The sequence below is a fragment of the Saccopteryx leptura genome, chromosome 3, assembly GCF_036850995.1.
Source record: "Saccopteryx leptura isolate mSacLep1 chromosome 3, mSacLep1_pri_phased_curated, whole genome shotgun sequence".
NCBI classification, from domain to species: domain Eukaryota; kingdom Metazoa; phylum Chordata; class Mammalia; order Chiroptera; family Emballonuridae; genus Saccopteryx; species Saccopteryx leptura.
Window position 1 is genome coordinate 110,654,354 of NC_089505.1, and position 58,641 is coordinate 110,712,994.

General features: G+C 42.8%; 1 protein-coding gene and 1 pseudogene across 1 annotated transcript; one reads left to right on the forward strand and one right to left on the reverse strand.

Annotated features, from left to right (window-relative positions):
* Positions 1-1,277: 1,277 nt before the first annotated feature.
* CLSPN (claspin) lies at positions 1,278-37,005 on the reverse strand. Its single transcript, XM_066375846.1, has 25 exons — positions 36,570-37,005; positions 30,668-30,776; positions 29,494-29,942; positions 28,202-28,360; positions 27,179-27,256; positions 26,784-26,856; positions 26,115-26,223; positions 25,412-25,959; positions 21,861-22,052; positions 19,923-20,149; positions 18,470-18,648; positions 18,304-18,368; positions 17,275-17,474; positions 16,275-16,429; positions 13,811-14,037; positions 11,728-11,839; positions 10,646-10,721; positions 10,326-10,429; positions 7,829-7,993; positions 7,604-7,725; positions 6,559-6,686; positions 6,121-6,226; positions 4,305-4,387; positions 3,884-4,045; positions 1,278-3,574 (listed from the first exon to the last, which is right to left on the reverse strand). The coding sequence occupies exons 1-25, from the start codon at positions 36,591-36,593 to the stop codon at positions 3,464-3,466; spliced, it is 3,963 nt and encodes a 1,320-aa protein (XP_066231943.1). The 5' UTR covers positions 36,594-37,005; the 3' UTR covers positions 1,278-3,463.
* On the forward strand, positions 14,682-15,531 carry LOC136397593 (high mobility group protein B2 pseudogene; annotated as a pseudogene).
* Positions 37,006-58,641: the final 21,636 nt, after the last annotated feature.

Sequence of the window (58,641 nt, forward strand, 5' to 3'; positions counted from 1 at the left end):
AGCAAGAAGTTATGGCATCTTGGAATAGAGCACTGGCTACAGAGCTAGAAGTGAGCTGACTTCCAATGTAATCTGAAAATAGAAATAACGGGACTTAGCCTGACCTGTGGTGGCGCAGTGGATAAAGCATCGACCTGGAACACTGAGGTCACAGGCTCAAAACCCTGGGCTTCCCTGGTCAAGGCACATAGGACAAGCAATGAGCAACTAAAATGAAGCAACTATGAGTTGAAACTTCTCACTCCCCATGACCCTCCCTCTTTCTCCTCTCCCTGTAAAAATCAATTAAATCAAGTCTTTTAAAAAATAAGTAACGGGACTTAGAGACTGATCATGGGACTAAGGAAGGAGGTGTCAAAGATGCCCTTCAGTTATAAAATAAATAAGCGATGGGAGGCAATGGACAGCACGGTGACTAGAGTTACTATATGATGGCATATATATATATTTTTTATTTATTCATTTTAGAGAGGAGAGGGAGAGACAGAGAGAGAGAAGGGGGGAGGAGCTGGAAGCATCAACTCCCATATGTGCCTTGACCAGGCAAGCCCAGGGTTTTGAACCGGCAACCTCAGCATTTTCAGGTCAACACTTTATCCACTGCGCCACCACAGGTCAGGCTATGATGGCATATTTCAAAGTTGCTAAGGGTATATTTGTTTTTACAGAGACAGAGAGTGAGTCAGAGAGAGGGATAGACAGGCAGGAACGGAGAGAGATGAGAAGCAACAATCATTAGTTTTTCATTGCATGTTGCAACACCTTAGTTGTTCATTGATTGCTTTCTCATATGTGCCTTGACCGTGGGCCTTCAGCAGACTGAGTAGCCCCTTGTTGGAGCCAGCGACCTTGGGTTCAAGCTGGTGGGCTTTTGCTCAAACCAGATGAGCCTGTGCTCAAGCTGGCGACCTCGGGGTCTCGAACCTGGGTCCTCTGCATCCCAGTCCGATGCTCTATCCACTGTGCCACCGCCCGGTCAGGCGGTAATAGATCTTAAAAGTTCTCATTACAAGAAAAAATATTTTGTAATTATGTATGGTCATAGATGTTAACTAGACTTATTGTGTTGATCAGTCCACAATATATACAGATATTAAATCATTAGGTTGTACACCTGAATCTAACATGTCATAGCTTAACAACCAAAAAAAAAATCCTTTCAACTCATTTGAAGGAATAAGATGGAATAAACTGGCAAACTCAGGAGGAAGAGCAGATTTTTAGGAGAAAAACCACATTTTTAAAGATGTTAAACTTGAGAATCGTGTGGCAAAGGACTTTTTTATTTTTTTATTTATTTTATTTATTTTATTTATTCATTTTAGAGGAAAGAGAGAGAGAGAGAGAGAGAGAGAGAGAAGGAGGGAGGAGCAGGAAGCTTCAACTCAGCATTCCAGGTCGACGCTTTATCCACTGTGCCACCACAGGTCAGGCCGCAAAGGACTTTTAACAGGTCTGCAAAAGAAGCTACAGTGGTGACGCTGGCAATTCTTTATGCTTGCAGAGTAACACTTGATATAAGGTATCCACCGACAGGTTCCAACCTAAGCTTCACAGCACCTGAGATAGGCATGAATTACCATCCTCACAGATATAAAAGGGGCTCTGAAAGGGAGGGGTGGTAACTCTCACCTCGGACCAGTGGCTGCCAGTCCAAAGGCTGTAGAAACAGGTATCATTTACGTAAACTCTCCTCATCTGTACTGAACCCAAACCACTTGGCAAGTTAATTTGATCAATTCACTGGAGTTGAGAAGCCTGTGAGGGGCCAGTGGCAGCAGCCCCTCGCTCCAGAAGGCTTCCCTCGGAGACAGCCTGAACACAAAATGCTCCTCCACTCTGGACAGGCTCTGACCTAAGGGTGGGCATTCAACCCGGACAGAAAATCCTGCCTGCAAGGGATTGGGATTTACTGAAAAAATATATACATATTAAAACATCTTTACATACATTTTCCCCCATTAGAAAATTACAAATATACAAACTTAATTTCTGTCAAAGTCAGCATGCTGTGTATTAGAAACAACTGGAGAAAACCTATTCTCTAATTTCTTTCTTTCTTTCTTTTTTTTTTTTTTAGAGACAAAGTCAGAGAGAGGGATAGACAGACAGGATTGGAGAGATGAGAAGCATCAATCATTAGTTTTTTGTTGCGACACCTTAGTTGTTCATTGATTGCTTTCTCATATGTGCCTTGACTGTGGGGCTACAGCAGACTGAGTAACCCCTTGCTCGAGCCAGTGACCTTGGGCTCAAGCTGGTGAGCTTTGCTCAAGCCAGATGAGCCCGCACTCAAGCTGGCGACCTCGGGGTCTCGAACCTGGGTCCTCCGCATCCCAGTCCGACGCTCTATCCACTGCGCCACCGCCTGGTCAGGCCCTACTCCCTAATTTCATCAATTAGATTGGCATTGCCCACCTGTCAATTAAAAATTGGCACAATTCATCTAACTTCCCAAGTCCAGATCCTGACAGCGAAACCACATTATTCAAATAAAATGGTTTTTGCAAGGCAGCAGTGATGCTCAGTTCTGAGGAGGGGAAAATCTGTCTAAAAATCTGAATGCGCCATGGTAGTTCAGGGAAACTCACGAGTGATGGCAATTCTCTTAACAATATTTTGATTAAACTCCATGATGGTCTTCTATCAAAATAAGCAATGAAGGATTAAAGTGTCCTCTGACTGATTAGGGCAGTATACTTCACCCAAGTGAATGTAATAAGTCATGGCTGTTTTTTTCTCTGTGAGGATGAGGAGGGAGGTCCTGGCGCAACAGCGTTTCAAGTAGTCCCGGAAGAGAGAGCTCTGTCCCACAGGCTATCTCATGTGAACAGACACTGGGTATAACTTTTTATCTTCATCCTTATAAACCAGAAAATTGGGGCCAAGGCCTCTGACTTGGGAGTCCTTACCATAAAGGAGGCAAAGGTTAATCGGCTGTCTTGGGAAGAGGCATTAGGAAAATGGAAGGGGCAAGACTCAAGAACAGCCCCTCGGTTGGTTCCTCTAAGCAGCATGTCTTTCGCTGAGTGCTGGTCGTGATGGTACAGATCTGACGGATGTGAAGGAGCCATGCTGGCACTGCCTTCTCTGCTTTCTGTAAGTTTCTGTAATGCCACACTTTTTCCTCCTCCTCCTCTACCTCTAACCACTCCTTCCACAAAGAGGTATCAACCCAAGAAGCTGCTAGGATAAAATGTCAAGTACTTAATGAAGGAACTAATTCTTCACCCAAGTGTCCCATGAGTCAACGTTGTAAACACTGCAGAATTAAGATCAGTTTTGAAGAATTACGATCAGAGATGGCCAGAGCCACGCAGGGCAAAGAGCCGGAATCTCTGCCGGCAACCCTAATGCACTGGTTTGAAGGAAGGGGAGAACCGTCCACAGGAGCATCAGTTCTAGCCTTCGATGCCAGGACTCCTCCGGGCAGTCTCAGAGCGGGTGCTGGCATCCAATGCTGTTAGCTTTCCAAGTATCTGAAGATGCTCGGTTTCAGTCCTGAAGTGCTGTCACCTGTTTTGAGGCGCTTAGGTGATGGAGTTCTCATTAAGGACGGACCCTTTCTCCTCACCTAGAGAACAGAGAGAGAGTCATGGCCAGCTCAAGACCCTCATACAGGTGCTTACCTCCAATTAGCTCTTTGGCAACTCATAGTTAAATCATGACCGATTAACGACAGAAAACAAAAAGAAAGAAAGAAATGTACTTTCCAGGAAAATTTTCAAAACTGATTACCTGTTAGGGGAGGCAATGCCCTTGTACCTTATTGGGAAGTGCGAGATGAACACTGCAGCATAAGCCTTTAAGGCGGAAATATGTATTTTTGAAATAAATAAATTCTGCGTCGGAAAGCCATCATATCAGTTCTCAAATTCCCTACCTGAGGTTTAGATGATTCCTTTGCTGCCTTAGCCTTGACAGGAGAAAGTGTATGGAAGACAAAGTTCCTTGCATTTCGGGGCGCACTGGGGTTGAGGTCAGAGAGAGCAGCCAGCTTCTGAAGCACAGCTTTGGGCTGGTTTAGCAGTGAGCCCGTCTTCAGCTGAGGAAAGAGGAGTCGTCTGGTATCAAATTTCAAGTGCCAAAGAAAGAACGAGAAGTCGATCTCTCCCTGTCTCCCTGGGTACTGAGAGGACATATTCCCACCCCACTCAGCAGAAGAGAGGTAGCAGGGTCCTCTGCCATCTACTTCCATTGCCTGCAGCCACCTCCCTCCCTGAATGAGAGTATTCCCTTAGCGTGACCTGGGCCTTTAGAACATTGCAGATCATGATGTCAGGCTAACAATGTCCCCAACCAACCTGGTGGGCACTTCCCGGTCTGATGGCTTCAAAAGGATTTCTGAGTAAAGACACTGATTCTTGAATAACCACTGTGCGATTGGCTGAAAAGAATAAAGACAGAGACTTGTTCTGGGCAAAACTGGGTAGAACTACTTTTAAATCTAAACATGCTAAGAAACATTTTTTTTTTTCTTTTTTTTTTTTTTTTTTCATTTTTCTGAAGCTGGAAACAGGGAGAGACAGTCAGACAGACTCCCGCATGCGTCCGACCGGGATCCACCCGGCACGCCCACCATGGGGCGGCGCTCTGCCCACCAGGGGGCGATGCTCTGCCCATCCTGGGCGTCGCCATATTGCGACCAGAGCCACTCTAGCGCCTGGGGCAGAGGCCAAGGAGCCATCCCCAGCGCCCGGGCCATCTTTGCTCCAATGGAACCGTGGCTGCGGGAGGGGAAGAGAGAGACAGAGAGGAAAGCGCGGCGGAGGGGTGGAGAAGCAAATGGGCGCTTCTCCTGTGTGCCCTGGCCGGGAATCGAACCCGGGTCCTCCGCACGCTAGGCCGACGCTCTACCGCTGAGCCAACCGGCCAGGGCAAGAAACATTTAACTAAATTAATAAACCAAAGCCCCAAGAACCGTTGATTTTTTTTTTTTAATCAAGAGAGACAGAAAGACAGACAGATAGGAAGGAGAGAGATGAGAAGCATCAATTCTTCGTTGTGGCACCTTAGTTATTCATTGATTGCTTTCTCATATGTGCCTTGACCAGGGGGCTCCAGGAGAATGAGTGACCCCTTGCCCAAGCCAGTGAGCTTGGGCTCAAGGCAGCAACTTGGGCTTCAGGCCAGTGACCATGGGGTCATGTCTATGATCCCACACTCAAGCCAGCAACCCCACGCTCAAGCTGGCGAGCCTGCACTGAAGCCGGATGAGCCCGCACTCAGGCCGGCAACCTCGGGGTTTCAAACCTGGGTCCTCTGCATCCCAGTTCGACACTCTATCCACTGTGCTCGTAATTATTTTATAATGGCGACTTGAAACCATAGTAAGTGGCTACAAGAAGACAGACAACCAAGCTGAACTTGCTGACTAATCATTAACAGTAATAAAGAAATGGTAAGAGTATGGAACAGTATTTAAGAGCCTCAGCTCTGGAGTTAGATATATCTGGGTTCAAATTCTAGCTCTAACATTTAGGTATTTAATCCTGGGCAGCTAATTAAAAAATATGGAATTCACTCCTCTGAACTGCCTGAGAACATAAAGTAAAACCAGCTACTTATACTCATAAAAACAACCTTCACAGCCAAATAGACTAAGATCCAAGAACACTGTCTCTCCCCACATCCTTTTTTTTTTTTTTTTTAAACAGGAACAGAGAGAGAGTCAGAGAAAGGGATAGATAGGGACAGACAGACAGGAACGGGGAGAGATGAGAAGCATCAATCATCAGTTTTCCGCTAAGACACCTTAGTTGTTCACTGATTGCCTTCTCATATGTGCCTTGACTGTGGGGCTACAGCAGACCGAGTAACCCCTTGCTTGAGCCAGCGACCTTGGGTCCAAGCTGGTGAGCTTTTTGCTCAAGCCAGATGAGCCTACTGCTCAAGCTGGTGACGTCGGGTCTTGAACCTGGGTCGTCCGCATCCCAGTCCGACGCTGTATCCACTGCGCCACTGCCTGGTCAGGCTCTCCCCACCTCTTTAAGACACTATTAGACACAGGCCCATGACTAAGCTGCAATAGCCCAATAGCTCCTGAAGGCTGGAGTCACTTCCCAGGCACCAGCACTAACAATCTAGGAGGCTAGATCCTGAGGAGGACCAAGAGCTTACCATTTTTCTGCAACGCTTTGGCTGTAACTTTCTTGGCCAGCATCATAAACTGACTGTCTTCCCCAATTTCTTCTTCTCCTTCAGTTGCAATTTTCCCCTGCTGTGCCTGGAAATAAAAACCAGACAGCATGAACAGAAGCCTACAACTCCCCCAACAGTTAGCATAGCCTGGAGTAAGAAGCTAAGATACTTGAGATATCATGTTTTCCTTTTTGCAAATTTTTATTGCTTTAGACAAAAAAAAAGAAAAAAAGATTTTGAACAAACACAAAAACATGCCCATGATAAACCTTCTCAAAGCACAAAAGAAAACTCAAGGGCTAAAAGGAACAGCAATACATTGCCCAAGATTTTGAAACTACCATGACAAGTTGGATGACTAGGTCCTCTCCTTATACACTAGGATCAAAAGAGGCAAATTTCTTGGAAATCTCCTACCTGGTCCCGAAACCACTGCTCTCGCTGAATTCGCTCCTTCCTCCATCTGGCTTCTGTCTCATCAAGCTGTTCCTCGATCTGTTCATCATCAGAGTCTCTGTGGAACAAGTCCATCTGGGAAGCATCATCTAAAGCAAAGAGTTAAGGCTATGAGCATTCTGTAATTCCCATAGGAGAGGATACCTGGACACTTAGCATTTACCATATACTGACACATAGTTTCCCCATCCACTAAAAGAAAATAATGGTTACATCCAGGTCCTCCATCACAGCCTGCTATGGTTTTTTTTTTTTTTTTTTTACAGAGGCAGAGATAGACAGGGACAGACAGACAGGAATGGAGAGAGATGAGAAGCATCAATCATCAGTTTCTCGTTGCACGTTGCGACTTCTTAGTTGTTCATTGATTGCTTTCTCACATGTGCCTTGACCGTGGGCCTTCAGCAGACCGAGTAACCCCCTGCTGGAGCCAGCGACCTTGGGTCCAAGCTGGTGAGCTCTTTGCTCAAGCCAGATGAGCCCGCGCTCAAGCTGGGGACCTCAGGGTCTCGAACCTGGGTCCTTCCGCATCCCAGTACGACGCTCTATCCACTGCGCCACCACCTGGTCAGGCCTGCTATGGTTTTGATCTCCACTTCTCATTTTATACTGGACAAACATGCACAAGATACCATTTGCTTCTAAAGCACAAACCAGCCCTGGCTGGTGACTCAGTGGATAGAGAGTTGGCCCAGCGTATGGACGTCCCAGGTTCGATTCCTGGTCAAGGCACAAAGAAGTGACCAACTGCTTCTCTCCTCTCCCCCTTTTTGCCTCCCACCAGTGGCTCAATTGGTTCAAGCATGGCCCTAGATGCTGAGGATAGTTCCGTGGGAGCACATCAGCCTCAGACACTAAAAAATAGCTCAGTACTTGAGCACTGGCCCTAGATAGGGTAGCTAGGTAGATCCTAGTCAGGGCACATGCAGGAGTCTGCCTCACTATCTCTTCTCCTTTCAAATAAATAAATAAATAAATAAATAAATAAAGGCAAAACCCAAGACACCTATGTTTTTCCATCGGAATTTCCTTGTTCGACCAGGACCATCGCTGTGCAGATCTCCATCAGCTAGGTACCTCTCTTGGTATAGACGTAGCTGTCGCTTATCATCATCCAACATCGTTTTCCTACAATAGGAAAAGTAAAGTGTTCAAATCAAGCACCACTCTGGCTAGTTATAGGGTCTTAAAACAAACCCCATTACTCAGCAGGGCTTTTTGGGACACTGACATATGTATTTTCTTGATTTGATTCTGTAGTTCCTCATCCGAAGGAAGTACTTCATCAATTACGTCCTCTTCATATTCATCGAACTCTTCCCCATCATACTCGTCTGCACTTCCCACGTCACTCCCTGACACCTCTGCCTCATCCTCCAGGTATTTCTTCAATCTCCTGGAACATAATTTTGAATAGAAAATGCAACAATGAATACACACACAGAATATGGAAGCAATGAGAAAAGCAGAACACAGAGCCACCTAACAATAAGTTTAACTTCATATAATAGTAATACATTTGATAATATTTAGAAGTCCATCATTCCATAATACTGTGTGCCAGTAACTGCTTTACAGACCTCACTGCATTATCCTCAGGAGGAGGTACTATTATTCCCTTCAATTTACAGCTGAAGGAACTAAGACCCAGAGAGCAAACTACTTACCCAAAGTCACACAGCTAGAGGTAGCAGAGCCTGGATTCAACTAGCTTGGTGACTTTAAAACCAGAACTCTCGATCTCTTTACACATTTGAGGCATACCTGCTAGAAGGCTCAAACTGTCTTGTTTTTTATTTAAGCTCATTAGTGTTAGGAGACAGAATGGATTAGAAAGGAAAGAGACTTGGATCTCTTACACTCCACCAAATCATAGACATGACTAAGGCTCAGAGTTACTGGTAATCAAAACCACTGCTAGTTAGTTTTCCTGACTCCAGTTCCCACTGAGAACAAATCTGCTGCCACCTGAGTTCAAAGTTCTGTTATCTTCAGCCAAGAGTGGCAAAATTTTGATGGCTTTCTGAAGGCTAATTTTTATCAAAGACTTACATTATTTTTTTAAAGCTGAGTTTCTCTAAATCCTAGGGTTTCTGGGGAATTCCTTCACGGGCTACTAGCCTCTAAGTTTCCCAATCTTCCCATTACCATCTGAGGAGTTCAACTTTTAGCTGTCATTCTTTATAAGATTTCACTTGGACTCTACACTTAAATAAGGTTTAAGAACCACTGCCTCAGAAAAATCTATAGATGACCCAAAGCTGTATGAGATACTTAATTCGACAGGTGATAAATCAGAACTCAAAACTGATCTGAAGCCCTGGCCGGTTGGCTCAGTGGTAAAGCGTCAGCCTGGCGTGCGGGAGTCCCGGGTTCGATTCCCGGCCAGGGCACACAGAAGAAGCGCCCATCTGCTTCTCCACCCCTCCCCCTCTCCTTCCTCTCTGTCTCTCTCTTCCCCTCCCGCAGCCAAGGCTCCACTAGAGCAAAGTTGACATGGGCGCTGAGGATGGCTCTGTGGCCTCTGCCTCAGGCGCTAGAATGGCTCTGGTTGCGACCGAGCGATGCCCCAGATGGGCAGAGCATCACCCCCTGGTGGGCATGCCGGGTGGATCCCGGTCGGGCGCATGTGAGAGTCTGTCTGACTGCCTCCCCGTTTCCGGCTTCAGAAAAATATGAACAAAAAAAACCCCTGATCTGAATAGAATGGAATGATGGGCTAAAAACTATAATATATATATAAAAAACAAAACAAAACAAAAAAACTATAATATAACTCTAATAGGAATCAAGATGATGCTCTATATGTGAATTCCAAAAGTCATCCACATACAATGTAATATCAAATACCTATTAAAATGCTCTTTATAAAACTTGTAACATCATGGGAAATTGCTTATAGATATACTAAGTAAGAAAGAAAGCAAAATTGTATATATAAAAAACTGTACAGATTCCAACTATATAAAAATACATGCATAAAAAAGGTGATGAAGCAACAACCACCATCAACAGTTTAATAACAATAATGGATGGATGGTGAACATGGATGACTTTTAACTTAATGTTTCTATATTCTTTCAAATATTCTAAAATAAATGGTTTACTTTCAGAATCAGTACAACAACAAAACAGAGAAAACAAATGGTGGTATTTTGCCCAAAACTAAGATGAAAAAAACCTGGAAAGACAGTAATTCATTGGGAAAAAGACCCAGGAAATTACAGTTAACTACTAGATCCTCAGTAAAGCGTCGACCTGGAAATGCTGAGGTTGCCGGTTCGAAACCCTGGGCTTGCCTGGTCAAGGCACATATGGGAGTTGATGCTTCCTGCTCCTCCCTCCTTCTCTCTCTCTCTCTCTCTCCCTCTCTCTCTCCTTTCTAAAAAAATTAAAAACTACTAGATCCTCAGGATCTAGTGACTCAGCTCTTATGACCTTTGGTTACATTCCAAGTAGTGTATTATGTGTTCAGAACAAGGAATATGGTTATATCCCTACACACAGCAGTAGTCAGATCACACTTGAAAGGAAACAATGTCATGTGAGACACAGCTGAAGGACCTAGAAATGTTCTGTACAGAGATAACATGTGAATGGATTTTCTTTAATCCAGGCTAACCACAAAAAGCAAAAAGAGAACCAGCAAATTAAGGCAAAAAGGTGGTAAGCTACAACTCAACTGTGAAAGACTTTCTAGCAACTGAAGGAATGTACCGAACACCTACATTTGCCTTTTCAACTTCTCGGACTGTCTCAGGAGCTCTTCTTCATCCTCCTCCTCGTGGTCTTCCAGAGCCTCATCTTCGTTATCAGAGTCACTATGTTCATCCTGCAAAATCATATAGGGTCACACCCAAAGTGAGGCAGAATAAAATGTGTCCTCAGCTGAACCAGGATTTATAAACAAATGCCCAAACATCTTATTCTAGGAAATTGCTTCTGATAAAATGCCAAACTTAAACTTTTCAAGAACTCAGACTTGGAAAAAAGAAAAACAGCAATACACAAAGTTCAGTTATGACTACTTTGCTCCCTTCAAACTCACCTCATCACTATCAAACTCATTATCATTTGGGACAAGCCGGAAGTCTCCAAATTCCTCCTCCTCACCTTCTTCTTCCCTAAAACGCAATCGACAAATCAATGGGTGAGTTGTTGAAAGCAAACTATGAGAATTTAAGAACTGAAAATATTTTATCAGTACTAACAATCTCTCCAAGAAACAGAAAACAAGATATCGCTATCAACCTCCAGAACTCTTTTCATCTTGCAAAACTGGAACTCCGTACCCTTTAAACAGCTCCTCATTCTTCTCTTCCCTCAGCCCCTGGCAACCCTCATTCAACTTTCTGTCTGTATGAACTTGACTATTCTAAGTATCTCATATAAGTGGAATCATGTAGTATTTGTATTTTTTTGATTGGCTTATTTCATGTAGTGTAATGTCCTCACAGTTTATCCATGTTGTAGCATTTATCAGAAGTTCCTTTTTCAAGGCTGAATAATATTCCATCATGTATGCCCCCCCCCCACACACACACACACACAACACATTTTGTATCCACCTGGGCTGTTTCTACCTTTTGACTTAAAACTACTCCTGCTATGAAACATGGGGGACCAAATCTCTGAGTCCATTTTCACTTCTTTTGTATATAAACCCAAAAGTGGAATTGCTGAATCATATTCTAATTTGAGGAACTGCCATTCTGTTTTCTATAGCAGTTTATTTTTACGTTCCTATCAACAGAGCACAAGGATTTAAATTTCTCCACATCCTCACCAATACTTGGAACTTTCTGTTTTTTCTTTAGAGTAGCCATTCTAATGGGTGTGAGGTAGTATTTTACTGTGATCTTGATTTTCATTTCCCTAATTATCAGTGATGTTGAGCACTTTCAAGTGCTTATTTTTGCCTCTTTTTTACCCTGTTCTCTACCAACTAGATGAAAGCATTATAGTTTCCTTACATGCAAATATGAGACTCAGACCCACTGCAATGCTGTCAGACAGGATATAAAGCCCCTAAGATGGCCAGTTATTGCTAAGAGCAGAAAACCTAATCCTAGAATTTATTTTGTAAGAAGATGAAGCCTTCCCAAGTTTCCACCAATCACTGAGACTCACCTGTCTGTTGGGAAAGAGCCTGAACAAAGAGCAAGTGCTTCTTCCATTGGATCACCCAAGCTGCTCTCCTTCTCTTGCTTATTTAAGTCTGATGGAGCCAGAATGGAATCATCTACATCACAACAAAGAAAAAAAGATCTGTCACCAAGGAATGACAGCTTTATCCTTTTTCTACCCATCTAAAGACATGCCAGCTCAATACAGTTCTAAGATATGCTTGCCAGAAAGAGTTTACCAGCTATTCATTTATTCGACAAATCCTTATTTAGTACTTGCTATGTACAGTAGTGAACAGAACAAAGATCCCCACTCTCACAGGACTTACATTCTAGCAAGGGTGTCAGGGAAAGACAGGGTTGTGCTGGTAGGAGTAATAAATGAGCATTTATATGAAATTTAGTATACACCAGACACTTTTCTAAGCTTGGCACAAATATTAAGAGCAATCTTTTTTCCCCATTGATTTGAGGGGGAGAAGGTGAGAGGGTAAGGAGAAAGAAAGGGAAAGAGATGGGGGAAGAGAAGGGAGAGAGAGAAAGAGAGAAGCATCAACTCATTGTTCCATTTAGTTGTGCACCCATTGATTGATTCTCACATGTGCCCTAACTGCAGCTCAAACCAGTGCCCTTTGAGTTGAGCTGGCACCCTTGGCATCGAATCGGCAACTTCAGTGCTCTAGGACAATGCTCTATAGACTGTACCACCAGCCAGGACAAGAGCAATCTTAAGTCAACACTTCACCACCAAAAGAAAGTAAGGGCTCTACATGTCAGGGAGCTAAGCAGTAAATTCAATCTACATGCTAGAATCCATCACATCCTGTTTTCTGTAAACTTTTCATTGAAGAGTAAGAGATTTCTTTTCTAGAATACTTGGCCCTGGCTCGTTGGCTCAGTGGTAGAGTGTTGGCCTAGCGTGTGGATCTCCCAGGTTCAATTCCTGGTTAGGGTACACAGGAGAGGCGACCATCTACTTCTCCACCCTCCCCCTTTCCTTCCCCTCCCACAGTCATGGCTCAGTTGGTTCAAGCGAGTTGGCATCAGGCACTGAGGATGGCTCCAGTGGCCTCTACCTCAGGAGCTAAAAAATTACTCTATTGCTGAGCAATGGAGCCCCAGCCCCAGATGGGCAGAGCATTGACCCCTAGTGGGCTTGCCAGGTGGATCCCAGTTGAGGTACATGCAGGAGTCTGTATCTCTGCCTCCCCTCCTCTCAGTAAAAAAAAAAATAATAATAACAATAAAAAAGAATATTTGTAGTGGCACTGTGTAAAGCTCGACCTGGAATGATGAGGTTGCAGGTTCAAAACTTGGCCTTGGCCTGACCAGGCGGTGGCGCAGTGGATAGAGTGACGGACTGGGATGCCGAGGACCCGGGTTCGAGACCCCGAGGTTGCCAGCTTGAGCGCGGGCTCATCTGGTTTAAGCAAAAGATCACCAGCTTGGACCCAAGGTTGCTGGCTCGAGCAAGGGGTTACTCCATCTGCTGAAGGCCCACGGTCAAGGCACATATGAGAAAGCAATCAATGAACAACTAAGGTGTAGCAATGTGCAATAAAAAACTAATGATTGATGCTTCTCATCTCTCCGTTCCTGTCTGTCTGTCCCTCTCTCTGACTCTCTCTCTGTCTCTGTAAAAAAAAACAAAAACAAAAACAAAAAAACAAACAAACTTGGTCTTGCCTTGTCAAGGCACATATGAGAAGCAGCTACTATGAGTTGAAGCTTCCTGCTCCTCGCCTCCACACCTCTCACCTATCTCTCCTCTCTCTAAAATCAATAAATAAAATCTTAAAAATAAAGTCACACATCTAAATTAATTATTAAAATAAGAAAATTTTATCGAAGAGAGAGAGAAAGGTGGGGGGTGGGTAAAGGAGGAGCAAGAAGCATCAACTCATAGTAGCTGCTTCTCGTATGTGCCTTGACGGGGCAAGGCCAGATTTTGAACCTGTGACCTCAGCCCATTGCACCATGACAGCTCAAGCAATAAATAAAATCTTTAAAAAAAAATACTATCAAGAATCTAAAAAAAACCCAAAGAATACTTGTGGTGATCTTGATACACTTTGTTGGATATTTACCCTGAGAGGTGAATTTTCCTGAACAAAGATTCAGAAGTTCCTCCATGTTCTCTTTCTTGTCGCTCTTCCTGGGCAGAGCTTTTTCATCCTGAGATGTGAATTTTCCAGTACACAAATCCAACAGCTCATCCATGTTAGCGTCCATGGCATTCTCATCCATACTGGCCAATGGTAATCGAGGCTTCAAAGCTTGGTACTGATTCCTGTGGTTTCTAACATTTAAGAACCTACAAGCACAATGAAGAATGTAAGAAACACTAGGGAAAAAACAAAGTAGTGGGGGGAAAACTCAACTCATTTCCAATACCAAAGTTAGAAGCTGAATCCCAAACCAGAATACAAAAGATTCAACCGTTAGCTTTGTGATAATCTAAAGAAGAAGAAGGAGCCCGACAAGGCGGTGGCGCAGTGGATAGAGCGTCGGACTGGGATGCCGAGGACCCAGGTTCGAGACCCCGAGGTCACCAGCTTGAGCACAGGCTCATCTGGTTTGAGCAAAAGCTCACCAGCTTGGACCCAAGGTCACTGGCTCGAACAAGGGGTTACTCGGTCTGCTGAAGGCCCGCGGTCAAGGCACATGTGAGAAAGCAATCAATGAACAACTAAATTGTCGCAACGAAAAACTAATGATTGATGCTTCTCATCTCTCTCTGTTCCTGCCTGTCTGTCCCTAACTCTGACTCTCTCTGTGTCTCTGTAAAAAATAAAATAAAAAAAAATAAAGAAGGAGAAGGAAATTTTACAAAAGAATAAATGCTATTCAAAAAGTAAAGTGTAGGATAAACCAGTTCACGCCGGAGCTCAGCGAGGAAAGCCTCTCGGACAGACCCGGCCACACAGTGCAACTCGAAGGAAAACCTACCACCAGACCATGTCAGCAAAGGAAAAAGTCCAAGTTCGAAGATATGGCCAAGAGCGACAAAGCGCACTATGACAGGGAGATGAAAAACTACGTTCCTTCCAAAGGTGACAAGAAGGGAAAGAAAAAAGATCCCAATGCTCCTAAAAGGCCTCCATCTGCCTTCTTCCTGTTTTGCTCTGAACATCGCCCAAAGATCAAAAGTGAACACCCTGGTTTGTCCATACTGCAAAAAAAACTGGGTGAAATGTGGTCTGAACAGTCAGCCAAAGATAAGCAACCATATGAGCAAAAAGCAGCTAAGCTAAAGGAGAAATATGAAAAGGATATTGCTGCATACCGTGCCAAGGGCAAAAGTGAAGTGGGAAAGAAGGGTCCTGGCAGGCCAACAGGCTCAAAGAAGAAGAACAAACCAGAAGATGAGGAGGAGAAAGAAGAGGAAGATGATGATGAGGAGGAACAGGATGAAGATGAAGAATAAATGGCTGTCCTGTAATGTGTATGGAGTATGTTTGTATGCTCAGGCAATTGTTTGGCTAAGAATGTGAACTCAAGTGCAGCTCAATATTAGCTTCAATATAAAAACTGTACAGATTTTTGTATAGCTGATAAGGTTCTTTGTAGAGAAAATACTTTTTTTAAAATGCAGGTTGTAGCTTTCTGAGGGGCTACTGCATACAGTTAGATTTTAAGGCTTCTGATGTTAAATGTTTCTAAATATTTAATGGTTTCTTTAATTTCTTGACTTGTGTATGGTGGCAAAGCAGACTCGGAATTAGTTTCGTCTCAGTAGTAAATTTTGGGTTATTTAGAATGTTGCATTTTGTTTTTTAAAAAGTTTTGCAATAAAATTATGTATATTAAAAAAATAAAAATGAAAAAAGCTTGACCAGGCGGTGGCGCAGTGGATAGAGCGTCGGACTGGGATGCCAAGGACCCAGGTTCGAGACCCTGAGGTCGCCAGCTTGAGCGCGGGCTCATCTGGTTTGAGGAAAAGCTCACCAGCTTGAGCCCAAGGTCACTGGCCCGAGCAAGGGGTTACTCGGTCTGCTGAAGGCCTGCGGTCAAGGCACATATGAGAAAGCAATCAATGAACAACTAAGGTGTCGCAATGTGCAATGAAAAACTAATGATTGATGCTTCTCATCTCTTTGTTCCTGTCTGTCTGTCCCTGTCTATCCCTTTCTCTGACTCTCTCTCTGTCTCTGTAAAAAAAAAAAAAAAAGTAAAGGGTAAAGGGCAATTTGGCTTCAGATGATGCGAGAGTAGGGCTTGGCATTATGTCCACGTAATGTGCCACAGCTCTGTCAATTCTCAATCCAACCCAACAATCATAACATGGTAGGATGGATACAGGGAAATTTGACGCCTTTACAAGAGCTGCACATTTCAAATGAGGTAAGATTGAAGGATGCCAGCAAGGGTTATTTACATTTCATTTTCTGGAGACTTTTTTCAAACTTGTACTGTAATATTAATAGTCTGTATACCTTCTCTTTCTCAGAAGAGAAAGCACAGATGGAGTGACTGAGGCTCACTTTATTTTTAAACAAAATTAAGCAGTACCCAGCACCATCCCACCCACAAAAACATAAAACTACCTACCCATCTGCATCCAACAGTTGGCTCTGAGTGTCATCTTCCAGTGAGAACTGGAAGTCTCCTGTTCCTAGGAAAAGTGTCTTGGGCTCTGGGGAGGCGTTATACAGATCCTGGGAATCCTCTATGGGAAGTGAAGGCTCAGACAGCTTTCCTGAACTCTGGCACCAAAATAAAACCAAACAAAGACATAACATTTTACAAATGTCATTCACTGTCATGACAACAACAGAAGTTGCTATTTGTAATACTTAATTTTCTCTCAGGCAATTGCAATTGAGGAGGATAATGCAGGATCAAGAGAAACATGAAGAAAAATATCCCCAAGACAGGAAGAACACTGGATGAAGCTTCTTTTTAATACACAAAGGGAGTGGATTTTTAAACTGAAAATATATAATGTGGTAGGAGTTGGCTGGCTTGGATACTTTTTTCTTTCTTTTTTATTTAAGCACTGTAGGAAGCAAAAGGGGGGAAAGATCAAAATACCATTATCAGCCCTGGACGGGTAACTCAGATGGTTAGAGCATCGTCCTGATAGCCAAGGTTGTGGGACTGATCCCTGGTCAGGGCACATACAAGAATTAACCAAGTAGCCTGACCAGGTGGTAGCACAGTCGATAGAGCAGTGACCTGTAACAATGAGGACCCAGGTTCAAAACCCGAGGTCATTGGCTTGAATGAGAGTTCATCTGGCTTGAGCGCAGGCTCACCAGCTTGAGTGTGGACTCACTGGCTTGGCTGGAGCTCCCTCGTCAAGGGATGTATGAGAAAGTAATCAATGAACAACTAAAGTGTTGCAACTATGAGTTGATGCTTCTCATCTCTCTCCCTTCCTGTCTGTCTGTCCCTATCTCATGCTGAAAAAAAAAATTAACCAAGGAATGCATGAGTAAGTGAACTAACAAACAAGTCTTTCTCTCTCTCTCTCTTTCTCCCTTCCTCTCTCTCTAAAATCAATAAATAAAAATTTTTAAAAAGAAAAATAAAACCATTACCATCTTACCTTAGAAGCCGAGCTGATCAAACTGGCTCGAAATAGCCCAGGGGAAGGAGATCTGAATCCCGCTGCTGTAGGGATAAAACTAGTGCCAAGGCCTGTTTGTCTGTTGCAAGGCTGATAGGAGGGAATTGTGGAGCTAGTGAACTCAAAGCTGCTGTTGTGGCTGCTCTCCTTTGTTAGCAATGAGCACGAATCATCTTCATCTAAAGAAAGAAATAAAAAACTTAAGTGTGTGACCAGAAATAAAATGGATTTGTTTAGGAAAAAGAGTTGAGAATGGAATTATCAGGTAACATTCACAGGCAAATCTCTCAAGTTTTATGTTCCAAAACATTAAGTTAAAGGTAAATTACAGTATTCTCTCCATAAAACCAATAAATAAAATCTTTAAAAAAAATAAGAAGGTAAATTACAGTAATAAGATGGTATTATACAATCAAGGCTTATCACTCTGAGCTAAGTAACACCTGAAAGTTCCCGTCTGTCACACTGCCTAATGCTTATGATCACTCTCTCCATTAACCAATCACTTATACATCTCACTTTGATCTACAGGGACATGTTTCATAGTTCATGCAATCAACACAAACTCACTGCAAACCTATTAGATGCCCATGGAAAACTATACATATAAAGAATTTGTACAGCCCTGGCTGGGTAGCTCAGCTAGTTAGAGCATCATCCCAATATGCCACGGCTGCAGGTTTAATCCCACATCTGGGCACAAACAAGAATCAACCAATAAACACATAAATAAGTAAAAGAACAAATCAATGTTTCATATTTTCTCTCCATCGCCCTCTCTAAAATCAATAAATTAAAAAATATATATATGTGCATAAGGTTTTAAAAACGACTAAGAAAAGTAAGTATTCTACTTTATATTGTAAATTGCTTTCATTGCCACATGTAAGACTGGGAAAAGTCCACTAGGGTTCAAAAAAATGGAACCTTATGGAATTGTAATCCATACGATTACAAAGGCTGAAAGATCAAAGAAAAGTCAAGTTCTGCATAAGAGTCACTACATACCCAGTTTGCTAGGCCTTCTGGCTGAGTTGTCATCTGTTTCTGATTTTTCCTCACTAGGAAAGTAACTACAAAATAAGAAGGTAAATTGTTTGAGTATTTGTATCTGCTTCTTACTAGAGGGGCAAATCCAAGTGAATCGTATCTTCCCTGAGAGAGGATGACTTACCCCTTCTTGGGAGAGTTGTCTTTAAATAAAAGTACGGTAGAATCTGAGGAGAGAGGCTTGAGAACAGACAGAAGGCCAACTGACTTGCCAATTTCACTACTGTCATCATTGTTTTCTTTATCCACTTCTTTCTCATCTTTGGTTTCTATTTCTTCATTACTGAGAAGGGATTCTTCAATCTTTATTAACCATGCCGTCCCAAAACAAAATATACATTAGGAAATTTTAAAGCAAACACACTGTTAGCCTGAAATATGGTTGCCTGGTCACATCTTACATCTAAAAAGGTAAACCTGAAGGAAGTTCGGTCCTACCATTATCAATAACATAATTTTCCCTGACACTTTTAGAGCTCTTTTTTACTTATTTTACCTTTTACCCTCCCAAAATTGCTACATTATGAAAGAAAACTGGAATTATCATTTTATTGAGGCATTTATACGAGAGGTTAAAATGACTTGCCTGAGATTGCAGGACAACTACTGACCTCAAACCTATCACAGGCCCTAGCTGGTTGGCTCAGTAAATAGTGTTGGCTCAGTGTATGGATGTCCCAGGTTTGATTCCTGGTCAGGGCACACAGGAGAAGCAACTATCTGCTTCTCTCCCCCTCCCTCTCCCTCATCTCCCTCTTCCTTTCCCGTAGCCAGTGGCTTGATGGTTCGAGAATCAGCCCCGGGCACTGAGGATAGCTCTGTGGGTCTAAGCATCTGCCTCAGGTACTAAAAGTAGCTCGGTTGATTTTGAGCATGGGCCCCAGACGGGGGTTGCCAGGTGGATCCCAGTTGGGGTGCATGAGGGAGTCTATCTCCCCACCTCTCACTTAAAAAAACAAAACAAAAAAACAATCTATCACAGATTGTGACATGCTACCCAGTTCAGCCACTACTTTCTTCTTTCTTTCTCCAGTTTAAATATTAACCAACTCAAGTGACTCCAGTGTTCCAACAAGAAAGCTTTCTTTTTTCTAAAACAAAATATCCTATTATCATCTATATTCCCTTGGCAGAAAAGTATACCATGGAACAGGGGCAAGAGTCCCTTCTACCAATACCTTCTGCAGTGAAGAATGCAATTAACTCAGGAAGGTCTTGGCCTGCCTGAGAATTGATTCCAGACCTCAACCTGGCCAAGGTTAAAATTGCTTTTCATTCTGAATAGAGAAACCTAAATAAACAACAGAGATAAAGGTCCCAATTCGTACAAAGCCATTTCATGCTAGCATTACGTTACAATATGTAAACTAACACAAGCCATGGCTCTGAACTACAGGTGTTTAATGGAACCAACTGAACTGAATGCACAGACTGAGATACACATGCTAGCTACATTCATCTCTGCCCCTCAAATCTCTTATACAGCTGAACATGCTCACTGACTCCTATTCAGATCTGATTCTTGTCTTTCCTTATTCATCATGACCAAGTAACAAAATTACATAATTGCCAGAAACCTGATTGCTTTCTTTGTCCTCTTCCTCTTCTTCCTCCTCTAGCATTTCCTTTTCCTCTCCTTCCCCGTCTTCCTCAGACTCATCAGTCATTTCTTCCTCCTCCTCCTCTTCTTCAAATCCATCTTCATTGTCTAATTTAAACAATGCCTGGCGCTTCTGGCGCTCCTCACACCTTCGGAGTTTCATCGCTTCTTGCAGTTTTGCTTTCAGCACCTGAAGCTTTTCACCTGAACAGAAACACGAAGACACGCACTAGACATAATGACTGACTACACACTACAGTAATGGGAGTGTGCACTTTAGGCAACTCAGAGGTGTTCTGGTAACATCCCAAACGGAAACTCAGAGACCTTAGTGCTCTTGGCTTTTGTTACTTTCAAAAATAGGGATTATTAGGAATTCAAGTGTAAAAGAGAACTTCCAGAATTATGTTCTACACCCTGGGATAATATACTATGCATAAGTTATATAATTATTATTAAAAGGTCAAAACAAAGGGGAAAACAGTATGACTTCAGGAGTCTCTGACTCTGAAGCATGAAGAAAAACATTAATAAATGTATCTACTTTGAAGAAAAAGAGAACTCAAAGGTAAAATGGGCAAAGGATCTGAACTGGGATTTCACAGAAAAATGAATATATTGTTAATAAAACAAGTTAAAATAAATGTTTAACCTCACTTCTAATTAAAGAGCTACAAATCAAAATAATAACATCATTTTTGATACGTTTGGCAAAATTAGGTTTTTTTAAAAAATAAAAGAAACATTTTATTCATTGCAACAATAATAAAAAATTAGGTTTGATAATATGAATTAACAGAAGGAAACAGGAACCTTTACTCACTGGAATCCAGAGCATAAATTGATGCAACTATTTTAAAGAATAATGGAATAATATATATCACAATTTGATTCTACTGTAGGGAATTTTACATCCAGATATACCAACATATGTCTCATATTAGGATGTACATTGTATGAAACACCAAAAACTGGAACAAACAATATATCCATTAATAGAATATGGTTAAACAAATCATGTTATACAATGAAATATTATGCAGCTGTTAAAAAAAAAACCCTCAAAAGTAACAATGTGTCTGAACTCTGGAATTAGGTGGTCTGGATTAGGCTGCTGGTTCTAGGATTTGAGAAAGTTGTGTAAATGCTTTGTATATCATTTCCTCATATATAAAATAAGGACACTAATGCTATTTGCTGTAAGTACCTAGAGTAATGCCTGGCAGAGAGTAAGTATTCAATGTCTCTGTCTCTCTCTCACAATGGTATATGCATATAAATTTTCCTAGAACAAACAAAAAATTGTTAACAGTTACCTTTGGGAAAACTAGTTTTTTATTTTACACCTTTTTCTCAATGTCTGCAATTTTTCTGACATATTACTCGTATTTTCAAAGTGGGAGTGGGAACAACAGACCTGTCCCTAACACACTGTTAAAACAACCCTCCCCAAAAGCAGATTATAAAGCAGAATGAATGGTATAATTGCATTATTGAGCTTTTAAAAAATACATACATGTATACATGCATGTAAAGTGGGTTTAAAAGAATAGACACACAATACGGTTATAAAAGTTATGTCTGAGAGAGGCCTGCAGAAGTTTTGTTTATTCTTCTTATGCATTTTTGACAAAGGATATTTAGTTTCTTAAAATAAGGCAAGGGCTATTTTAAGGAATAAAATCATCTTACCCACCCACACCTCTAGGCAATGCTACATGTGAATCATGCTAAAGGTACTGCTGTCTACTCTCCAAAGTCCCTAAGAAAATAGATTCTATTCTGTAACTTTTCACTATAGGGTCTTCAGCAGCCATAACAACCTGCAAAGTACAAGGCACAAAGCAAAAATAAATAAATACAAGTAATAAACAAATGCAAGTAAACTCCAATACATACAAGTAAACTCCAATACCTGGTTTTGTGTGGCTTCCTCCATCCAGCTTCTCAGCTGCCAAAGTCAGGGGTACTATATCTGCCTTTAGCTCCTCTTTTCCATCAGTGCCCACATCTTTCACGATGATGCTCACATTGACCTTCTGCCCAGCCCTGGGTTTGGCTGCTGGATTAACATGCTTCCAAAAACGCTGCTTCAAGGCTTCCAGTTCTAAACCCAAGTGTCAACCAGTATGTCAGTTGTCATGCTCAAACTCTCCTTTAAGATTTCAGTTAGGAATTACATGCTAAGTTTTTTTGGGTTTTTTTCTGAAGTTGGAAACGGGGAGGCAGTCAGACAGACTCCTGCATGCTCCTGACCGGGATCCACCCAGCATGCCCACCACGGGGCAATGCTCTGCCTATCTGGGGCGTCGCTCTGCTGCAATCACAGCCATTCTAGCCCCTGAGGCAGAGGCCACAGAGCCATCCTCAGCGCCCAGGCAAACTTTGCTCAAATGGAGCCTTGGGAGGGGAAGAGAGAGACAGAGAGGAAGGAGAGGGGGAGGGGTGGAGAAGTAGATGGGCGCCTCTCCTGTGTGCCCTGGCCGGGAATCGAACCTGGGACTCCTTCACGCCAGGCCGACACTCTACCACTGAGCCAACCAGCCAGGGCCCATGCTAAGTTTTTTAAGCTCAACAAAGTTGTAGGGAAAATAACATACACACAGCCCTGGCTGGTTGACTCAGTGGTAGTGTGTCGGCCCAGCATTTGGAAGTCCCTGGTTCAATTCCCAGTCAGGGCACATAGGAGAAGCGACCATCTGCTTCTCTATCCCTTCCACTTCCCTACTTCCCCTTCTCTCTCTCTCACCCTCTCTTCCCCTCCACAGCCATGACTCAAATGGTTCAAGTAAGTTCACCCTGGACACTGAGGATGGCTCCATGGCCTTGCCCCAGGCGCTAAAATAGCTTGGTTGCCAAGCAATGGAGCAGCAGCCCCAGATGGGCAGAGCATCAGCCCCAGACAGAGCTTGCCAGGTGGATCCCAGTCAGGGCGCATGTAGGAGTCTGTCTCTGCCTCCCTGCCAACCTGCCTCTCACTTAAAAAAGAAAACAAAAACATATACACAAAAAGACACTAAACACTCCTTTGCTACTAACACCTGTGTGAATTCATATTACTTAACCCAAACTAATGGACTGCTACAACCGTTCTTCCTCAATATACTTCAAAAATTATTTTAAGGTAGAAATTTACAACTGAAGTTTCTAAATATGTCCAATTTTTTTAAAAAAAGAAGTATCAAACTGAACCCTGGCTGGATAGCTCAGTTGGTTAGAGCATCATCCCGATACATAAAGGCTGTGGATTCAATCCCCAGTTAGGGCAGATACAGGAACAGATCGATATTTCTGTCTCTCTCTCTCTCTCTCTCTCTTCATTCTTCTCTAAAATCAATAAATAAATTTAAAAAATAAAAATGATCAAATTGATAGAATAAAATACCATAACTCTCAATTATTCAAGGACTTCATTTTTAATAGGTTTCAGTCTTTTTAAAAAATATTCCGTTTTGAATATTTCACTATTTATTACAAATCTTACTAAATATGGGCAAGGCCAATTTAAAAATAGAGAAAAGAAAATGACAAACAGTCTAGTCAGTGCTATAATTCAGCAGCAGGACGGCAAAAGTTTTTTTGGTGAAACTGTTATACAGCTGAGTCAGTACAATCAGAAAGGAAATCCCAGTTATAGGCTGCTCCTGAACTACACACCCAACTTGTATACAAGACAATACATAAAGAATCTACACAGTAGGTATTCAAAAATAGATTTCTTCCCTCTCCTGCCTCTCAGTATAGGACTGTTTAGGTAACTTCTGGTCCCATACAACAAAATGTAGTAAAGTCTGTATAGTAAGTACTCAAAAAATGTTTCCTCCCCACCTGTTAGTCTGGAACTGTTTAGATAACTTCTGATTCAATATAACAAAACTTTCTCTTGGTGTTCTAAGCTACAGCTATTCCCATGCTTCTTTGCTAATGGAGCTACACTAGTTCTGTTACACAAGTCTTCCACCCCATCTCCTGCTCTGGTGAAACTGACTTCCACAACCTCCCAATATGTACCATTCTTTCTCTAAGAATGTGTTCTCCACTTCCATAAAGTTCATCCATTCAATCAACAAAGACTCACTGAGCATATTTTACACACCAAATACTGTGGCTGACAACCTTAAGCTGTTCAGTGAATCTTGTACTATTAATTTCACTATTAACACTAGAAGTAGCAACCACTGTTTGAGTGCTTCTTTATGCTATCTAACTCAATGCATGATTTCAACAAATCCTCACAATAGCCTTGTGAACCAGATAGTGTGCTATTTTTCATTTCTTTTAAAAAGATGGCTTAGGGAGGCCAGATACTGTAGCATACTCGAGGTTAAACAGTAGGTAGCATAGTCGAGATTCAAATTCGGTCTTGCTATATAAAGCCTAAGCTCTTAATGATCATGCCACATTGTTTTGATGCAGAGGCAACACCCAATTATATCTGAGTCAGGAAGTTTATCTAATGTAGTGATACTTGAGTTCTGTTTTGAAGGATCGTTCATTCATTCATTAAATATGAATGCTTATTATGTGTCATCCACTGTGGAAGCACTGTGAATAGAGGAGGGAACCAGCCAGAAGACCCTACTCAAAGTGTAAAGGGGAAGGCAGTGAACAAGAAATGATACCCACCTGCTCTTCAAGCCTTCCTTTAACCACCTATTAGAAGAAACTTAAGCCTTTTCTGAACTCCAAAAACATTTTATTCTAAAAGTTTCTTTCAGCAAAGAATACATTCCCCCTTTCTTCACATTATTTTTTTCCAATTATCAGTGACACAAGTTCATTATAAAAGATGTCACCACTTTCTCTCTTGTATACTTATATTCCCTACTAGAGTGTAAGTAGCTTAAATATAGAATAAATGTCAGATTTCCTTCAGCATGCCCTACAGCAGCTTGCATGTAGGGGATAGCTTAATATGGTGAATGAGTAAAAAAAAAAAAAAAAAAAAAAAGTTTTGCAGGCAATTACCTGAACCAAAATATTTCTCTTTAACTGTAAACAACTGAATAGTAATGCTTTTACGAAAGTCATACCATAACACAATAGTAATATACCACTTTTGTATATTAACCTATCAACAGGTTTCCATTTTAAACAAAGTTTAGAATATTCTGATACACTATCAAATTCATCTTAATTAGAGTCTACCCATATCTGGTACAGGCATCCCTCAGACATATTGCAGGTTCGGTTCTAGACCACCGCAATAAAGCCAAGTACATACTACAATAAAGTGAGTCATGATCATTTTGCTCATGGAGGGTCCTGCTATCAATTTGTAAGAAAAAAAAAATGCAATATCTGTGAAGTGCAATAAGGCAATGCACAATAAAACGGGGTGTGCTTGTACATCTGTAGTAAGATCATGTGTGGTTACTGGTGTCCCCTGTCCTCCAAAGTGGCATGTAATTGAAAGCAGCCAGAACAAATCGCTCTGGAGAGGCTCCCCACAATTCAAAGCATTACCTCTGTTGGTTTCAGGCTCATCCAGTATAACAAAGGAATCCTCATCAGCACCCAGCCGAGGTTTAACAAAAACATCCACTCCCAGTTGTTTAAGTCTATCCAGAGTGAACCTCCTCCCCTTTTCAGGTGGCCTGGGCTCTTCCACCGTCTCATCTGCTTCCGTTTTTTGCAGGCCTCCTTCTTCCAGGACATTGGGTTCAGGTGCCAAAAGCCCTCCAGTATCAGACCCATCAATGTCCTTGTTCCCAAGGAAGCTGGATTCCTGTTGTGCCACTGAGCTGTCCTCAGCGGAAGAGATAACATCATTCTGCTTCTGTTTCTCCTGATTTTCTAGCTCTTCACTTCCCATCAAATCTTTACTGCAAGACTCATCTGATCCAGGAGACATCTGGGGTTCCTTTGAAACCGCAGGGAGTACATTAGTTTCCATTTCAAATCCTCCACCTGATGTCAGCTCCGCATCTTTGCTATGATGGTCACTATTCATCTCAGTTGTGTTTGCAGAGTCTGTGATTTCCTTGGGATGGCTTGACTGATACTTAGATGACCTAGGGAAGTGAAATGTGAAACATTCTCATCCTTTAACACAAAATCAACCAGTTAAATTGGTTTTAAAGGTGTAAAGAATCTGAACTTTTTGTTTGCTACAAAATGGAATGTTTATGAAAATTATTTATATAATCACAGGAAAGAGGATTCTTACTTCAATAGTGCCATGGCGTTTCCCTGGCAAGTGGGCCGGGGTTTACGTCTGAAGAAATCGTGAATGGTTTTATTCTCAGGCATATGATATGGAAGATTAAGTGCAGACTCTACAAAATGGAGCAAAATAAGCAAATCTATATACCACATAGTCTGAAATGTCACTTCTATTAAGTTAACTGAACAGTATAGCCAAAACCATCACCAGAAATAGAAAAACAATCCTGGCTTTAATAAAGAGAGAATCTATATACAGAAGAAATCCCTGAAGACCATTGGCTTTTTAACCTAGTTCTGAAATCAAACTGGTCCAGGAAGTTTTTAAAAAATACAGATTCTTGGACCCCATTTCAAGCCTACTGAATCAGATTTTCTGTGAAGCCTAAGAATTTACATATTTGTAAAGTCCCCAAAGGGATATACTGATGCAGCTGGTCCAGAAAAAAACCACTGGGAAAAAACCTCCCTCCTATCCTACACTACAGTCCTGAAAATTTTCTCAGTTATGTCCAGGGGCTTTAGAACAATACCCATCCATCCAGATCAATTCTAGACTTGATATTATAACCCAACTCATACTAGGAGTGTTAAACAAAAACCTCCAACATCTAAATTGAACTTACAAAGAAATACTGTCATTTGCCTCAATATTTATACTGATTTGCATTACCTCGAACAAGGCGCTGAGTCTCACTATGCAGTTTTTTTAATGCTTCCTTACTTAACTTGGCTGCCTTTCTTTCCTTAAAGAAAACAAAAAGTGAGATATTAATGCCATGAATAGATATTCAGAAAGAGTTTGCTTTCTCCAAGAAAAGAGACAAAGAGGTAATAGTAAGCACAAATAAGCTCAATACAATATAAATTCAAGGAGCTCATTTATTTACAAATCACATAGAATTAATCCAATCCAATCTATATCTGTGTCCCTACTATGTACAAGGTGTTGTCTTGGGTACCAGAAATATATGATAAATATGATAAAATATTTATCCCTGAGAAATTCACAATCTCCTGGGGAAAGAGTCCAACATAATAACTATACAGCACAGGGCTCTGCCTCACCTTCCTCATGGTGCCTTTTGATAAGTCACTTTCTTCTTCAAATGAAGAAATGCCATTCTCCATAGACGGTTGCTTCTTCTAAAAGAGATAACAAGTTAAATATGGACAAAAATGAAACTGAAATAAGATGTTGCTTGCTTACTCAAAAACAGTTTTTGTGCTCCAGCATTATGTCATGCCACATTAATCCTTTGCGAAGTGAATTTTTTTTCATGCTCGTTGACCCCCGGGAGTGAGTTTTTTTCAAAAAATGAAATTAGTTCGTTACAGTTTCATTAACTTAAAATCATGTTTGTTTGATAACCAATTTATGGAAACAAGAAGAACATACATTTGCCTTTTTTTGATGTTGCCTTACACATTTTTAAAATAAAAATTTTTGTTACAATCATACTCTGGATGGTCAGGAGGCACGAGGACGTATATAAACATTCGTAATACTCAAAGGGTTAATAATATATCAATAATTATCAAATAGAATATTTTAAACATGGCACTCTAGAATGCCTAGAAAACAAATTAGATCTCTCAAATGAGTTTGGGCCCTCATTTCTTATACCTCCGTATTACACCTTTCCCTAAGGACAGACAGTGACTCCTAGGCAGCTAAAGATAATCTTAAGAACAATTATGCTCCCAAATACTCAGGACAACAATGCTTGGACTGATATGTCTCTTTGATACCCTTCCCGAAACCTTACTGATTCACTTCTTAGAGGCCACACGATTATAAAATTTACATCTCCACCCCATTATTTATCTGCTTCTTATACAATATAAAGTATCTTATTTCCCCCCTTCAACATGTCTATGAGGGCAATCAAAATACTAGTTTCCAAACAAGTCAGCCTGTCTATAATTTGTACTGCAGGATTCCAAAGTTAACAGCTAAAAAACTTAAATCAACTGACAAGTGTTTTTCTTCAGTTGAAAAAAAAAATTAAGGTTCCAACAGTAAATCAGAAAATAAAGCCAAAGTTAGAAGCAACAGGTTGGCTCTTACTGCAATAATCTTTTACTTGCCTTGTGCTTTTTAACTTTGTTTTTCACGGCTGCCCTTATAGAGTCTAATGACTCTTCATCATCCAATGGAGAATTATTGTCCTCCTCCAACCCAGTTTCAAACAGGTCTTCATCCATAAGAAGACAGCCACTATCATTAAATGGCTGTGTCACATCTTCCTGGATAATGCATAAAGAAAAAGCAAAATCCAATCATTTCAAAAACCAGTTTTTCGTAACATCATATGGTAATTTGGATCAAGCCAGAAAAAAGCCTATGTTTCATTAAGAGATAAACATATGGTATTTCTCAACATCCTCACTGCTCTTCCCTTGAAGTCCATGCTGTGATTTTATGCAACTGCCCAAAAGTAACTTAAAAAACAGTCAATATTTAGGCCCTGGCCAGTTGGCTCAGTGGTAGAGCATCAACCCGGCGTGTGGAAGTCCCCGGGTTCAATTCCCAGCCAGGGCACACAGGAGAAGTGCCCATCTGCTTCTCCACCCTTCCCTCTCTCCTTTCTCTCTCTCTCTTCCACTCCCGCAGCCAAGGCTCCATTGGAGCAAAGTTGGCCCAGGTGCTGAGGATGGCTCTGTGGCCTCCACCTTAGGCACTAGAATGGCTCCAGTTGCAAGGAAGCACCGCCCCCTGGTGGGCATGCAGGGTAGATCCCAGTCAGGTGCATGAGGGAGTCTCTGTCTCCCTGCTTCTCACTTCAGAAAAATACAAAAAACAAAACAAAAATAATTAGTCAATATTTTTGAAAAGTAAATTACTTATTAAGCAACTAGTTTATAAAACATATTTTTAAAAAGATTTTATTCATTTTAGAGAGGAGAGAGAGAGAGAAGGGGGGAGGAGCAGGAAGCATCAACTCCAATATGTACCTTGACCAGACAAGCCCAGGGTTTCGAACTGGCGACCTCAGCATTCCAGGTCAATGCTTTATCCACTGTGCCACCACAGGTCAAGCAAGTTTATAAAACTTGAGAATGATTTTTCTAGTTAGCAAACAAGACTTCTGACTGATGAAAGCATAAAAAATCATTTTTGAAAGTTAATTTTTATCATATCAGAAGCAGCAAAGAATTACCCACAAAGAAAATCAGAAACCCATTTATTTGGAAGTGTCCTCCATGCATCTGAAATGGAGAACGAGACCAAGCTTTAAATCAGATACTTCATTACTCTGCAATGCAAAAACAATCAACTCAAAGCTATATTCTGAGTGCAGGAAACCTCAAGAACTAAAAACAATCTTTCCAAAATGTTACTCTGCCTTAGAAACAGCAAATTGTTCTTTAACATGTACCTCATTTTTTGTTTTCTTCTCTTTTAGCAGCCTAATTTTTTCCATCTTTCTCTCCTCTTTCTCAAGTCTTCTCTTTGATTTTACTTTGGCTTTTCCTCTAGTTCCTTCTTTACCATGTATGGACTTTTTGGAAATCTTTCTTTCAGCTGTAAAGTCCACAGAGTTTTCTGACTGAAGACTCAGCTCTAAGGAAGACGTCACTTGGGTTTCAAGATTTTCCTGGTACAAAGACTCTTCGATGTCACTGTCATCATGAACTGCCAGTGTTCTGTGAATCCTTCTGATTTTCCCATTTTTTCCAGCATATAGGTTTTCTTTATTTTCCTCTTCGACATTGTTATAAAACGCTTTCTCTGGAGAGGCATTTGTGTCCTCTCTTTCAGAATCACTGTCTTGTAGCACCTTCCTGCTTTTTAATTTCTTACTCACAAATATCTCTTCATCTGAATCTAAAGGAAACACAATTTTTTTTAGAGGTCTACTGTTATTTGGCCTTTATCCTAGTCCCACTAAACATATCCAGTTATCCAAAAATATATCCAGGCAGGTCCTGGCCTGGTAGCTCAGGTGCTGGTTTGATCCCTTGTTAGGACACATACAAGAATCAGCCAGTAAATGCATAAAAAATTGGAACAACAAAATTGATGTTTTCCTCTCTCTCTCTCTAAAATCAATCAATAAAAAAATTTAACACACATGGTTTTATTTAAATAAAACAAAACACCCAATTATCCAAGTGCTATATCACCTTGTAAAATTATGTAACTACCACTAAGAAATGATTGTTGCAAAGAAAATCTAAAATATATTTTGAAAAACATTTTCCCTGGAAAACTGTCTCACTGTGAAATGTAATTATATATCTTTACAATAAGAAAAGTTGCCCTAATCCTTCTGGTAGATGTTAAACATCCTTTTATTGTAAGATGAACGCATTCAACCAGGCAATGTGGTAGCTTCTAGACATTTTATATGTAGTTTCTAGACATTTTATAAATTCAATGAAATAAAAATAATTATTTTCAAAAGGGATACAAGCACTATTTTGCTTTTATAATAAAACAAAGTTAGGCACTAATAATTTAATAAATCAAGAGAATAATGAAATTAATCCAGTCCATTTACAACCTAAGCCCCACATTCTAATCCTAAAAATAAAAGTACTATTACAAACCTCTTTCACTCAAGGGCCCAGTTGTTTCACAGCTGCCCTGTCCACTGTCTGGAGAACTATCTGCTTCTTCTCTTGAAATGAGTTTTGGATCATTATTTTCTAGTTGGACCTAGAAAATAAGAATATGCTTTGCATTAACCAGCAGGTGATATAACAGCTTTAAGTACATAATACCACACAAACCACTATGAGGCTGCAATAAGAAAAAAAGCCAACTCAGTGGTTCAATAAAAGAATAATATTAAGACTTACCAGACAAAACACTAACGAAATATCATTGTTCATCTTTGAAGGATATATACCAACACTATATATTGAGTATAGTAGTTCCCCCTTATCCACAGTTTCACTTTCCATAATTTTAGTTACCCATGGTCAACTGCAGTCAGAAAATATTAAATGGAAAATCCCAGGAATAAACAACTCAATAAATAATTCATAAGTTTTAAACTGCATGCCAGTCTGAGTAGCATGATGAAATCTCACACCATCCAACTTCGTCCCACTCAGGACTAGAATCATCCCTTTGTCCAGTATATCCATGCTGCATATACTATCCACCTGTTAGTCACTTAGCAGCTGCCTCAGTTATCAGATCAACTGTCATGGTGCACAGTGCTGTGTTCAGGTAAGTAACCCTTATTTTACTTAATAATAACACAGGACCCTAACCAGGTAGATCAGTTGGTTAGAGCGTCTTCCAGATATGCCAACATTACTGGTTCAATCCCTGGTCAGGGCAACACAAGAATCAATCAATGAATGTATAAATAAGTGGAACAACAAATTGATGTTTCCCTTGCTCTTTCCCTTACTCCTCTCTAAAATCAACAAATAAAATTTTTTTTAAAGTAATAATAGCACAGGAGTAGTGATGCTGGACATTCAGATATGCCAAAAAGGGGCCGTAAAGTGCTTCCTTTAAGTGAAAAGGTGAAAGTTCTTGTCTTAATAAGGAGAAAGGAAGAGATATGTGAGATTGATAAGATCTATAGTAGGAATGAAATCTTCTTTCTATAAAATTGTAAAGAAGGAAAAAGAAATTTGTTATTTTTGCTGTCGCACCTCAAATTACAAAAATTATGGCCACAGCATAAGTGCTTAGTTAAAACAGAAAAGCTATTAAATTTGTGGACTGAAGACATGAACAGAAAATGTGTTCTGACTGACAGCAACATGTGCCAGAAAGCATCGAGCCTACAGACTTCAGCAAAGGATCCCCGAAAACAAGTGACACCAAGCCATTTACTGCAATATAACAAGGGATGGTTAAGATATTTTGAAAGAGACCAAATTCACACAATTTCTACTATAGTATATTGTTATAATTGTTCTATATATAAGGTTAGGTGTTATATATGCAGTTTCAAGCATCCATAGGGGGTGCTGGAACATGTCTCCCGCAGATAAGGGGGGACTTCTGTAATGAAAAGAACCAAGCATTTGTTGTGCTTTTTCTGTGTGAACTGCTTCTCAGTGTATCCAAATTATATGTTAAATAACATCATAGAGATGCAATTCAGATGTGGGACATGCTATAAGACAAACTATGTGGTTTCCTTTTTTTTTTTTTTTAATTTAATTTAATTTTTTTACCGAGACAGAGAGTCAGAGAGAGGGATAGATAGGGACACACAGAGGAATGAAGAGAGATGAGAAGCATCAATCATCAGTTTTTCGTTGTGGCACTTTAATTGTTCATTGATTGCTTTCTCATATGTGCCTTGACCACGGGCTACAGCAGACTGAGGAACCCCTTGCTTGAGCTTTGCTCAAACCAGATGAGCCCGCGCTCAAGCTGGCAACCTTGAGGTCTTGAACCTGGGTCCTCCACATCCCAGTCCAACGCTCTATCCCCTGGCTCTATCCCCTGCGCCACCACCTGGTCAGGCTGTGGTTTCCTTTTTAAAAATAATTATTGGACTGACATTGGTTAATAAAATTATATAGGTTTCAAGTGTACAATTCCATAAAACATCATCTGTATATTGATCCAAAGTTAAGTCTCCTTTGGTCACCATTTATCCCCCCTTTACCCTCTTGTACCTGCCACCACCCTACGTGGTTTCTTTAACAATTTGATGAAGAGAAGGAGAGGGACCTATAAGGAATTAAGATATAGCTTTACCAGGAGGTGGTGCAGTTGATAGAGCACCGGCCTGGGACACCGAGGACCCAGGTTTGAAACCCCAAGGTCGCCAACTTGAGCATGGGCTCTCGAGCTTGAGTGTGGGGTGCCAGCTTGAGCGTAGGATCATAGACATGACCCCACGATCGCTGGCTTGAGCAAGGGGTCATTGGCTCAGTTGGAGCCCCTGGTCAAGGCACATACGAGAAAGCAAACAATGAACAACTAAGGTGCCACAACTATGAGTTGATGCTTCTTGTCTCTCTCCTTTTCTGTCTGTCTATCCCTGTCTGTCTCGCACTAAAAAAGAGAAAGTTAAGATATATATATACACACACACATATCAACAATTGCAATATGCAGACTTTCTCTGGATCCAATTCAAACAAACTGAAAGTATATGAGTCAAGGAAATTTGAACACTGACTACTTAACATTAAATTATAATTCCAAATTTTTTAGGTGTTGTAATAATATTGTGGTTATCTTCTTTAATGAAATATTTGTGGATGAAATAATGTCCAGAATTTGCTTTCAAATAATCTAGCGGATATTTGGAAAACAGATAGGGGTATAAATGAAATAAGATTGGCATGATTTGATAATTGCTGAAGTTATGTATGAATTCATTATATCAGCTGTTCTACATTTGTATGTTTAAAAATTTCCAAACAAAACCATTTTAAAAGTCACAAGTAAAAAAATCTAAGGAGGGGGATGTTAGGTGACGACCAGTTCGTGACTGATCAAGTTGCCCTAGATGCCAGGTCTCTAACCTCCTTGGTGTTCTTAGAGCTCTGAATCAATTTAATAAGGAGGAAAGTATTAACATCTATCATGTAACAGGGCATGAGGCCTCACACGAATGGCTTCTCTAACAATTATTAATTTCAATGTTTGGTACAATTATTAAAATATTAACCAAAGATAACATGTACTGAACAATTGTTGAAGAGAATCATGTATGTGCTGATAGTCCTCCCAACAATCCAAAACAGTAAGACTTAGTTTGTGGATTTAGAAACAGTATAGGTAACCACACAGCTTAATACAAGATGTTGTTAAATCACTTTATTCTGCAGCAGTACCAGCAAGTTAAAAGACAGAACCAGGAACAGGGTAAGAATAGAAGGACTCAAAACACTCAGTAATCAAGAAATCCTAATGCAGTATTTTTTTATTTATTTTTTACAGAGACAGAGTCAGAGAGAGGGATAGACAGGGACAGACAGACAGGAAGGGAGATGAGAAGCATCGATCATCAGTTTTTCGTTGCGCCACCTTAGTTGTTCATTGATTGCTTTCTCATGTGCCTTGACCGGGAGCCTTCAGCAGACTGAGTAACCCCTTGCTCAAACCAGCGACCTTGGGTCCAAGCTGGTGAGCTTTTGCTCAAACAAGATGAGCCTGTGCTCAAGCTGGTTACCTCAGGGTCTCAAATCTGGGTCCTTCTGCATCCCCATCAGGCGCTCTATCCACTGCGCCACCACCTGGTCAGGCTAATGCAGTATTTTTTAAAAACTCAAATTGACAAACTGAGGCTCAGGATGGTTGCCATCTGCTTTGTAAATAAACTGGGCTTTTTTTGTTTGTTTTGGGTTTTTTTATTTTTATTTTTTATTTTATTTATTCTTTTTTTTTTTTTTTTTTAGAGAGGAGAGAGAGAGGGAGAGAGAGAGACAGAGACAGAGAGAGGAGAGAGAGACAGGGGGGAGGAGCTGGAAGCATCAACTCCCATATGTGCCTTGACCAGGCAAGCCCAGGGTTTCGAACCGGCGACCTCAGCATTTCCAGGTCGACGCTTTATCCACTGCGCCACCACAGGTCAGGCTGTTTTGGGGGTTTTTTTCCCCTGAAGTGAGAAGCGGGGAGGCAGACAGACTCCCCCATGTGCCAGACCAGGATCCACTCAGCATGCCCACCAGGTGGAGATGCTCTGCCCATCTGGGGCGTTGCTCTGGTGCAACGGGAGCCATTCTAGCACCTGAGGCGGAGGCCATGGAGCCATCCTCAGCGCCAGGGCCAACTTTTGCTCCAATGGAGCCTTGGCTGTGGAAGGGGAAGAGAGAGATAGAGAGAAAGGAGAGGGGAAAGGGTGGAGAAACAGATGGGTGCTTCTCCTGTGTGTCCTGGCTGGGACTCGAACCTGGGACTTCCACACACCTGGCCAACGCTCTACCTCTGAGCCAACTGGCCAGGGCTGTTTTTGTGGGTTTTTTAAATTCACTTTAGAGAGTGAGAAAAAGGGGGGAGGAGCAGGAAGCATCAACTCCCATACGTGCCTTGACCAGGCAAGCCCAGGGTTTTGAATCAGAGCCCTCAGTGCTCCAGGTGGATGCTTCACCCACTGCGCCAGCACAAGTCAGGCTGTAAATAATAAAGTTTTATTGAAACTAGGGCCAGAAATAGGGTGAGGTGAGTGAGGCTGAGCAGTACAAGTGCAGGGTCAGATCTTGTCTTTATTTAAAAGTGTGATATTTTATTCAATATCAAGTCATGGGACTTTATTGCATTAATTTTTATTTTTTGAAATGTTGCTTTACAACAGCAATTTTTTTTTCTTTTCTTTTTAGCGAGAGAGATACAGAGACAGACAGGAAGGGAGAGAAATGAGAAGCATCAACTGATAGTTGTGGCACTTAGTTGTTCATTGATTGTCTTCTCATATGTGCTTTGATGGAGGTGGGGGGCAGCTCCATCCAAGCCAGTGACCATGGGATCATACCTATGATCCCATGAAGCTGGCGACCTCAGGGTTTTGAACCCAAGTCCTCAGCATCCCAGGTCGCACTCTATCCACTGCGCTACCATCTGGTCAGGTACAACAGCGATTTTCAATCAATGTCCCACAAGAATTTTTAAAATAGGCAGTACCTGACTATTTAGTCAGGGGCACTGACCTCTTTCTCTTAGATTGTCAAATAAAATAATGCCAACACAACAAGCAATAGCTGTCCCGCGTGAATGAATCAACATTATACCTATTTTGGGGGTCAGATTAGCAAAAAATATATTTTTTGGTGCTGCAGAATTTTAGTAATTAGTTTATGTGTGCCATGAGATGAAACAAGTTGAAAATTACTGCTTTAAAAAATACCATCTTGATTAGTGAGTTCTGGGGGGCTCGCCTTAAAATTTTGCTCCCAAGGAGAGTAAATATCTCACCGTAGTCCCACCCCAGAAAAGCACACACTCAGGACTGTAAACAGAAGTAGTTTCAATGCCCAAATTCGGCAGCGACGAGCGAGCCACCATCCGGAAGGCCAGAGACTGGCACATCCCCTCTTCGGGCCCCACGCGATGACCTCAAAAGGCCCCTTTCAGGACCAATTACGAACTCCCTTAGGCCCCGCCATCCATTTACAGAGAATCCTGCCCCCATCCCAACGGCCTGGTTCGGCTTGGGCCTGCCTCTCTCTCGGGACACTGTAAGAGGAAAAGCTTCCAACCAGGAAGAGCGCCAAAAGAGACAGCGGCGAGACAGGCTGAGGAGGAGCTGGGCGGCGGCTGCGCGCGCCTCAGAGGCCAGAGGAACGCCTCGGAGGTGGTCGAGGCGCGGGAACCCCAGCACACGGACTGGACAGTAAAAGGACTCAAGATGGGGGGTGGGACGTCTTTCCCTCCCGAGCGCGAGGCCGACCCGCCCGGTGCACACCGGGAGCTGTAGTCCTCCCAGCCTCCGCCACCCGTTCAGCCGGGCTCGACCCCTGCCTCACCTAACACCTCGGCGCCCGACCTCCGCAACAGCAGAGGGATGCATGTGCATGAACTCACCTCAGAAGCCATTTCGCCCATCATGACTTCCGCTTCTCTAGAGCTTCGCTTAGGACGAAACAGGTTTTCGCCTCCCTCAACAGCCGCGCAGCTGATCCCGCCGTCTCCAGCCCGGCTGCGATTTTAGAGCTTTCGCGCCTACCCTGAGTGGAGGTCCCGCCCTTGACGATTTGCACCAATCCAGAAGTGGCTTTCTACATGAGGCCACACCCCCACGCCGTCCTACCAATCACGAAGCGCCTTCGGCTAGCCCTACAAATGTAATGTGGATTGGGTTGGCGGATCCGGGCTCCGATTGTCAACTGAACCTGGAAGAGGCTGGACATGTTCTGACCGTGGGGTGTCGGACCATCTGCCTTGCAAGACGGTACCATTCATGTGGTGGTCTTTGACCTCTGACTCTTGCCATAGCGCGATAACTTCTATCAAGCAGCAATTTGAGGAGTTAAGTTCCTGCTCCAGGCAGGAAGTAAACTGGGAGAAGATATCTGGGCACTAGAGGGCATCCGTGTTCCATAGTAGAGCCCAGTGCCCGTGAGGATTTGCTCCTGGTCGTCCATCCTTGGAGCAGCTACATCCTACCTGCTCCTTTTTGTACGTGGCCCTCATACCAGTGAAAATCAAAAAAGAAACGTTTTGTGAGCTGCTCAGATATTACAGAATATCCTTAGATAACCTTTATAATTCCAGTTAAGATTAATTTGAGAATTCAGAAAGCACCCACCCATTCCACTCCTAGGCTCTTTGGACAAGGCAGGAAAAAGAATAAAGGGTATGGAATCAGGCTAATCCCAGACAATTTTAATCCCTTGACACTGTACTGGTTACTATCTTTTTGCCCCTCCAAGTCTACTCTCTGTCTGTCCTTATACTGCTCTATCCAGGCAAGGGTGACTTCTTCCCCACTGTGTTCCTGAGCTCCCTTGACCTTTGCTTCCGGTTGAGTCAAGCTGCTAAAAGGTACTTTACAAGGAGGAGGTCAGAGGGCACCAAAAAGTTTACAGTAGTTATCACTCCAACTGCACCACCCAGGATCCTACCCACTGTTAGGGTAACTACTTCATCCTAATTTTAACAGGACTTTCTCAGTTTTAGCACTGAAAGGACTCACCTCCCAGGACCTCATCAGTCCTGGGAAAAGCAGGATAGTCACCCTATTTATTGGCCTCCTCTTCCAACTTTCCACCTTTAGCTGGATTCAGATAAAAAGTTCTTTCTCCTGATCTTCACCTCCTCACCACTTCTCAACCCACTTCTGCCCTCACCAAGAGCCTATCATCCATTCTCTTCTCTCGCATCTCAGTCTATCCACCTTTTCACCCACTTTACTATTAATTTCTACATTGATAATTCCCAAATATACATCTATAGCGCTCCTCCCTCATGTTTGGAAGGCTAACATTTGTTGGGAAGTTGCCCTGTGCAAGAATTTTGCAAACATTATGTTATTAATCTTCAGAGTAACTTTGTGCCTGACTAGGTGGTGGTGCAGTGGATAGAGCACTGGCCTGGGACGCTGAGGACCCAGGTTGGAAACCCCGAGACTGTCAACTTGAATGCAGGCTCATCTGGCTTAAATGTGGGGTCACCAGCTTGAGTACGGGGTCTCTGGCTTGAACAAAGGGTCACTGGTTTTGCTGAAGCTTCCCCACCCCCCACCCCATCAAGGCACAAATGAGAAAGCAATCAATGAACAACTAAGGTGGCTCAAGGAAGAATTGATGCTTCTCATCTCTCTCCCTTCCTGTCTGTCTATACCTGTCTGTTTGTCCCTGTCTGTGTTTCACTCTCTCAAAAACAGAGTTAGGCCCTGGCTGGTTGGCTCAGTGGTAGAGTGTTGGCCTGGCGAGTAGGAGTGCCAGGTTCGATTCCCGGCCAGGGCACACAGGAGAAGCGCACATCTACTTCTCCACCCCTCCCCCTCTCCTTCTTTTCTCTCTCTCTCTTCCCTTCCCGCAGCCGAGGCTCCATTGGAGCAAAGATGGCCCGGGTGCTGAGGATGGCTCTGTGGCCTCTGCCTCAGGCTCTAGAATGGCTCTGGATGCAACAGAGCGAGGCCCCAGAGGGGCAGAGCATCGCCCCCTGATGGGCATGCCGGGTGGATCCCAGTAGGGTGCATGTGGGAGTCTGTCTGACTGCCTCCCCCCGTTTCCAGCTTCGGAAAAATGAAAGAAAAAAAAAAGAGTAACTTTGTAAGGTAAGTAATATTACTGTCTCCAGTTTAGCAGATGAGGAAACTAACCCTTTAAAAGGTGAGTAACTAGTGGAGCCAATATTCACACTCTGTTCAGTCTAATTTTAGGGCTCATACTTCTCAGAAACACCTTGCTGGAGTACCCTCTACATCTCTGTCTATCCCCTGTGGAGGTTTGTTTGGCACTTTGTTTTCCTTAACACCATATCCTCACTCTCTAGACTAATCATTCTCACATTTGAGCATACGTCAGAGTGATGTGAAGAGCTGGTAAAAACAAATTGTTGCACCTCACTCCCAGAGTTTCTGATTCAGTATGTCTCATGTGAGGTCTAAGAATTTGCATTCCTAACAAGTTGCCAGGTGATACAACTGCTGCTGACATGGAGACCATCGTGTGAGAACCACACTTTAGAACAGGGGTCCCCAAACTACGGCCCGCGGGCCACATGTGGCCCCCTGAGGCCATTTATCCGGCGCCCGCCGCACTTCCAGAAGGGGCACCTCTTTCATTGGTGGTCAGTGAGAGAGCACAGGATGCATCCTGTGTGCTGTATGTGGTGGCACCACAAAGCGCAGCGATGCGGGACGCACGCGTCAGGGCTCCGGAAGCGCGTCATATCACTTGTTACGGCTAGCATTGACAAATATGGAACCAGACACTGACCATCTCATTAGCCAAAAGCAGGCCCATAGTTCCCATTGAAATACTGGTCAGTTTGTTGACTTAAATTTACCTGTTCTTTATTTTAAATATTGTATTTGTTCCTGTTTTGTTTTTTTTACTTTAAAATAAGATATGTGCAGTATGCTTAGGGATTTGTTCATAGTTTTTTTATAGTCCGGCCCTCCAACGGTCTGAGGGACAGTGAACTGGCCCCTGTGTAAAAAGTTTGGGGACCCCTGCTTTAGAACATACCTGGCTCATGGCAGGGAAGGTGATCAATATTTGTTTAACTAATTAATTCAATCACTTGACAACTATGTTATTCTTCCTGAACCCCCTGTTCAGGAAGTGAATATATGAGATAATATTCCTAATATTAGCATTTTCAGGACTAATTAGCATTTTTCTTTCTTTTCAGAACACCTCTTCAGTCATTCTAAGAGAGAGAGCAAACTGATTTGTACAATGGGTAGAAGGGGTAATCTAGGAAAAACCTTTTATTCTATATATTTACTTGTGCCAAGCTAACAGGAGTCTGTATTTGGCATTAGCAGTTTGTATTCTCAATTTTGGTGAATGGCACCATAATCCATCATTCACCGATTCAGAAACCTGGGAGTCACCTTGACTTTGTTCTGTCTCTTGACTCTCAAGGTTAATCATCCAAAAAGTTCTGTTTATGAAGTTGATAGATATCAGCAAGGGAAAGATCTGGAATGTTCATTCTGCAGGGATAAGCCTGAATCTGTCCCATAAATGGCTTAGTGACCTTAAGGAAGTCACTTAGCTTCTCAAAGCCTTGCTTTCTCCATTTGAAATTAGGAAACATTGAATTAGATCTTGATTTTCTAATGAGTTTACTTGAAAGAGCACCTGGAAGTAAGGTGCTCTATAGGAAATACTTTGTAGTACTGGTACATTTAATTTGGTCATATCAATTGGAAAACATTTTCACCAGTAGGATCTATTTTTATATCATCAAAAATCAAAATGAGCCTGTCCAGGAGGTGGGGCAGTGAATAGAGCATCGGACTGGGATGCAGAAGACCCAGGTTCGAGACCCCAAGGTCACCAGCTTGAGCGCAGGCTCATCTGGTTTGAGCAAAAGCTCACCAGCTTGGACCCAAGGTCGCTGGCTCGAGCAAGGGGATACTTGGTCTGCTGAAGGCCCGTGGTCAAGGCACATATGAGAAAGCAATCAATGAACAACTAAGGTGTTGCAACGAAAAACTGATGATTGATGCTTCTCATCTCTCTCGGTTCCTGTCTGTCTGTCCCTATCTGTCTCTCTCTCTTGACTCTCGCTCTGTCTCTGAAAAAATAAATTAATTAATTAAAAAAAATCAAAATGAAAAGAGATTGCATGTCTATGAAATAATAAGGTATGTAATTTAACATGCTCAAACCATTGTAAAATTCTATTTATATTTGTTTACTGGAATACAAACAAAAGCAGATTCCAAAGGCTTATGAAAGTTTGGAAGGAAAATGCTGATTAAATAATACGTTTTAATACATCTTTTCTAAAAATTGAGAAAGGCTACCATGTTAAATTTTTAGTACTAGTGTGCTTTTTTAAAGTCCTAGATCACTAAATCTTCATTCCTAGAGAAGCACTGCCACTTTGTGGCACTTTGTGGCAGTGCTTGGTCATGTCAGTCCACTTATCCTAAAACCATTTTTTTTTTTTCATTTAAAAATTATTGAGCCTGACCTGTGGTGGTGCAGTGGATAAAGCTTCGACCTGGAACGCTGAGGTCGCTGGTTCAAAACCCTGGGCTTGCCTGGTCAAGGCACATATGGGAGTTGATGCTTTCTGCTCCTCCCTTCTCTCTCTCTCTCTCTCTCTCTCTCTTCTCTAAAATGAATAAATAAATAAAGTTAAAAAAAATTATTGAAATAGCCTGACCCGGTGGTGGCACAGTAGATAGGTATCAGACTGGGATGCAGAGGATCCAGGTTTGAAACCCCGAGGTCGCTGGCTTGACTGCAGGTTCATCCAGTTTGAGCATTGGCTCACCAGCTTGAGCATGGGGTCACTGGCTTGAGCATGGGACCATAGACATGACCTCGTCACTGGCTTGAGACCAAAGGTCACTAGATTGAAGCCCAAAGTCACTGGCTTGAGCAAGGGGTCACTGGCTCAGCTGGAGCCCCCTGGTCAAGTCACATATGAGAAGCAATCAATGAACAACTTAAGTGCCGCAACTATGAGCTAATGCTTCTCATCTCTCTCCCTTCCTGACTGCCTGCCTCTCTGTCTGTTTCTCACACTCGCACACACACGCACACAAGCATAGGACCTGACACATAGTGGGTGCTTAATAAATAAATGTGGAACAAATTATTAAAATACTATGGCCTAAAAACAAAATAAAAATCTCCAGGGCCTTTGCCATGGCATGTCAGCACACACAACATCAGCTTCTTGTATGCAGAAGCTCCTTTACTACAATGTTGGCAACCAGAAGTACCTATAAAATACTCATCCACTCATTCAACAGACCTTGAGCACCTATTTGAAGCCTATGCTAGACACAGAGAATATAAAGATAAATAAAATACAGCCTTATACTCAGAAAGTTTTCCATTGCTGGCGGGAGACAGGAAGCAGACAAGCTGTGTAATAGTGGAAATGAATACAAGTAGCTGCAGGGCGCCAAGAGAGGGGCCACTGACTTGCCTGGGGGAAGGCAGGAGGAGATGAATCCTGAACTGAGTTTCAAAATGGACTGGAGTCTTCCAGGCTGGCACAGGGAGAAGAAGGCATTCCAGGTATGTGTAGGGGCTTGATAAAGCATGTTGTGTTTGGGAAATGAAAGTAGGTCAGTGTGACTAGAATACAGGGTGTGTTTGTATGTGTGTGTGTGGGGGGGGGGGGCAGAATAAAGGCTGAAAGGTAAACGGAAGAAAAAGTGTAGAATGTTATGCATAGTATTTAGTTTTTAGACACTATGAATTGAGCAGCTGGGGGGTAGGTGGGTTGTTAAGGAGAGCGACATGGTTAGATATGTTTGAGAAAGATTATTCTGGTAGCGTTTTAGGGATGGGTTTGGAAGGGGATTAGATGGAAGCAGGAAGACCAGTTGTCTAGGTGGGATATTATAAGGACCTGAACTAGGTCAGTGATAGTAACAATGGAGAGGAGCAGATGGATTGGAAAAAAGAGGCAAAATTGACATGGCTTGTTGGATGACTTACCTTGAGGGGCAAGGGACAGTGGAGTCAGTGTGACTCTCAGGTATCTGGATTGGTTGAGTGACTGATTATGGTGCCATTCACCCAAATGGAGAATATAGGTCACTAATTCCAAATATAGACACACTTTAGCTTGGTACAAGTTAATACATGGAATAAAAGGTTTTCCCTTCCTAGTTCACCCCTGTCCACCCATTGTCCAGATTGGAGCTAGCTCTCTCTCAGCTTTTCTGGTGACTGAGGAGGTGTTCCGCAGGCACAGACTCATCTCTCCACTCCATTTCCTAACTGCCATCCGTGCAGCACCCAAAACATTAATTCAGCGGCTTGTTGTATTCTATTTATTTTCTCTTTCATTCCCTTTTCCTTTCTGGCCACCAACCCAGAAGAAATGTACAAAAGAAATTTCTCTGCCCTGTTTCATTCAATTTTTTCCCTCAAGCTTTTTTGTAAAAACCCAATGTTTTCATGACCCAACCTTTGCCTAAAGCCCTGTAGAAACTTAATGGCTTGGCAGTGCCAGTGGTGTTCATGCAGACATTCGTGTGGTCAGGACTTGGTCAATTACATCTCAATCACATATGCCTCAACCAATCTAGGGAGACTTTACCCAAATAGGTATGTTTGGGCACAGAGGTTCTATCACAGGACAGAGCATTTCTGCTACACTCCTACTCTGATTTAAATTTTTTTCTGTTTTTATTTTTTCATTGATTTTTGAGAGAGAGGTAGGAAGAGAGAGGCATCAACTCGTTGTTCCACTTAGTTGTGCACCCATTGATTGTCCTGACTGGGGCTCAAATCAGTGACCTTGGGGTTGAGCCAGCAACTCCAGGATTGAGCTGGAGACTCTAGGATCAAACTGGCAACCTCAGCTCTCAAGGAGAATGCTCTGTCCACTGTGTCACTGGCCAGAGCTGTATTAAATTTTTAATTGGGCCCTGGCCGGTTGGCTCAGCGGTAGAGCATCAGCCCAGCGTGTGGAAGTCCTGGGTTTGATTTCCAGCCAGGGCACACAAGAGAAGCGCCCATCTGCTTCTCCTCCCTTCCCCCTCTCCTTTCTCTCTGTCTCTCTCTTCCCCTCCCGCAGCCAAGGCTCCACTGGGGCAGGGTTGGCCCAGGCACTGAGGATGGCTCCATGGCCTTCGCCTCAGGCACTAGAATAGCTCCAGTCGCATCAGAGTGGAGGCCCAGATGGGCAGAGCATCGTCCCATGGTGGGCATTCTGGGTGGATCCTGGTCGGGCACATGTGGGAGTCTAACTGCCTCCCCGCTTCACTTCAGAAAATACAAAAAAAAATTTTTTTTAATTGAATGTTAATGCCTGACCCCTTTAAGACATGCCAGATAATTCAACTGTACCTAGAAGGGCAGAGTCTTATAGGAATAGAATTACTCTTTTTAGTGGGGAAAGGAATAGTTCCTAAGATAGAGAGTGTCACCAAACAGACAAAACAATATTGATCTCACTGTAGGCCCAAAGGATAGTTTTACTAGTGGTATTCAACCAGGGGATATATCACAGTTGTTTTAATGACCCTGCCTCTACTGGAATTTACTGGGTAGGGACAAGGTTGCTAAATGTCAGTGAGAAACACTGAAATAAGCAAAGAGGAAGAGGGAGAATATTTTAGGTAGGGAAAGTGGAATAGGTAAAGGCACAGAGACATAAGTGATGGTTAGATTTGTCAGGGAATTGTTCAACTAGTGGCTTTATGATGATGGGATAGAAGGTGAAGGATAAAATGTCAAAGTTGTTCAATTAAATTTAACTCAGTAAAGTTCTATAGAGTGTCTCTTTGGAACCTGAATACCTGCTAGATAATGTGATATATAGAGAGAACAAAACAAGGTATATTCTTTTGAGGATAAAACACATACACAAATAAATAAATTACAATGCAGATTTTGATGAGGGCTACAGGGAAGATATGAGATCTATGCTCTAGAAGAAGCAAGATTATAGCAGACCTTGAATATGAAGTATGGACCTTTACACATGATGTAATACAGTAATTCATTCATTCATTCTACAAACCTTTATTGAGCATTATGATAGATTGTACGAATTGTCACAGCTCTCTGTGTCCTCTTACTTTCTCAGTGTGCTTTTGCTACTACTTCCTGTCTGTCCCTATCTGTCCCTCTTTCTGTCTCTGTTGCTAAAAAAAAAAAAAAGTTTTGCCCCAGCCAATTGGCTCAGTGGTAGAGCGTCGGCCTGGCGTGCAGGAGTCCCGGGATCGATTCCCGGCCAGGGCACACAGGAGAAGCACCCATCTGCTTCTCCACCCCCCCTCTCCTTCCTCTCTGTCTCTCTCTTCCTCTCCTGCAGCCAAGGCTCCATTGGAGCAAAGTTGGCCCGGGCGCTAAGGATGGCTCTGTGACCTCTACCTCAGGCGCTAGAATGGCTCTGGTTGCAACAGAGCGATCCCCAGATGGGCAGAGCATCGCCCCCTGGTGGGCATGCCGGTTGGATCCTGGTCGGGCGCATGTGGGAGTCTGTCTGACTGCTTCCCTGTTTCCAACTTCAGAAAAATACAAAAAAAAAAAAAAGTTTTCATGACAAGAAAAAAATTCTGTAACTATGCATGGTGACAGACATTACCTAGTCTTATTGTGGTGATCATTACACAATAGTTTCAAATGTTGAGTCAATATGTTGCATATCTGAAACTAATATAATGTTATATGTCAATTATACCTCAGTAATTTTTTTTTAAGAGAAGGAGAACAGGAAAGAGACAGAGAGAGAAACATTGATTTGCTGTTCCACTTATTCATGCCATCATTGGTTGATTTTTGTATGTGCCCTGACTGGGGACTGAACCCACAACTTCAACATGTCAGGATGACACTCTAACCAACTGAGCTACCTGACAAAGGGTACCTCAATAATTTTAAAAATATTTATTTTAAAACGGAGTTTAGAGGATGACAAGTGTGATTAAGGGTTAAGGAGAAGAGCTTCTATCTCCGAAAAATAAAGCCTTTGAAGAAAATAGAGTTTTCTTTAAAAAGTGGTTTTTATGCTTGATGACCCTCTAGCAACTATCACTCAATTTTTCCATGATCCTAATCCAGATCCTTATAATTGCATTAAAATCCATCTATAGGATCATGGAAGAAACTTTAAAAGTCAGCTCATCCTATCTCCTCACATAAAATAAACTGAACCTCAGAGAAGTTATGTTGTCTGAAACTTACTTATATTATATATATATATATATATATATATATTTCAGACTCATCCCAGTACACCAAGTTTGCAGGTTCAATCCCCAGTCAGGGCACATATAAGAATCAACCAATGAATGCATAAATAAGTGGAACAATAAGTTTATTTTTTTTCCTCTCCCTCTCTCAAATCAATAATGTGGTTTTTTTTGTTTGTTTTTTTGTTTTTGTTTTTGTTTTGTATTTTTCTGAAGCTGGAAACGGGGAGAGACAGTCAGACAGACTCTCACATGCGCCCGACCGGGATCCACAAGGCACGCCCACCAGGGGCGAAGCTCTGCCCACCAGGGGGCGACGCTCTGCCCACCAGGGGGCGATGCTCTGCCCCTCCGGGGCGTCGCTCTGTTGCGACCAGAGCCACTCCAGCGCCTGGGGCAGAGGCCAAGGAGCCATCCCCAGCGCCCGGGCCATCTTCGCTCCAATGGAGCCTCAGCTGCGGGAGGGGAAGAGAAAGACAGAGAGGAAGGAGAGGGGGAGGGGTGGAGAAGCAGATGGGCGCTTCTCCTGTGTGCCCTGGCCGGTAATCGAACCCGGGACTTCTGCACACCAGGCCGATGCTCTACCACTGAGCCAACCGGCCAGGGCCTAAAATTAAAATATTTTAGACTAGAAAGTTTTATATATGTTAACTAGTTTTAATATAAACCTTGAAGGCTATTACTTAACTTTTGATGTACCTTAATAAGAAATATATAATCTAGGAGTGGTTTATTATTATCTGAGAAATGCTAATCAACAGTCCATATTCCAACAGCAGCTACAGCAGGGATTTCAACTATCTTTATCTCCATTCAACACTAGAAGGCTGTTAAATATGGCTAGGTGTTAGATACAGTTTTTCATGGATGAGATGAGTACTGTCAAGATATGAGATTTGGTTAGAATCACCTCCATTGTACAGGGACCTCCACCCTGGCCTGACCAAGAAATGAGAATCTAGTGACTAGAGAATCTAGAGCCTAGCAACTTGGTTCTTTAGAATGATGGAATAGGCCAGGATTGATTCAGTCCTTTTCTCTCCATTTAGTGGAGGGTCCTGTTACCTGATTTTGACTAGCAGGTGAATGACAAATATTCTGATTAGAATCCTGCTGCTAGAATATTATCTTTTTAACCTAAAGTAAACATTTCATGCAAAATGCTTGGCAAAGTGTCTAAAAAGATCCAGAGCTGGGACTTCATTGAGCTTACAAGTTGTATGACTGGTTTTGCCTGCTGTTCATAAATATTTGAGCATGTGGCAGATTTCGGTGTGGGACTTGCTTTCATTTTAACGCACTACTTGGTAGTAAGGTTTGGGGAAGGAAAATATGACCCATCTCTCATTTTGGAAGCTGTTAACATCTGCCCCTCCGCCTCACAGTAACAACAACCAAATAAAAATCCACTCAATAATTAATAAGTAAATGTTTATTAATATAATATAATTAATGAACAAATTGGCTTGGGTTCAGCTATTTCTTAAGATCATGTCTTACATTCACATAACAGATTTATTCTTGCCACCATTAAATGCAAAGCAAATCATTAGCACCTACATTAATAAAAAGAAGCCAACCAATCTTGAATCAAGGTAGACAATGCAATGTTTTAGGAAGTTAGCTTACTGCAGGCTAGAGAATGTGTTGGAAAGAGGAACACTGGAAACAGGAACACCAGTGAGGAGATTGTTGCTATACACCAGGGGAGGCAAGTCAGAGGTGCAACATGGTGCAACGGAACAAGCCTGGGTAATGGCATCAGAGAGGTCCACTTATCAGTCATGGATCTGTGGGGAAGTCACTTCGCTCTTCTCAGATTCAATCTTCCCTGAATGAAATAACGATTAAACGAGATGGTAACTCATTGATTGGCATGTAGTAGGCATTAAATAAGTGCTTATTACTTTCACCACCATTAAACCATAAGATGGGATGGTGGAGCCTGACCTGTGGTGGCGCAGTGGATAAAGCCTTGACCTGGAACGCTGAGGTCGCTGGTTTGAAACCCTGGGCTTCCCTGGTCAAGGCACATATGGGAGTTGATGCTTCCTGCTCCTCCCTGCTTTCTCTCTCTCTCTCTCTTCTCTGAAATGAATAAATAAAATAAAAATAATTTTTTAAAAAAGATGGGATGGTGGAATGGATGCAGAAAGACTAGTCTAAGCCTAAACAATGGCATAACCTCCTCCTATCACCAAACATTAGGAGCAACATTTGGCAACAATTTGCTAGAATGCTTTTGTTCTTTTTGCCTGACAAGATAATTTCAAATCAACTAACTTTTGCTAAGCAGAGCACTTAGTTATAGTCAAAGAACAGAGATGATAAAGAAATAAAGAAAATGTCTGCCTTCAAGGAGCTTCCAGTCTTAATATATTTTTCTATCTATTAATATTTTTGCCCTGACCGGGTAGCTCAGTTGGTTTGAGCATCATTCTGAAGCATCAAGATTGCTATTTTATCCCTGGTCAGGACACATGCAAGAACCAACCAATGATAGGTTGAACAAGTTGATGTTTCTCTATACATATGTCTCTCTCAAATCAATAAAGTTTTAAAAAAAATTTAATACTCTAATTTCCCCCTTTCTGAGATATTATACTTTTAGCTTTCCCAATACATGACATCAGATTCAACTATTGTTTCTGAGAAGGGACTGATATGCCAGGCACTAGACTAGACCTTCCTTATACATTATTTAATCAACACAGCAAACCTACAAAGTCAATACTATTATTACCTCCATTGTTATATATGCAAACTAAGACCCAGAGAAGGAAGAAAGGTTTATTACTCAAGATCACACAGCTAATTAATAGTTTAGCTAAGATTCAAATCTAGTCTTTCTAATTCCAAGTCCAGTGCTCTTTCCACTGTTCCAGGATGTTTCTTTTCTGTAAAGATGTGTGACCTTGTTATCTTATTCAAAGATATCACCTCTGTTAGAAATGAAGAGTTTTCAGGAGACTGTTAGAGATGAGTTTCCACCATAAGGATATGTATTTAATAAATAAGCCCAGATGCTACCAGCAATACTTGGAAAAAACACCAAATGAAACATCTGGCACAGCAGTGCTGTAATATTTTCTTCTCATGGAAGCAAATGACACTTATACATTATCGCCATTAATCAAGGTATGGCTATCACAGCCTACATTCAAACAATACTGTACTCTTTTATGAATAATGTAAGAAACCATGGAAGAGTATAATTTCATTTACCCACCTCTGCCCTTTGAATCCTTGTTATATATTTATAAATTCCACAATACATTGTACACACATGTAACATATATACATCTATAAATATAATTGGAGATCATTTTTGAAAAAGTTTTTTTATACTGAATGCAGGTATTTACCATTCCTGGTGCTCCTCATCTATTCCTGTAGATCTGAATTTTCATCTGATACCATTTCCCATCAGCTTCTAGAATTTCTTTTAGCAGGTCTTCCTGAAACAAATTCTCCTAGCTTTCATCTACCTGCAAATGTTTTTATTTTATCTTCATTTTTTTTTAATTTATTCATTTTAGAGAGGAGAGGGAGAGACAGAGAGAGAGAGAGAGAGAGAGAGAAGAGACAGAGAGAGAGAAGAGGGGAGGAGTTGGAAGCATCAACTCCCATATGTGCCTTGACCAGGCAAGTCCAGGGTTTCGAACTGGCGACCTCAGCATTTCCAGGTTGACGCTTTATCCACTGCGCCACCACAGGTCAGGCTTATCTTCATTTTTGAAGGCTGTTTTTGTTTTTTTCTTTTGTCACTTTAAAGATGACATCCATTGTCTTCGGCCTCCATTTCTTTTTTTTTTTTTTTTTTTTTTTTGTATTTTTCTGAAGTTTGAAATGGGGAGGCAGTCAGACAGACTCCCGCATGCGCCCGACCGGGATCCACCCAGCATGCCCACCAGGGGGTGATGCTCTGCCCATCTGGGGTGTTGCTCTGTTGCGACCAGAGCCATTCTAGCGCCTGAGGCAGAGGCCATGGAGCCATCCTCAGCGCCTGGGCCAACTTTGCTCCAATGGAGCCTTGGCTGCGGGAGGGGAAGAGAGAGACAGAGAGGAAGGAGAGGGGGAGGGGTGGAGAAGCAGATGGGCGCTTCTCCTGTGTGCCCTGGCTGGGAATCAAACCCGGGACTCCTGCACGCCAGGCCGATGCTCTACCACTGAACCAACCAGCCAGGGCCTTCGGTGTCCATTTCTGATGTCATCCATCTTTTATATCAGGGGTCCCCAAACTTTTTACACAGGGGGCCAGTTCACTGTCCCTCAGACCGTTGGAGGGCCAGACTATAAAAAAAAAAACTATGAACAAATCCCTATGCACACTGCACATATCTTATTTTAAAGTAAAAAAACAAAACGGGAACAAATACAATATTTAAAATAAAAAACAAGTAAATTTAAATCAAGAAACTGACCAGTATTTCAATGGGAACTATGGGCCTGCTTTTGGCTAATGAGATGGTCAATGTGCTCCTTTCATTGACCACCAATGAAAGAGGTGCCCCTTCCAGAAGTGCAGCGGGGGCCGGATAAATGGCCTCAGGGGGCCGCATGTGGCCCGCGGGCCGTAGTTTGGGGACCCCTGTTTTATATCATTGCTTCCCTGCATACAATATGTCCTTTTCTCTGGCTGCTTTTAAAATTAATCTTTAGGCCTTGACCAGTTAGCTCCATCAGTTAGAGCATCCTCCTGAAACACCAATGTTGCAGGTTTAACCCCCAGTCAGGGCACAGACGGGAAGTGACCAATGAATGAAGCACAACTAAGTGCAACAAATAAATAAATGCTTCTCTCTGTGTCTCTCTAAAACTATCAATCAACAAAAATAAATTAATTGAAAGTTATCCTTATCTTTGATTTTGAGTAACTTGACTATGTTACATCTACGTGTGGTTTTATATATGTTTATCTTGCCTAGGATTTGCAGGATTATAGTACACTTCTTGGATCTGTGTATAATATCTCACATTTATTTTATAAAACTCTCAGCTATTATCTGTTTTTCCCCATTGATTTGAGAGAGAAAGAGAAAGAGAGAAGGGAAGTGAGAGAGACAGAGAGAATCATCAACTTGTTACACTTAGTTGTTCCATTTAGTTGCACACTCATTGGTTGCTTCTTGCATGTGTCCTTACCAGGGATTGAACCCACAACTTTGGTGCATCTGGGTGATACTCTATCCACTGAGCACCCAGCCAGGGCCTCAACTGTTATCTTTTCAAATACTTTTTTGTTGTTGATTTTCTCTGTCTGGGATTCCAATTACACACGTTAGAACATTTAATACTGTCTTCTTTCTTTTTTTTTTTTATAAATAAATTTTTATTTTAATGGGGTGACATCTGTCTTATTTCTTGGATACTTTATTCACTTTTTTTCTCTTTGAATTTTATTCTGGGCTTTTTGGGGGTTTTTTGTACTTTTCTGAAGCTGGAAACGGGGAGAGACAGTCAGACAGACTCCCACATGCGCCCGACCGGGATCCACCCGGCACGCCCACCAGGTAAACGCTCTGCCCACCAGGGGGTGATGCTCTGCCCATCTGGGGTGTTGCTCTGTTGCGACCAGAGCCACTCTAGCGCCTGGGGCAGAGGCCAAGGAGCCATCCCCAGCGCCCGGGCCATCTTTGCTCCAATGGAGCCTTGGCTGCGGGAGGGGAAGAGAGAGACAGAGAGGAAGGAGGGGGTGGGGGTGGAGAAGCAAATGGGCGCTTCTCCTATGTGCCCTGGCCGGGAATCAAACCCGGGTCCCCCGCACGCCAGGCCGACGCTCTACCGCTGAGCCAACCGGCCAGGGCTCCACTCTTTTATTTTTTTAAGATTTTATTTATTCATTTTAGGGAGGAGAGAGAAAGAAGGTGGGGAGGAGCAGGAAGCATCAACTCCAATATGTGCCTTGACCAGGCAAGCCCGGGGTTTTGAATCTGCGACTTCAGTGCTCCAGATCAACACTTTATCCACTGCGCCACCACAGGTCAGGCTTATTTTCACTCTTGACCATGGTTGTTATCCTCATTGTTGTTGTTGTTGTTGTTATTCTTCTTTTTTTATTCTTTTTTGGCTCTTTGTGTGTCTTATAAATTTCAATTATATGTTTTTGCATAAAAAAAACTGTAGAGCCTGACCTGTGGTGGCGCAGTGGATAAAGCATCCACCTGGAACTCTGAAGTCTCTGATTAAAACCCTGGGCTTGCCCAGTCAAGGCAAATACAGAAGTTGAGGCTTCCTGCTCCTCCCCACACTCTTTCTCTCTCTCAAGTGAATAAAATATAATAAATAAATAAATAACTAGTATTGCCTGAGCAGGCAGTGGCACAGTGGATACAGCATTGGTCTGGGACTTTGAGGACCCAGGTTCAAAACACCGAGGTTGCCAGCTTGAGTGTGGGATCATGGACACGAACTCAAGGTTGCTGGCTTGAACCCAAGGTCACTGGTTTGAGTAAGGGGTCACTGGCTCAGCTGGAGCCCCCGGGTCAAGGCACATATGAGAAGCAATCAGTGAACAACTAAGGTGCCACAATTATGAGTTGATACTTCTCATCTCTCTCCTCCTGTCTGTCTGTCCCTGTCTAAATAAATAAATAAATGGTATCGAAAGACTCTGATTGGATTCTGAGGCTTGGTATTCTAAAATTTTCATCTGACTTAAAGAAAGCAAAAATGATCTAGTTCTAGGAAGAGAGGCAGCATAGCCGATTGGTTAAGCATCTGGGCTCTGGAGTTAGAATGCCTAGATTCAATTTCCTTCAGCTTAGCCTTGTATTTAACTCCTTTGTGCTTTAGTTTCTTTAGTGGCAAATCAGAGATAATGATAGTACCTACTTCATAAGGTTTCTGAGGATTATGTAGTTAATATATAATTATTTATTTTATAGGTTAATATAGAATAGTACTGGCTCATAACAGACATTGTAAAAACGTTTTCAATTATTATTGCTAATTTTTATTTATTTATTCATTTTAGAGAGGAGAGGGAGAGACAGAGAGAGAGAGAGAGGAGAGACAGAGAGAGAGAAGGGGGGAGGAGCTGGAAGCATCAACTCTCATATGTGCCTTGACCAGGCAAGCCCAGGGTTTCAAACCGGCGACCTCAGCATTTCCAGGTCGACGCTTTATCCACTGCACCACCACAGGTCAGGCACTAATTTTTGACATATTCAGAAACACCAGGATGTGTGGACAATGATATAAAATCAAATTTGTGGCCCAAATTACCCTTACCCACTCCATATACATACTTTCAGCCCAAACTTTTCAAATATTTTCCCCACATAACTTGGAGATTCCATTTTATAACTACCATCCTTTCAGGACTTAATACAGTTATGCATATATTCTCCTGTGTGGATATCATGGACATATAAGGCTTAACAGCAGGGAGAAGTCACCCAGGGTTGGCTCCTTGGGAAGAAGGAAGTGCCTCCATGGTCAGGTAGCTGGAAAATTGGATGAACTGACCAGGCAGAAGTACTTCTGGCCCAATGCTAGCCTCTGGGAAAAAGAAAACAAGAGATGGAAGACCAGAGGCACCGAGAACTCTAAGTAATGTGGTTTCTCAAGGAAAGAACTCACATCTCTCCTGAGAGCCTGGTACCAGAGCCTAGAAAAGTGCTGTTCATTTGATGGTTTCAAAATATTGTTGTTGGGAAGGAAAAATAGTAGTTGAATAGATGTGTTTACTCTTCTCCTTCTTGGAACCCCACAGAAATGAGACAAGGGAATAAATCCACAAGGATAAAGAGGGTGAGAGAAGAAACATCAGAAGATGAGAAGATGGAAAGCCAAGTGGAAAAATCGGCAGGGCTGAGAAAGCTACATACCAAATGTCTGCCGAGGTGGTGCTAGTGAAAAGAAAGCCACTTCCGCCATAGAACCCCAGCTTAGTTCAAGTTCTAGAGGACACAGAAACACGGGAAGAAAGACCCACAGAGAAGAATGGGTTGAAGAGAGAGGATTGGATGATAGTCTCTATAAAGGCTCATTAGCCTTCAGGTCCCCATTACAATCTTGCACCTGTCAGAGGATTATTCCTCCCTGGCAGGAGGCTGGAGGTTTAGTCTGTACAGCAATGGAACCAGAGAGGTGTCTCACTAGAAAAAGGGAGATTTGGCCTGGCCAGTTGGCTCAGAGGTAGAGTGTCAACCCAGTATGTGGAAGTCGTGGGTTTGATTCCCAGTCAGGGCACAAGAGGAGAGATGACTATCTGCTTCTCCCCCCAACCTCACCCCCTACTCTCTCTTTTTCTCTCCCTCTCCCCTTCTCACAGCCTTTTCTTTTTTCTTTTTTTAAATTTTATTTTATTTTATTTATTCATTTTAGAGAGGAGAGAGGGGGAGAGAGAGAGAGAGAGAGAGAGAAGAGAGAGACAGGGGGGAGGAGCTGGAAGCATCAACTTCCATATGTGCCTTGACCAGGCAAGCCCAGGGTTTCGAACCGGTGACCTCAACATTTACATTTCCAAGTCAATGCTTTATCCACTTCGCCACCACAGGTCAGGCTCTCACAGCCTTTTCTCAATTGATGCGAGGGCATTAGCCCCAGGCACTGAGAAGGGCTCCATGGAGCCTCTGCCTCAGGTGCTAAAAGTAGCTCAGTTATGCGCATCAGTCCTAGATGGGCGAAGCATCAGCCCTAGATGGGGGTCGCCAGGTGGATGCTGATCAGTGTGCATGCTGGAGTCTGTCTGTCCTCTCACTTTAAAAAAATAGAAGAAAAGAATAAAGAAAAAGGGAGATTCATTGGAAGTCTACCTACTGAACAAAGAGAAAACATAGTTCTCTATCCACTCTTACCCAGTCTGCACTGTTGCCTTGATTGGTAGCTAGGCTGTTATGCTCCCCCCCCCTTTTTTTTTTAAATTAACTGAGAGGCAGGGAGGTGGAGACAGACTCCCACATGAGGATTCTGGCAAGCCCCTACCAGGTGATGCTCTGCGCAGCTGGGCCGCAGCTCCATTGCTCAGCAACCAAGCTATTTTAGTGCCTGAGGCCGAGGGCATGGAGCCATCCTAAGTGCCTGAGGCCAACTTTGCTTGAACCATTGGAGCCATGGCTGCAGGAGGAAAGAGAGGGGGGTAGGGGGGAAGGAACATATGGGCGCTTCTTCTGTATGCTCTGACCAGGAATCAAATCCAGGACTTTCACATGCCACTGATGCTCTACCACTGAGCCCAACCAGCCAGGGTGTTTCCCTCCCTAGGCATGAAAATGAGGGATTTTTCTCTGGAGAAAATGAACAGCTTCAAAAACAACCTAAAATTGTTGCTACTATTATGAAAGCTTCCAGTGACAAATTCCACACATAGATCCAGAATTCAAATCAACCTTTTAATACCTAACTTTTCAATGTGAATGGGCGAGAAGGGATCAGCAGACATTTGATGAAAGCCTCCAAAATAAATGAAGGAGACTAAAACAAATAAAAAGAAGGAATTAATGTAACACTTGCCTCCCTTTCATACACTCTTTATTTCCTTCGATATCATCCCGGACCTTCTCTATCTTCTTTGCTGAATCATCCTCATTTTCTTTTTTTTTTTTGTATTTTTCTGAAGCTGGAAACGGGGAGAGACAGTCAGACTCCCGCATGCGCCCGACCAGGATCCACCTGGCACACCCAACAGGGGCGATACTCTGCCCACCAGGGGGCGATGCTCTGCCCCTCCGGGGCCTCGCTCTGCCGCGACCAGAGCCACTCTAGCGCCTGGGGCAGAGGCCAAGGAGCCATCCCCAGCACCCGGGCCATCTTTGCTCCAATGGAGCCTTGGCTGCGGGAGGGGAAGAGAGAGACAGAGAGGAAGGGGGGGGGGTTGAGAAGCAAATGGGCGCTTCTCCTATGTGCCCTGGCCGGGAATTGAACCCGGGTCCCCAGCACGCCAGGCAGACGCTCTACCGCTGAGCCAACCGGCCAGGGCCTCATCCTCATTTTCTCAGTCTTTAAATTTTTACACTGCTAGGACCCTACCAATCCCAGGACATCTTTTTTTGTGTGTGTGACAGAGACAGAGAGAGACAGAGAGAGAGGGACAGATAGGGACAGACAGACCAGAAGGGAAAGAGATGAGAAGCATCAATTCTTTGTTGCTGCACCTTAGTTCCTCGTTGATTGCTTTCTCATATGGGCCTTGACTGGGGGGCTTCAGCAGACCGAGTGACCCCTTGCTCAAGCCAGAGACCTTGGGCTCAAGCTGGTGAGCCTTGCTCAAACCAGAAGAGCCCAACACTCAAGCTGGTGACCTTGAGGTTTCGAACCTGGGTCCTCCACTCTCCAGTCTGAGGCTCTATCCACTGTGCCTCCGCCTTGTCAGGCCCCAGGCCATCTTTTCTAATCCATCTACACTCTCCTTTCCTGATACCATCCAGCCTCATGGCTTTAAATATTATCTGTATGCTCTTGACTCATACACACACACACACACACACACACACACACACACACACACACACACACACACTAATCTCTTTGCTGATTCCAGACTGTATACCTCTGGGACTATTCAACCTGTCCATTTGGTAATGTAATAGGCACCTCCCCAAACTAATGTGTTCAAAATGTATACTTATCTTCCCCCAAGAATCTGCACCTGCCAAAGTCTTCCACAGCTTAATAAATGTCAATTAATGAGTAAATAATTATTAATAAATATCTAGTTGCCCAAGCTAAAACCTTGTGTTTAGTTTGGGTTTCCCAAAAGCAGACACTGAGATAAGGATTCAAGTACAAATAGTCTATTTTAGAGAAGCAGGGGCCACTAGTAGAAGAATGGGGAAATGATCTATGAGAGAGAAGGCAGCCAACAAATAGGTGTTGTTAAACCAGCTACCACTGATTGCCTGGAGCTTATCCTGTGGGAAACATTGTAAGACAATGTGTCAGAATTCTTTTCTCTGAGTACAAGGAGCTGGGGTATTTATACACCAACTTCTGAGAATCATTGGTTGAGGTCTTCTCTTAGGTGGAGTTAATTTCCCAGCACTTCCAGTCTAAGCTAGTACTTGTTAGAGTGGCTTCCCTTCTTCTGGGAAAGGCCTCAGGCACAGAGATGCAGACATCTGAGGCACTAACAGCACTGAAACTTTGGAGTTATCCTTAATGCCTCTCCTTTTTATTTTTTTTTATATCCCCATATTTAGTCCATCAGATTCTGTCTTCAAAACATATCCAGAGTCCACAGCTACTACCTTTTCCCAGACTAACATCAATATGTACCTGCATCACTGCAATAGCTTGCTTCCTGGTCTCCCTATTCCCACCTTTGCTCCCTGTACTGTACTTAGACTATACACACGTGGTGCTGCCCCGTGCTCGTGCACCAATCAGGCAAAGCCTAACACACTTCTTTGCCCAACATAGGGTTAATGCTGGACATGGCCCTTCCCCCTCCCAAGATGCTAGATAGCTGTCTGGCTGGCAGCCATTAGGGGAGAGAAACAGAGCCTGCTCCCAGGAAGTTCCCAGGAGTGTACTGAGGGGGAAGGTCAGACTTTCCCGATACACAAGCCAGAGTGTTTTCTGCTGTTCTCGGTATCGCTCTCTCCTCCCACCTCTAGTGTATAAAAAGGAGGGAGGGAGCTGCTTAGGCGTGGTTCTTGATAGTCTGATCCGCGGCGTCGTGCTTCCCCTGTAACGTGAGTAATAAACAGCTAAGTCTTCTCCGTCCGGTCCTCCCTGTGTTTTTTTCGGAATATCCAACTACCAAGTAGACATATTGGTTTCGAACGCCTGCGTTACAATCGGCGTGGTCAGCAGGATATTCTGGAAAACTCCCAGGTTGAGTCGACCTAGAGCCGCATGCCTGTTGGGGAATTGGGGGAGGGGAATCCCAGGGTCGCTGGCCAACTGTATGTGGCATGACGTTGCCGTATTGGTGGACTCTTGGGGTCCGCTGAGGGGCTGGGGAACGCCCCCCGAAAGTCCCATAGGTGTCCTTGCCGCTTGAACGGTGGTGGAGGATCACTGGGGACTTGGAAATAAAACGGCTTTAAGGGGGGAGCTGCAGCGACCTTTGCCTGGCCCCTACTTGGAGCCTTGTGCGCGCTGTGATGCAGAATCAGTAAGCTGCTGCATCTAAAGTGCAGCGTTTAGAGGAAGAATTGAAACTATTGATAGAAAGGGACAAGAGCCGGCTGCAAGCAGATTGCAAAGAACCCTTCCTTGGTGCTACAGTTAGAACAGACTAGCAAACCACTATTGTTTGGTCGGAGGGTAGGCTGTCTTCCGGCTCCTGCCCTGACGCAGGGGGTTGTGGCACGGGAGGACTGAAACCCCTTGAAGTGGAATCCCACAGCTGAAAGTGTCACCAACTCTGAAGAGGTGCCAGAGGTGTAGAGTGGGATGCATGCGGGCTTGGTGATAGTGCCAAGACCAAGTCGCAGCAGCCCCGGGTGCGGGCAGGTGTTCAGGCTCCCCCGCCACAATAGGTTATGCACACAGCCATCAGACACTTCACCCCAATGAGTTAATTGAGCTGGTGGCCACACTGAGACAGAAATGAACAGAGAGCATAGCTGCGTGGCTCCTGTGGTTGTGGGGTGACGGAGCTGATGGAATCTTGCTGAATGGGTATGAGTTGTGGTGCATATCCTCTATCACAACCCACTTGTCCCTGAGGCAGCACCTCGGTGAGGCCTGCCTGCAAGCCTGCAGCGCAAGAGACCACCTCCTTATCAGCATGGCTCACGGTGGGCTGCTGCAGGATTTGGCCGAATGATGGGTATTTACCATCCTTCATAGGCTGCTGGTCTACGCTAGCTGAATTGCAGCAGTTCATCAGGCAACTGGGCGTGAGAC

Coding starts and splice junctions, on each gene's coding strand:
- CLSPN (XM_066375846.1), bottom strand. CDS start 36,593: ATGATGGGCGAAATGGCTTCTGAG. Junction 28,361..29,493: donor AGAAGAAAACAAAAAATGAG/GTACATGTTAAA, acceptor TGCATTATCCAG/GAAGATGTGACACAGCCATT. Junction 17,475..18,303: donor CAGAAGGCCTAGCAAACTGG/GTATGTAGTGAC, acceptor TTCTTTCTTTAG/ATGAAGATGATTCGTGCTCA.